The sequence below is a fragment of the Cynocephalus volans genome, chromosome 12, assembly GCF_027409185.1.
Source record: "Cynocephalus volans isolate mCynVol1 chromosome 12, mCynVol1.pri, whole genome shotgun sequence".
Taxonomy (NCBI): domain Eukaryota; kingdom Metazoa; phylum Chordata; class Mammalia; order Dermoptera; family Cynocephalidae; genus Cynocephalus; species Cynocephalus volans.
Window position 1 is genome coordinate 61,909,855 of NC_084471.1, and position 72,089 is coordinate 61,981,943.

The following is a 72,089-nucleotide window of genomic DNA, read 5'->3' on the forward strand; positions in this document are numbered from 1 at the left end:
ACTTAATGATAAAAGGACTGATCCATCAAGAAGACATAACAATCATAAATATGTATGCACCCAATGTTGGAGCAGCCAGATTTATAAAACAAACTCTATTAGACCTAAAGAAGGAAATAGACACTAATACCATAATAGCAGGGGACCTGAACACCCCACTGTCAATATTAGACAGATCATCTAGGCAAAGAATCAGTAGAGAAACACAAGATCTAAACAAGACTCTAGACCAATTGGAATTGGCAGATATCTACAGAACATTCCACCCAACAACCTCAGAATATTCATTCTTCTCATCAGCACATGGATCATTCTCCAGGATAGATCACATATTAGGTCACAAATCAAGTCTCAATAAATTCAAAAAAATTGCAATTATCCCATGTATCTTCTCAGACCACAATGGATTAAAACTAGAAATTAATAACAAACGAACCTCTGGAAACTATACAAACACATGGAAATTAAACAGCATTCTACTTAATGACATATGGGTCCAAGAAGAAATCAAGCAGGAAATCAAAAAATTTATTGAAACTAACGAAAACAATGATACATCATACCAAAACCTGTGGGATACTGCAAAAGCAGTACTGAGGGGAAAATTTATTGCATTAAACGCTCACTTCAGAAGATTAGAAAGATGGCAAGTGAACAACCTAACACTTCACCTTAAAGAACTAGAAAAACAAGAACAATCCAAACCTAAAGTTAGCAGACGGAAAGAAATCATTAAGATCAGAGCAGAACTGAATGAAATTGAAAACCAAAAAACAATTCAAAAGATCAACGAATCAAAAAGTTGGTTTTTTGAAAAGATAAATAAAATAGACAAACCATTAGCATGGCTAACAAAAAAAAGAAGAGAGAAGACTCAAATAACAAAAATTAGAAATGAAAAAGGCGATATTACAACTGATTCATCTGAAATACAAGGAATCATTCGAGACTACTATAAACAACTATACGCCAACAAATTTGAAAATCTGGAGGAAATGGATAAATTTCTGGACACACACAAGCTCCCAAAACTGAACCGTGAAGACGTAGAAAATTTGAACAGACCAATAACAATAAAGGAGATTGAAGCTGTTATCAGAAGGCTCCCAACAAAGAAAAGCCCAGGACCAGATGGATTCACAGCAGAATTTTACCAAACATTCAAACAGGAATTGACACCGATTCTTTACAAACTATTCCAAAAGATTGAAATGGACGCAAATCTCCCAAACTCATTCTATGAAGCAAACATCATCCTGATACCAAAACCAGGTAAAGATATAACCAAAAAAGAAAACTACAGGCCGATATCCCTGATGAATATAGATGCAAAAATCCTCACTAAATTACTAGCAAACAGAATACAGCAACACATACGAAAAATTATTCATCACGATCAAGTGGGATTCATCCCAGGGATGCAAGGTTGGTTCAACATACGCAAATCAATAAATGTGATACACCATATTAATAAACTCAAACACAAGGACCATATGATCATCTCTATAGATGCTGAAAAAGCATTTGATAAAGTTCAGCACTCATTCATGACAAAGACCCTCTATAAGTTAGGTATAGAGGGAAAGTATCTCAACATAATTAAAGCCATATATGCCAAACCCACAGCCAATATCATCCTGAATGGGGAAAAGCTGAAAGCTTTTCCTTTAAGAACAGGAACTAGACAAGGATGCCCACTCTCACCACTCCTATTCAACATAGTGTTGGAAGTACTAGCCAGAGCAATCAGAGAAGAGAAGGAAATAAAGGGCATCCAGATTGGAAAAGATGAAGTCAAACTGTCCCTGTTTGCAGATGACATGATCCTATATATCGAACAGCCTAAAACCTCTACAAAAAAACTGCTAGAATTGATAAATGATTTCAGCACAGTAGCAGGATACAAAATCAACACTCAAAAATCAGTAGCATTTCTTTTCTCCAATAGTGAACATGCAGAAACAGAAATCAAGAAAGCCTGCCCATTTACAATAGCCACCAAAAAAATAAAATACTTAGGAATTGAGTTAACCAGGGAGGTGAAAAATCTCTATAATGAGAACTACAAAACACTGCTGAGAGAAATTAGAGAGGATACAAGAAGATGGAAAGATATCCCATGCTCTTGGATTGGAAGAATCAACATAGTGAAAATGTCCATACTACCCAAAGTGATATACAAATTCAATGCAATCCCCATCAAAATTCCAAAGACATTTTTCTCAGAAATGGAAAAAACTATCCAGACATTTATATGGAACAATAAAAGACCACGCATAGCCAAAGCAATGCTGAGCAAAAAAAATAAAGCTGGAGGCATAACACTACCTGACTTTAAGCTATACTACAAAGCTATAATAACCAAAACAGTATGGTACTGGCATAAAAACAGACACACTGACCAATGGAATAGAATAGAGAATCCAGAAATCAACCCACACACTTACTGTCAGCTGATCTTTGACAAAGGCATCAAGCCTATTCAGTGGCGAAGGGACTGCCTCTTCAGCAAATGGTGCTGGGACAACTGGATATCCATATGCAGGAGAATGAAACTTGATCCATACCTCTCACCGTATACTAAAATCAACTCAAAATGGATTAAGGATTTAAATATACACCCTGAAACAATAAAACTTCTTAAAGAAAACATAGGAGAAACACTTCAGGAAATAGGACTGGGCACAGACTTCATGAATACGACCCCAAAAGCACGGGCAACCAAAGGAAAAATAAACAAATGGGATTATATCAAACTAAAAAGCTTCTGCACAGCAAAAGAAACAATTAAAAGAGTTAAAAGACAACCAACAGAGTGGGAGAAAATATTTGCAAAATATACATCTGACAAAGGATTAATATCCAGAATATATAAGGAACTCAAACAACTGTACAAGAAGAAAACAAGCAACCCAATTAAAAAATGGGCAAAAGAGCTAAGTAGGCATTTCTCTAAGGAAGATATACAAATGGCCAACAGACATATGAAAAAATGCTCAACATCACTAAGCATCCGGGAAATGCAAATCAAAACCACATTGAGATACCATCTAACCCCAGTTAGGATGGCTAAAATCCAAAAGACTATTAACGATAAATGCTGGCGAGGCTGCGGAGAAAAAGGAACTCTCATACATTGTTGGTGGGACTGCAAAATGGTGCAGCCTCTATGGAAAATGGTATGGAGGTTCCTCAAACAATTGCAAATAGATCTACCATACGACCCAGCTATTCCACTGTTGGGAATATACCCAGAGGAATGGAAATCATCAAGTCGAAGGTATACCTGTTTCCCAATGTTCATCGCAGCCCTCTTTACAATAGCCAAGAGTTGGAACCAGCCCAAATGCCCATCATCGGATGAGTGGATACGGAAAATGTGGTACATCTACACAATGGAATACTACTCAGCTATAAAAACGAATGAAATACTGCCATTTGCAACAACATGGATGGACCTTGAGAGAATTATATTAAGTGAAACAAGTCAGGCACAGAAAGAGAAATACCACATGTTCTCACTTATTGGTGGGAGCTAAAAATTAATATATAAATTCACACACACACACACCCACACACAGACACACACACACACACGCACACGCACACAAACGGGGGGGGGGAAGAAGATATAACAACCACAATTATTTGAAGTTGATATGACAAGCAAACAGAAAGGACATTGTTGGGGGGGAGGGGGGGAGGGAGAAGGGAGGGAGGTTTTGGTGATGGGGAGCAATAATCAGCCACAATGTATATCGACAAAATAAAATTAAAAAAATAAATAAATAAATAAATAAATAAATAAATAAAAAAAAAAAAAAAAAAAAAAAAAAAAAAAGAACTGTTCCTTAGCTGCAAAAGTGAGTCTCTAAATAGGGAACACGGCACCGGGGCTGCTGTTGATGCTGCCAGGATCCCAGAGGCCGGGGCCATGCTGAAGGCGGCCAGCTGCCCTATTCAGGATTCGAGGTTTCAGGCCAGCATAAAAGAAGATTCCTGGGAGCACCCGAGCTATGCCGTGGGACCGACTGAGCAGCCCAAGGCGGCGGAGGCTGAGAACGGGGACAGCGACGATGCAGAGGCAGAGAGGGAGCCGCCCAACCCGGCACAGCCCCGTGAGTGACCCCGGCCCAGCCCTGCTCGGGGAGCGGACGCCCGCCCGGCATCCAGCTGCCCCACCAGGCCACTCAGCGGCCCCGGGGCTGCCTCCATTTTCTCAGGTGGTGGCGGCTTTGGCCCGGCTCAACCAAGCCTGTCCTCCTCGCCGGGCTCGGCTCCTCACTGAGCCTTCCCACTTGCTTGCCTCAGCACGGGGCTTCCCGGGGCCTGCAGGCCGGCCTCCCCTCCCACTCCCTCCGCAGTTCTCTCGTGGGGCTGGTGGCATGGGGTGTCCCCAGCCAGTGTAGGGAGGGCAAGGAAGTACAGGCTGGGCCGACTGTCACTCCACCGCACCCTGGGCTCCGGCCCCCGGTAAACTTCCTGTTACCGGGAGGCAGATACCATCTCTGCAGCGACCAGTTCGGAAAAATGCCTAACCGATTTCTGGTTAGGAATAGTGTGGTCAGAGAGTTCCCCAGTTCACTTAAACCTGCTGGAGAGCTGACTGCGGGCGGGCACCAGACTGGGTCCGCACCAGGGGGATTCAAATGTGAACCGTGTGCTGCGGGTTCCTCCCCAGAGGAGCTCACACTCTGGTGTGGAGATAAGACAAGTACACAAATAACCACGATACCAGGAGGAAGGTGATAACTCCCGAGAAAGATCTACACAGTGCTACAAAGGCATCCAGAGTGACCGGTTGTTTGCACCTAGCAGAAACCTGGTAGACTTCCTGGGCGAGGAGGTGCCGAGCAGGGTCTTGAAGACCCAGCTGATAGACAAGGGTTGCAGAAGACACGTCCCAGCCCAGCCCAGTGCGCACAGAGTGGGGAGACGTGCAGCTAGGGAGGCGGGGACTCGACCAAAACCACACACCCTGTGGGGTCGCCACTGCATGATCCAACAGCCCAGGCCAGAGCGAACGGAACAGGGAGAAGTCCTGCACGGGAAGTGGAAGCTCAGCAGAGACCACACACCCTGTAGTACCGCCCCTTGATCCAGCAGCCCAGCAGAGTCCAAGCTGACCAGAGAGGTGGCTCCCCAGAGAGGCCCAAGACCAGAGGCAACCACACACACGAGGCACTAGAGGCCAACTGAGCAGTCACAGAGGTAGCCATACCAAATTGGCAACCACAGCAACATCTTAGTTAGTCAATAGTCTCAAAACAGTGGACTGTGAAACCCCCTACCACAATGAATAAACATCAAAAAAAAGATACCTTAAATACAAAAAATCAAGAAAGTACACCACCAAAAGTTAATAAATCTCAAACTCTAGATCCTATAGAACAAGAAGCCCTTGAAATGACTGAAAAGGAATTTCGAGTGATAATTCTAAGGAAACTGAATGAGATACAAGAAAACTCAGCTAGACATCATGATGAAACAAGGAAAAGTATACAGGACCTGAAAGAGGAAATGTACAAGGAAATCGATGTCCTGAAAAAAATGTAGCAGAACTTGCTGAACTGAAGAAGTTATTCAGCGAAATAAAAAACACAATGGAGAGTTTAACCAGCAGGCTTGTCGAAGTTGAAGAGAGAACCTCTGAACTTGAAGATGGGCTGTTTGAAATAACACAAGCAGACAAAAAAAAAGAAAAAAGAATCAAAGACATTGAAGAAAATCTGAGAGAGATATCAGACAACCTTAAGCGCTCAAATATCTGAGTCATGGGTATTCCAGAAGGGGAGGAAAATGGAGATTCCATTGAAAACATATTCAACAAAATAGTGGCAGAAAACTTCCCAGGTATAGGAAAAATCACAGATCTTCAGATCCAGGAAGCTCAACGATCTCCAAACATATTCAACCCAAGAAGGTCTTCTCCAAGATATGTTATGGTCAAATTGGCAAAACTCAAAGAAAAAGAGAGAATCTTAAAAGCTGTAAGAGAGAAGCATCAAATCATCTATAAGGGAGCCCCAATCAGGTTAACATCAGACTTTTCATCACAAACCCTAAAAGCTAGAAAGGAATGGGATGATATATTCAAAATACTAAAAGACAAAGATTGCCAGCCAAGAATACTCTACCCTGCAAGGCTATCCTTCCGAAATGAAGGGCAAATAGTATATTTCTCAGACAAACAAAAACTGCAGGAGTTCACTACCACACAACCACCCTTACAAGAAATCATCAAGGGAGTACTGGGTTTGGTTCCTGAAGAATAACTACCACGGCCATAAAACCCCAAGAAAAATCAAAACCCACTAGAATAATAAAAACGGCATTCATGAAGACAAAACAAGCAAACAAAAATGCTATCTACAACCTAAGGAACCAACAAACACAGAAAACAAACAGTAAATCAGAAAGCAAGGAACAAAAGACACCTAAGACAACCAAACAATCAATAAAATGCTAGGAATAAATCAACACTTTTCAATAACAATTCTTAATGTAAAAGGCTTAAATTCCCCAATCAAAAGACACAGACTGGCTGACTGGATTAAAAAGGAGGACCCAACAATATACTGCCTACAAGAGACCCACCTCACCCATAAAGATTCACGTAGACTAAGACTGAAAGGATGGAAAAAGATTTACCATGCAAACAGAAAAGAAAAACGAGCTGGAGTAGCTATTCTTATATCGGACAAAATAGACTTTAAACTAAAAACCATAAAAAGAGACAATGAGGGACACTTCGTAATGATAAAAGGACTGATGCATCAAGAAGACATAACAATCATAAATATGTACGCACCCAATGTTGGAGCAGCCAGATTTATAAAACAAACTTTAATAGAACTAAAGAAGGAAATAGACACTAATACCATAATAGCAGGGGACCTGAACACCCCACTGTCAATATTAGACAGATCATCTAGGCAAAGAATCAGTAGAGAAACACAAGATCTAAACAATACTCTAGACCAATTGGACTTGGCAGATATCTACAGAACATTCCATCCAACAACCTCAGAATATTCATTCTTCTCATCAGCACATGGATCATTCTCCAGGATAGGTGACATATTAGGTCACAAATCAAGTCTCAATAAATTCAAAAAACTTGGAATTATCCATTGTATCTTCTCAGACCACAATAGATTAAAACTAGAAAATAATAACAAATGAAACTCGGGAAACTATACAAACACATGGAAATTAAACAGCATTCTACTTAATGACATATGGGTCCAAGAAGAAATCAAGCAGGAAATCAAAAAATTTACTGAAACTAATGAAAATAATGATACATCATACCAAAACCTGTGGGATATTGCAAAAGCAGTATTAAGGGGGAAATTTATTGCATTAAATGCTCACCTAAGAAGAATAAAAAGATGGCAAGTGAACAACCTAACACTTCACCTTAAAGAACTAGAAAAACAAGAGCAATCCAAACCTAAAGTTAGCAGACGGAAAATCATTAAGATCAGAGCAGAACTGAATGAAATTGAAACCCAAAAAACAATACAAAAGATCAATGAATCAAAAAGTTGGTTTTTTGAAAAGTTAAATAAAATTGACAAACCATTAGCATGGCTAACAAAAAAAAGAAGAGAGAAGATTCAAATAACAAAAATTAGAAATGAAAAAGGCGATATTACAACTGATTCATCTGAAATACAAGGAATCATTCGAGACTACTATAAACAACTATACGCCAATAAATTTGAAAATCTGGAGGAAATGGATAAATTTCTGGACACACACAAGCTCCCAAAACTGAACCATGAAGACATAGAAAATTTGAACAGACCAATAACAATAAAGGAGATTGAAGCTGTTATCAGAAGGCTCCCAACAAAGAAAAGCCCAGGATCAGATGGATTCACAGGAGAATTTTATCAAACATTCAAAGAGGAATTGACACCCAATTCTTTACAAACTATTCCAAAAGATTGAAACAGACGCAAATCTCCCAAACTCATTCTATGAAGCAAACATCATCCTGATACCAAAACCAGGTAAAGATATAACCAAAAAATAAAACTACAGGCCAATATCCTTGATGAATATAGATGCAAAAATACTCACTAAAATACTAGCAAACAGAATACAGCAACACATACGTAAAATTATTCACCACGATCAAGTGGGATTCATCCCAGGGATGCAAGGTTGGTTCAACATATGCAAATCAATAAATGTGATACACCATATTAATAAACTCAAACACAAGGACCATATGATCATCTCTATAGATGCTGAAAAAGCATTTGATAAAATTCAGCACTCATTCATGACAAAGACCCTTTATAAGTTACGTATAGACGGAAAGTGTTTCAACATAATTAAAGCCATATATGACAAACCCACTGCCAATATCATCCTGAATGGGGAAAAGCTGAAAGCTTTTCCTTTAAGAACAGGAACTAGACAAGGATGCCCACTCTCACCACTCCTATTCAACATAGTGTTGGAAGTACTAGCCAGAGCAATCAGAGAAGAGAAGGAAATAAAGGGCATCCAGATTGGAAAAGATGAAGTCAAACTGTCCCTGTTTGCAGATGACATGATCCTATATATCGAACAGCCTAAAACCTCTACAAAAAAACTGCTAGAATTGATAAATGATTTCAGCACAGTAGCAGGATACAAAATCAAAACTCAAAAATCAGTAGCATTTCTTTTCTCCAATAGTGAACATGCAGAAAGAGAAATCAAGAAAGCCTGCCCATTTACAATAGCCACCAAAAAAATAAAATACTTAGGAATTGAGTTAACCAAGGAGGTGAAAAATCTCTATAATGAGAACTACAAACCACTGCTGAGAGAAATTAGAGAGGATACAAGAAGATGGAAAGATATCCCATGCTCTTGGATTGGAAGAATCAACATAGTGAAAATGTCCATACTACCCAAAGTGATATACAAATTCAATGCAATCCCCATCAAAATCCCAAAGACATTTTTCTCAGAAATGGAAAAAACTATCCAGACATTTATATGGAACAATAAAAGACCACGCATAGCCAAAGCAATGCTGAGCAAAAAAAATAAAGCTGGAGGCATAACACTACCTGACTTTAAGCTATACTACAAAGCTATAATAACCAAAACAGTATGGTACTGGCATAAAAACAGACACACTGACCAATGGAATAGAATAGAGAATCCAGAAATCAACCCACACACTTACTGTCAGCTGATCTTTGACAAAGGCATCAAGCCTATTCAGTGGCGAAGGGACTGCCTCTTCAGCAAATGGTGCTGGGACAACTGGATATCCATATGCAGGAGAATGAAACTTGATCCATACCTCTCGCCGTATACTAAAATCAACTCAAAATGGATTAAGGATTTAAATATACACCCTGAAACAATAAAACTTCTTAAAGAAAACATAGGAGAGACACTTCAGGAAATAGGACTGGACACAGACTTCATGAATACGACCCCAAAAGCACGGGCAACCAAAGGAAAAATAAACAAATGGGATTATATCAAACTAAAAAGCTTCTGCACAGCAAAAGAAACAATTAAAAGAGTTAAAAGACAACCAACAGAGTGGGAGAAAATATTTGCTAAATATACATCTGACAAAGGATTAATATCCAGAATATATAAGGAACTCAAACAACTGTACAAGAAGAAAACAAGCAACCCAATTAAAAAATGGGCAAAAGAGCTAAGTAGGCATTTCTCTAAGGAAGATATACAAATGGCCAACAGACATATGAAAAAATGCTCAACATCACTCAGCATCCGGGAAATGCAAATCAAAACCACATTGAGATACCATCTAACCCCAGTTAGGATGGCTAAAATCCAAAAGACTATGAACGATAAATGCTGGCGAGGCTGCGGAGAAAAAGGAACTCTCATACATTGTTGGTGGGACTGCAAAATGGTGCAGCCTCTATGGAAAATGGTATGGAGGTTCCTCAAACAATTGCAGATAGATCTACCATACGACCCAGCTATCCCACTATTGGGAATATACCCAGAAGAATGGAAATCATCAAGTCAAAGGTATACCTGTTTCCCAATGTTCATCGCAGCCCTCTTTACAATAGCCAAGAGTTGGAACCAGCCCAAATGCCCATCATCGGATGAGTGGATACGGAAAATGTGGTACATCTACACAATGGAATACTACTCAGCTATAAAAACGAATGAAATACTGCCATTTGCAACAACATGGATGGACCTTGAGAGAATTATATTAAGTGAAACAAGTCAGGCACAGAAAGAGAAATACCACATGTTCTCACTTATTGGTGGGAGCTAAAAATTAATATATAAATTCACACACACACACACACACACACACACACACAGACACACACACACACACACACGCACACAAACCGGGGTGGGGGGGAAGAAGATATAACAACCACAATTATTTGAAGTTGATATGACAAGCAAACAGAAAGGACATTGTTGGGGGGGATGGGGGGAGGGAGAAGGGAGGGAGGTTTTGGTGATGGGGAGCAATAATCAGCCACAATGTATATCGACAAAATAAAATTAAAAAATAAAATAAAATAAATAAATAAATAAATAAATAAACAAAAAACCACAATTAGACATCATTTCCCTCTGGTTTAAATAGCTATTACCAAAAAGACAGAAAATAATAAATGCTGACAAGAATACGGAGAAAAGGGAACCCTACCACATTCTTGGCAGAAATGTAAATTGGCACAGCCATTGTGGAAATCAGTATGGAGGTTCATCAGAAAACAAAATAGATCTACCTTACAACCCAGCTAACTCACTACTGGGTATATACCCAAAGGAAAATATACCCAAAGGAAATGAAATCAATATATCAAAAAGACAACCTGTACTCTCATGCTCATTGCCGCACTATTCACAATAACTAAGAGATGGAATCAACCGAAATGCCAATCAACAGATGAATGAATTTAAAACTGTGGTATATAGGGGATCCTAAGATGGCGGTGGCTGCGACGGTTGGCGTGGAGTAGCTGAGGTAGAAAAGGTGGTCACTGGGCCTTAGGCAGCCATGAAACTTGTGGACGTTCCTCTTGCTGTCTCTTAAGGGAGGACTGCTACTGGTGGCCGGTCGTGGGGGCTGACCGCCGCTTTGCCCTTGGCAGGAGAGGCAGCCTCATTTACAGGCAACAGCTTTGAAATATGGAGCAGGAAAAGAACTGTTCCTTAGCTGCAAAAGTGAGTCTCTAAATAGGGAACACGGCACCGGGGCTGCTGTTGATGCTGCCAGGATCCCAGAGGCCGGGGCCATGCTGAAGGCGGCCAGCTGCCCTATTCAGGATTCGAGGTTTCAGGCCAGCATAAAAGAAGATTCCTGGGAGCACCCGAGCTATGCCGTGGGACCGACTGAGCAGCCCAAGGCGGCGGAGGCTGAGAACGGGGACAGCGACGATGCAGAGGCAGAGAGGGAGCCGCCCAACCCGGCACAGCCCCGTGAGTGACCCCGGCCCAGCCCTGCTCGGGGAGCGGACGCCCGCCCGGCATCCAGCTGCCCCACCAGGCCACTCAGCGGCCCCGGGGCTGCCTCCATTTTCTCAGGTGGTGGCGGCTTTGGCCCGGCTCAACCAAGCCTGTCCTCCTCGCCGGGCTCGGCTCCTCACTGAGCCTTCCCACTTGCTTGCCTCAGCACGGGGCTTCCCGGGGCCTGCAGGCCGGCCTCCCCTCCCACTCCCTCCGCAGTTCTCTCGTGGGGCTGGTGGCATGGGGTGTCCCCAGCCAGCGTAGGGAGGGCAAGGAAGTACAGGCTGGGCCGACTGTCACTCCACCGCACCCTGGGCTCCGGCCCCCGGTAAACTTCCTGTTACCGGGAGGCAGATACCATCTCTGCAGCGACCAGTTCGGAAAAATGCCTAACCGATTTCTGGTTAGGAATAGTGTGGTCAGAGAGTTCCCCAGTTCACTTAAACCTGCTGGAGAGCTGACTGCGGGCGGGCACCAGACTGGGTCCGCACCAGGGGGATTCAAATGTGAACCGTGTGCTGCGGGTTCCTCCCCAGAGGAGCTCACACTCTGGTGTGGAGATAAGACAAGTACACAAATAACCACGATACCAGGAGGAAGGTGATAACTCCCGAGAAAGATCTACACAGTGCTACAAAGGCATCCAGAGTGACCGGTTGTTTGCACCTAGCAGAAACCTGGTAGACTTCCTGGGCGAGGAGGTGCCGAGCAGGGTCTTGAAGACCCAGCTGATAGACAAGGGTTGCAGAAGACACGTCCCAGCCCAGCCCAGTGCGCACAGAGTGGGGAGACGTGCAGCTAGGGAGGCGGGGACTCGACCAAAACCACACACCCTGTGGGGTCGCCACTGCATGATCCAACAGCCCAGGCCAGAGCGAACGGAACAGGGAGAAGTCCTGCACGGGAAGTGGAAGCTCAGCAGAGACCACACACCCTGTAGTACCGCCCCTTGATCCAGCAGCCCAGCAGAGTCCAAGCTGACCAGAGAGGTGGCTCCCCAGAGAGGCCCAAGACCAGAGGCAACCACACACACGAGGCACTAGAGGCCAACTGAGCAGTCACAGAGGTAGCCATACCAAATTGGCAACCACAGCAACATCTTAGTTAGTCAATAGTCTCAAAACAGTGGACTGTGAAACCCCCTACCACAATGAATAAACATCAAAAAAAAGATACCTTAAATACAAAAAATCAAGAAAGTACACCACCAAAAGTTAATAAATCTCAAACTCTAGATCCTATAGAACAAGAAGCCCTTGAAATGACTGAAAAGGAATTTCGAGTGATAATTCTAAGGAAACTGAATGAGATACAAGAAAACTCAGCTAGACATCATGATGAAACAAGGAAAAGTATACAGGACCTGAAAGAGGAAATGTACAAGGAAATCGATGTCCTGAAAAAAATGTAGCAGAACTTGCTGAACTGAAGAAGTTATTCAGCGAAATAAAAAACACAATGGAGAGTTTAACCAGCAGGCTTGTCGAAGTTGAAGAGAGAACCTCTGAACTTGAAGATGGGCTGTTTGAAATAACACAAGCAGACAAAAAAAAAGAAAAAAGAATCAAAGACATTGAAGAAAATCTGAGAGAGATATCAGACAACCTTAAGCGCTCAAATATCTGAGTCATGGGTATTCCAGAAGGGGAGGAAAATGGAGATTCCATTGAAAACATATTCAACAAAATAGTGGCAGAAAACTTCCCAGGTATAGGAAAAATCACAGATCTTCAGATCCAGGAAGCTCAACGATCTCCAAACATATTCAACCCAAGAAGGTCTTCTCCAAGATATGTTATGGTCAAATTGGCAAAACTCAAAGAAAAAGAGAGAATCTTAAAAGCTGTAAGAGAGAAGCATCAAATCATCTATAAGGGAGCCCCAATCAGGTTAACATCAGACTTTTCATCACAAACCCTAAAAGCTAGAAAGGAATGGGATGATATATTCAAAATACTAAAAGACAAAGATTGCCAGCCAAGAATACTCTACCCTGCAAGGCTATCCTTCCGAAATGAAGGGCAAATAGTATATTTCTCAGACAAACAAAAACTGCAGGAGTTCACTACCACACAACCACCCTTACAAGAAATCATCAAGGGAGTACTGGGTTTGGTTCCTGAAGAATAACTACCACGGCCATAAAACCCCAAGAAAAATCAAAACCCACTAGAATAATAAAAACGGCATTCATGAAGACAAAACAAGCAAACAAAAATGCTATCTACAACCTAAGGAACCAACAAACACAGAAAACAAACAGTAAATCAGAAAGCAAGGAACAAAAGACACCTAAGACAACCAAACAATCAATAAAATGCTAGGAATAAATCAACACTTTTCAATAACAATTCTTAATGTAAAAGGCTTAAATTCCCCAATCAAAAGACACAGACTGGCTGACTGGATTAAAAAGGAGGACCCAACAATATACTGCCTACAAGAGACCCACCTCACCCATAAAGATTCACGTAGACTAAGACTGAAAGGATGGAAAAAGATTTACCATGCAAACAGAAAAGAAAAACGAGCTGGAGTAGCTATTCTTATATCGGACAAAATAGACTTTAAACTAAAAACCATAAAAAGAGACAATGAGGGACACTTCGTAATGATAAAAGGACTGATGCATCAAGAAGACATAACAATCATAAATATGTACGCACCCAATGTTGGAGCAGCCAGATTTATAAAACAAACTTTAATAGAACTAAAGAAGGAAATAGACACTAATACCATAATAGCAGGGGACCTGAACACCCCACTGTCAATATTAGACAGATCATCTAGGCAAAGAATCAGTAGAGAAACACAAGATCTAAACAATACTCTAGACCAATTGGACTTGGCAGATATCTACAGAACATTCCATCCAACAACCTCAGAATATTCATTCTTCTCATCAGCACATGGATCATTCTCCAGGATAGGTGACATATTAGGTCACAAATCAAGTCTCAATAAATTCAAAAAACTTGGAATTATCCATTGTATCTTCTCAGACCACAATAGATTAAAACTAGAAAATAATAACAAATGAAACTCGGGAAACTATACAAACACATGGAAATTAAACAGCATTCTACTTAATGACATATGGGTCCAAGAAGAAATCAAGCAGGAAATCAAAAAATTTACTGAAACTAATGAAAATAATGATACATCATACCAAAACCTGTGGGATATTGCAAAAGCAGTATTAAGGGGGAAATTTATTGCATTAAACGCTCACTTCAGAAGATTAGAAAGATGGCAAGTGAACAACCTAACACTTCACCTTAAAGAACTAGAAAAACAAGAACAATCCAAACCTAAAGTTAGCAGACGGAAAGAAATCATTAAGATCAGAGCAGAACTGAATGAAATTGAAAACCAAAAAACAATTCAAAAGATCAACGAATCAAAAAGTTGGTTTTTTGAAAAGATAAATAAAATAGACAAACCATTAGCATGGCTAACAAAAAAAAGAAGAGAGAAGACTCAAATAACAAAAATTAGAAATGAAAAAGGCGATATTACAACTGATTCATCTGAAATACAAGGAATCATTCGAGACTACTATAAACAACTATACGCCAACAAATTTGAAAATCTGGAGGAAATGGATAAATTTCTGGACACACACAAGCTCCCAAAACTGAACCGTGAAGACGTAGAAAATTTGAACAGACCAATAACAATAAAGGAGATTGAAGCTGTTATCAGAAGGCTCCCAACAAAGAAAAGCCCAGGACCAGATGGATTCACAGCAGAATTTTACCAAACATTCAAACAGGAATTGACACCGATTCTTTACAAACTATTCCAAAAGATTGAAATGGACGCAAATCTCCCAAACTCATTCTATGAAGCAAACATCATCCTGATACCAAAACCAGGTAAAGATATAACCAAAAAAGAAAACTACAGGCCGATATCCCTGATGAATATAGATGCAAAAATCCTCACTAAATTACTAGCAAACAGAATACAGCAACACATACGAAAAATTATTCATCACGATCAAGTGGGATTCATCCCAGGGATGCAAGGTTGGTTCAACATACGCAAATCAATAAATGTGATACACCATATTAATAAACTCAAACACAAGGACCATATGATCATCTCTATAGATGCTGAAAAAGCATTTGATAAAGTTCAGCACTCATTCATGACAAAGACCCTCTATAAGTTAGGTATAGAGGGAAAGTATCTCAACATAATTAAAGCCATATATGCCAAACCCACAGCCAATATCATCCTGAATGGGGAAAAGCTGAAAGCTTTTCCTTTAAGAACAGGAACTAGACAAGGATGCCCACTCTCACCACTCCTATTCAACATAGTGTTGGAAGTACTAGCCAGAGCAATCAGAGAAGAGAAGGAAATAAAGGGCATCCAGATTGGAAAAGATGAAGTCAAACTGTCCCTGTTTGCAGATGACATGATCCTATATATCGAACAGCCTAAAACCTCTACAAAAAAACTGCTAGAATTGATAAATGATTTCAGCACAGTAGCAGGATACAAAATCAACACTCAAAAATCAGTAGCATTTCTTTTCTCCAATAGTGAACATGCAGAAACAGAAATCAAGAAAGCCTGCCCATTTACAATAGCCACCAAAAAAATAAAATACTTAGGAATTGAGTTAACCAGGGAGGTGAAAAATCTCTATAATGAGAACTACAAAACACTGCTGAGAGAAATTAGAGAGGATACAAGAAGATGGAAAGATATCCCATGCTCTTGGATTGGAAGAATCAACATAGTGAAAATGTCCATACTACCCAAAGTGATATACAAATTCAATGCAATCCCCATCAAAATTCCAAAGACATTTTTCTCAGAAATGGAAAAAACTATCCAGACATTTATATGGAACAATAAAAGACCACGCATAGCCAAAGCAATGCTGAGCAAAAAAAATAAAGCTGGAGGCATAACACTACCTGACTTTAAGCTATACTACAAAGCTATAATAACCAAAACAGTATGGTACTGGCATAAAAACAGACACACTGACCAATGGAATAGAATAGAGAATCCAGAAATCAACCCACACACTTACTGTCAGCTGATCTTTGACAAAGGCATCAAGCCTATTCAGTGGCGAAGGGACTGCCTCTTCAGCAAATGGTGCTGGGACAACTGGATATCCATATGCAGGAGAATGAAACTTGATCCATACCTCTCACCGTATACTAAAATCAACTCAAAATGGATTAAGGATTTAAATATACACCCTGAAACAATAAAACTTCTTAAAGAAAACATAGGAGAAACACTTCAGGAAATAGGACTGGGCACAGACTTCATGAATACGACCCCAAAAGCACGGGCAACCAAAGGAAAAATAAACAAATGGGATTATATCAAACTAAAAAGCTTCTGCACAGCAAAAGAAACAATTAAAAGAGTTAAAAGACAACCAACAGAGTGGGAGAAAATATTTGCAAAATATACATCTGACAAAGGATTAATATCCAGAATATATAAGGAACTCAAACAACTGTACAAGAAGAAAACAAGCAACCCAATTAAAAAATGGGCAAAAGAGCTAAGTAGGCATTTCTCTAAGGAAGATATACAAATGGCCAACAGACATATGAAAAAATGCTCAACATCACTAAGCATCCGGGAAATGCAAATCAAAACCACATTGAGATACCATCTAACCCCAGTTAGGATGGCTAAAATCCAAAAGACTATTAACGATAAATGCTGGCGAGGCTGCGGAGAAAAAGGAACTCTCATACATTGTTGGTGGGACTGCAAAATGGTGCAGCCTCTATGGAAAATGGTATGGAGGTTCCTCAAACAATTGCAAATAGATCTACCATACGACCCAGCTATTCCACTGTTGGGAATATACCCAGAGGAATGGAAATCATCAAGTCGAAGGTATACCTGTTTCCCAATGTTCATCGCAGCCCTCTTTACAATAGCCAAGAGTTGGAACCAGCCCAAATGCCCATCATCGGATGAGTGGATACGGAAAATGTGGTACATCTACACAATGGAATACTACTCAGCTATAAAAACGAATGAAATACTGCCATTTGCAACAACATGGATGGACCTTGAGAGAATTATATTAAGTGAAACAAGTCAGGCACAGAAAGAGAAATACCACATGTTCTCACTTATTGGTGGGAGCTAAAAATTAATATATAAATTCACACACACACACACCCACACACAGACACACACACACACACGCACACGCACACAAACGGGGGGGGGGAAGAAGATATAACAACCACAATTATTTGAAGTTGATATGACAAGCAAACAGAAAGGACATTGTTGGGGGGGAGGGGGGGAGGGAGAAGGGAGGGAGGTTTTGGTGATGGGGAGCAATAATCAGCCACAATGTATATCGACAAAATAAAATTAAAAAAATAAATAAATAAATAAATAAATAAATAAATAAAAAAAAAAAAAAAAAAAAAAAAAAAAAAAAAAAAAAAAAAGAACTGTTCCTTAGCTGCAAAAGTGAGTCTCTAAATAGGGAACACGGCACCGGGGCTGCTGTTGATGCTGCCAGGATCCCAGAGGCCGGGGCCATGCTGAAGGCGGCCAGCTGCCCTATTCAGGATTCGAGGTTTCAGGCCAGCATAAAAGAAGATTCCTGGGAGCACCCGAGCTATGCCGTGGGACCGACTGAGCAGCCCAAGGCGGCGGAGGCTGAGAACGGGGACAGCGACGATGCAGAGGCAGAGAGGGAGCCGCCCAACCCGGCACAGCCCCGTGAGTGACCCCGGCCCAGCCCTGCTCGGGGAGCGGACGCCCGCCCGGCATCCAGCTGCCCCACCAGGCCACTCAGCGGCCCCGGGGCTGCCTCCATTTTCTCAGGTGGTGGCGGCTTTGGCCCGGCTCAACCAAGCCTGTCCTCCTCGCCGGGCTCGGCTCCTCACTGAGCCTTCCCACTTGCTTGCCTCAGCACGGGGCTTCCCGGGGCCTGCAGGCCGGCCTCCCCTCCCACTCCCTCCGCAGTTCTCTCGTGGGGCTGGTGGCATGGGGTGTCCCCAGCCAGTGTAGGGAGGGCAAGGAAGTACAGGCTGGGCCGACTGTCACTCCACCGCACCCTGGGCTCCGGCCCCCGGTAAACTTCCTGTTACCGGGAGGCAGATACCATCTCTGCAGCGACCAGTTCGGAAAAATGCCTAACCGATTTCTGGTTAGGAATAGTGTGGTCAGAGAGTTCCCCAGTTCACTTAAACCTGCTGGAGAGCTGACTGCGGGCGGGCACCAGACTGGGTCCGCACCAGGGGGATTCAAATGTGAACCGTGTGCTGCGGGTTCCTCCCCAGAGGAGCTCACACTCTGGTGTGGAGATAAGACAAGTACACAAATAACCACGATACCAGGAGGAAGGTGATAACTCCCGAGAAAGATCTACACAGTGCTACAAAGGCATCCAGAGTGACCGGTTGTTTGCACCTAGCAGAAACCTGGTAGACTTCCTGGGCGAGGAGGTGCCGAGCAGGGTCTTGAAGACCCAGCTGATAGACAAGGGTTGCAGAAGACACGTCCCAGCCCAGCCCAGTGCGCACAGAGTGGGGAGACGTGCAGCTAGGGAGGCGGGGACTCGACCAAAACCACACACCCTGTGGGGTCGCCACTGCATGATCCAACAGCCCAGGCCAGAGCGAACGGAACAGGGAGAAGTCCTGCACGGGAAGTGGAAGCTCAGCAGAGACCACACACCCTGTAGTACCGCCCCTTGATCCAGCAGCCCAGCAGAGTCCAAGCTGACCAGAGAGGTGGCTCCCCAGAGAGGCCCAAGACCAGAGGCAACCACACACACGAGGCACTAGAGGCCAACTGAGCAGTCACAGAGGTAGCCATACCAAATTGGCAACCACAGCAACATCTTAGTTAGTCAATAGTCTCAAAACAGTGGACTGTGAAACCCCCTACCACAATGAATAAACATCAAAAAAAAGATACCTTAAATACAAAAAATCAAGAAAGTACACCACCAAAAGTTAATAAATCTCAAACTCTAGATCCTATAGAACAAGAAGCCCTTGAAATGACTGAAAAGGAATTTCGAGTGATAATTCTAAGGAAACTGAATGAGATACAAGAAAACTCAGCTAGACATCATGATGAAACAAGGAAAAGTATACAGGACCTGAAAGAGGAAATGTACAAGGAAATCGATGTCCTGAAAAAAATGTAGCAGAACTTGCTGAACTGAAGAAGTTATTCAGCGAAATAAAAAACACAATGGAGAGTTTAACCAGCAGGCTTGTCGAAGTTGAAGAGAGAACCTCTGAACTTGAAGATGGGCTGTTTGAAATAACACAAGCAGACAAAAAAAAAGAAAAAAGAATCAAAGACATTGAAGAAAATCTGAGAGAGATATCAGACAACCTTAAGCGCTCAAATATCTGAGTCATGGGTATTCCAGAAGGGGAGGAAAATGGAGATTCCATTGAAAACATATTCAACAAAATAGTGGCAGAAAACTTCCCAGGTATAGGAAAAATCACAGATCTTCAGATCCAGGAAGCTCAACGATCTCCAAACATATTCAACCCAAGAAGGTCTTCTCCAAGATATGTTATGGTCAAATTGGCAAAACTCAAAGAAAAAGAGAGAATCTTAAAAGCTGTAAGAGAGAAGCATCAAATCATCTATAAGGGAGCCCCAATCAGGTTAACATCAGACTTTTCATCACAAACCCTAAAAGCTAGAAAGGAATGGGATGATATATTCAAAATACTAAAAGACAAAGATTGCCAGCCAAGAATACTCTACCCTGCAAGGCTATCCTTCCGAAATGAAGGGCAAATAGTATATTTCTCAGACAAACAAAAACTGCAGGAGTTCACTACCACACAACCACCCTTACAAGAAATCATCAAGGGAGTACTGGGTTTGGTTCCTGAAGAATAACTACCACGGCCATAAAACCCCAAGAAAAATCAAAACCCACTAGAATAATAAAAACGGCATTCATGAAGACAAAACAAGCAAACAAAAATGCTATCTACAACCTAAGGAACCAACAAACACAGAAAACAAACAGTAAATCAGAAAGCAAGGAACAAAAGACACCTAAGACAACCAAACAATCAATAAAATGCTAGGAATAAATCAACACTTTTCAATAACAATTCTTAATGTAAAAGGCTTAAATTCCCCAATCAAAAGACACAGACTGGCTGACTGGATTAAAAAGGAGGACCCAACAATATACTGCCTACAAGAGACCCACCTCACCCATAAAGATTCACGTAGACTAAGACTGAAAGGATGGAAAAAGATTTACCATGCAAACAGAAAAGAAAAACGAGCTGGAGTAGCTATTCTTATATCGGACAAAATAGACTTTAAACTAAAAACCATAAAAAGAGACAATGAGGGACACTTCGTAATGATAAAAGGACTGATGCATCAAGAAGACATAACAATCATAAATATGTACGCACCCAATGTTGGAGCAGCCAGATTTATAAAACAAACTTTAATAGAACTAAAGAAGGAAATAGACACTAATACCATAATAGCAGGGGACCTGAACACCCCACTGTCAATATTAGACAGATCATCTAGGCAAAGAATCAGTAGAGAAACACAAGATCTAAACAATACTCTAGACCAATTGGACTTGGCAGATATCTACAGAACATTCCATCCAACAACCTCAGAATATTCATTCTTCTCATCAGCACATGGATCATTCTCCAGGATAGGTGACATATTAGGTCACAAATCAAGTCTCAATAAATTCAAAAAACTTGGAATTATCCATTGTATCTTCTCAGACCACAATAGATTAAAACTAGAAAATAATAACAAATGAAACTCGGGAAACTATACAAACACATGGAAATTAAACAGCATTCTACTTAATGACATATGGGTCCAAGAAGAAATCAAGCAGGAAATCAAAAAATTTACTGAAACTAATGAAAATAATGATACATCATACCAAAACCTGTGGGATATTGCAAAAGCAGTATTAAGGGGGAAATTTATTGCATTAAATGCTCACCTAAGAAGAATAAAAAGATGGCAAGTGAACAACCTAACACTTCACCTTAAAGAACTAGAAAAACAAGAGCAATCCAAACCTAAAGTTAGCAGACGGAAAATCATTAAGATCAGAGCAGAACTGAATGAAATTGAAACCCAAAAAACAATACAAAAGATCAATGAATCAAAAAGTTGGTTTTTTGAAAAGTTAAATAAAATTGACAAACCATTAGCATGGCTAACAAAAAAAAGAAGAGAGAAGATTCAAATAACAAAAATTAGAAATGAAAAAGGCGATATTACAACTGATTCATCTGAAATACAAGGAATCATTCGAGACTACTATAAACAACTATACGCCAATAAATTTGAAAATCTGGAGGAAATGGATAAATTTCTGGACACACACAAGCTCCCAAAACTGAACCATGAAGACATAGAAAATTTGAACAGACCAATAACAATAAAGGAGATTGAAGCTGTTATCAGAAGGCTCCCAACAAAGAAAAGCCCAGGATCAGATGGATTCACAGGAGAATTTTATCAAACATTCAAAGAGGAATTGACACCCAATTCTTTACAAACTATTCCAAAAGATTGAAACAGACGCAAATCTCCCAAACTCATTCTATGAAGCAAACATCATCCTGATACCAAAACCAGGTAAAGATATAACCAAAAAATAAAACTACAGGCCAATATCCTTGATGAATATAGATGCAAAAATACTCACTAAAATACTAGCAAACAGAATACAGCAACACATACGTAAAATTATTCACCACGATCAAGTGGGATTCATCCCAGGGATGCAAGGTTGGTTCAACATATGCAAATCAATAAATGTGATACACCATATTAATAAACTCAAACACAAGGACCATATGATCATCTCTATAGATGCTGAAAAAGCATTTGATAAAATTCAGCACTCATTCATGACAAAGACCCTTTATAAGTTACGTATAGACGGAAAGTGTTTCAACATAATTAAAGCCATATATGACAAACCCACTGCCAATATCATCCTGAATGGGGAAAAGCTGAAAGCTTTTCCTTTAAGAACAGGAACTAGACAAGGATGCCCACTCTCACCACTCCTATTCAACATAGTGTTGGAAGTACTAGCCAGAGCAATCAGAGAAGAGAAGGAAATAAAGGGCATCCAGATTGGAAAAGATGAAGTCAAACTGTCCCTGTTTGCAGATGACATGATCCTATATATCGAACAGCCTAAAACCTCTACAAAAAAACTGCTAGAATTGATAAATGATTTCAGCACAGTAGCAGGATACAAAATCAAAACTCAAAAATCAGTAGCATTTCTTTTCTCCAATAGTGAACATGCAGAAAGAGAAATCAAGAAAGCCTGCCCATTTACAATAGCCACCAAAAAAATAAAATACTTAGGAATTGAGTTAACCAAGGAGGTGAAAAATCTCTATAATGAGAACTACAAACCACTGCTGAGAGAAATTAGAGAGGATACAAGAAGATGGAAAGATATCCCATGCTCTTGGATTGGAAGAATCAACATAGTGAAAATGTCCATACTACCCAAAGTGATATACAAATTCAATGCAATCCCCATCAAAATCCCAAAGACATTTTTCTCAGAAATGGAAAAAACTATCCAGACATTTATATGGAACAATAAAAGACCACGCATAGCCAAAGCAATGCTGAGCAAAAAAAATAAAGCTGGAGGCATAACACTACCTGACTTTAAGCTATACTACAAAGCTATAATAACCAAAACAGTATGGTACTGGCATAAAAACAGACACACTGACCAATGGAATAGAATAGAGAATCCAGAAATCAACCCACACACTTACTGTCAGCTGATCTTTGACAAAGGCATCAAGCCTATTCAGTGGCGAAGGGACTGCCTCTTCAGCAAATGGTGCTGGGACAACTGGATATCCATATGCAGGAGAATGAAACTTGATCCATACCTCTCGCCGTATACTAAAATCAACTCAAAATGGATTAAGGATTTAAATATACACCCTGAAACAATAAAACTTCTTAAAGAAAACATAGGAGAGACACTTCAGGAAATAGGACTGGACACAGACTTCATGAATACGACCCCAAAAGCACGGGCAACCAAAGGAAAAATAAACAAATGGGATTATATCAAACTAAAAAGCTTCTGCACAGCAAAAGAAACAATTAAAAGAGTTAAAAGACAACCAACAGAGTGGGAGAAAATATTTGCTAAATATACATCTGACAAAGGATTAATATCCAGAATATATAAGGAACTCAAACAACTGTACAAGAAGAAAACAAGCAACCCAATTAAAAAATGGGCAAAAGAGCTAAGTAGGCATTTCTCTAAGGAAGATATACAAATGGCCAACAGACATATGAAAAAATGCTCAACATCACTCAGCATCCGGGAAATGCAAATCAAAACCACATTGAGATACCATCTAACCCCAGTTAGGATGGCTAAAATCCAAAAGACTATGAACGATAAATGCTGGCGAGGCTGCGGAGAAAAAGGAACTCTCATACATTGTTGGTGGGACTGCAAAATGGTGCAGCCTCTATGGAAAATGGTATGGAGGTTCCTCAAACAATTGCAGATAGATCTACCATACGACCCAGCTATCCCACTATTGGGAATATACCCAGAAGAATGGAAATCATCAAGTCAAAGGTATACCTGTTTCCCAATGTTCATCGCAGCCCTCTTTACAATAGCCAAGAGTTGGAACCAGCCCAAATGCCCATCATCGGATGAGTGGATACGGAAAATGTGGTACATCTACACAATGGAATACTACTCAGCTATAAAAACGAATGAAATACTGCCATTTGCAACAACATGGATGGACCTTGAGAGAATTATATTAAGTGAAACAAGTCAGGCACAGAAAGAGAAATACCACATGTTCTCACTTATTGGTGGGAGCTAAAAATTAATATATAAATTCACACACACACACACACACACACACACACACAGACACACACACACACACACACGCACACAAACCGGGGTGGGGGGGAAGAAGATATAACAACCACAATTATTTGAAGTTGATATGACAAGCAAACAGAAAGGACATTGTTGGGGGGGATGGGGGGAGGGAGAAGGGAGGGAGGTTTTGGTGATGGGGAGCAATAATCAGCCACAATGTATATCGACAAAATAAAATTAAAAAATAAAATAAAATAAATAAATAAATAAATAAATAAACAAAAAACCACAATTAGACATCATTTCCCTCTGGTTTAAATAGCTATTACCAAAAAGACAGAAAATAATAAATGCTGACAAGAATACGGAGAAAAGGGAACCCTACCACATTCTTGGCAGAAATGTAAATTGGCACAGCCATTGTGGAAATCAGTATGGAGGTTCATCAGAAAACAAAATAGATCTACCTTACAACCCAGCTAACTCACTACTGGGTATATACCCAAAGGAAAATATACCCAAAGGAAATGAAATCAATATATCAAAAAGACAACCTGTACTCTCATGCTCATTGCCGCACTATTCACAATAACTAAGAGATGGAATCAACCGAAATGCCAATCAACAGATGAATGAATTTAAAACTGTGGTATATAGGGGATCCTAAGATGGCGGTGGCTGCGACGGTTGGCGTGGAGTAGCTGAGGTAGAAAAGGTGGTCACTGGGCCTTAGGCAGCCATGAAACTTGTGGACGTTCCTCTTGCTGTCTCTTAAGGGAGGACTGCTACTGGTGGCCGGTCGTGGGGGCTGACCGCCGCTTTGCCCTTGGCAGGAGAGGCAGCCTCATTTACAGGCAACAGCTTTGAAATATGGAGCAGGAAAAGAACTGTTCCTTAGCTGCAAAAGTGAGTCTCTAAATAGGGAACACGGCACCGGGGCTGCTGTTGATGCTGCCAGGATCCCAGAGGCCGGGGCCATGCTGAAGGCGGCCAGCTGCCCTATTCAGGATTCGAGGTTTCAGGCCAGCATAAAAGAAGATTCCTGGGAGCACCCGAGCTATGCCGTGGGACCGACTGAGCAGCCCAAGGCGGCGGAGGCTGAGAACGGGGACAGCGACGATGCAGAGGCAGAGAGGGAGCCGCCCAACCCGGCACAGCCCCGTGAGTGACCCCGGCCCAGCCCTGCTCGGGGAGCGGACGCCCGCCCGGCATCCAGCTGCCCCACCAGGCCACTCAGCGGCCCCGGGGCTGCCTCCATTTTCTCAGGTGGTGGCGGCTTTGGCCCGGCTCAACCAAGCCTGTCCTCCTCGCCGGGCTCGGCTCCTCACTGAGCCTTCCCACTTGCTTGCCTCAGCACGGGGCTTCCCGGGGCCTGCAGGCCGGCCTCCCCTCCCACTCCCTCCGCAGTTCTCTCGTGGGGCTGGTGGCATGGGGTGTCCCCAGCCAGCGTAGGGAGGGCAAGGAAGTACAGGCTGGGCCGACTGTCACTCCACCGCACCCTGGGCTCCGGCCCCCGGTAAACTTCCTGTTACCGGGAGGCAGATACCATCTCTGCAGCGACCAGTTCGGAAAAATGCCTAACCGATTTCTGGTTAGGAATAGTGTGGTCAGAGAGTTCCCCAGTTCACTTAAACCTGCTGGAGAGCTGACTGCGGGCGGGCACCAGACTGGGTCCGCACCAGGGGGATTCAAATGTGAACCGTGTGCTGCGGGTTCCTCCCCAGAGGAGCTCACACTCTGGTGTGGAGATAAGACAAGTACACAAATAACCACGATACCAGGAGGAAGGTGATAACTCCCGAGAAAGATCTACACAGTGCTACAAAGGCATCCAGAGTGACCGGTTGTTTGCACCTAGCAGAAACCTGGTAGACTTCCTGGGCGAGGAGGTGCCGAGCAGGGTCTTGAAGACCCAGCTGATAGACAAGGGTTGCAGAAGACACGTCCCAGCCCAGCCCAGTGCGCACAGAGTGGGGAGACGTGCAGCTAGGGAGGCGGGGACTCGACCAAAACCACACACCCTGTGGGGTCGCCACTGCATGATCCAACAGCCCAGGCCAGAGCGAACGGAACAGGGAGAAGTCCTGCACGGGAAGTGGAAGCTCAGCAGAGACCACACACCCTGTAGTACCGCCCCTTGATCCAGCAGCCCAGCAGAGTCCAAGCTGACCAGAGAGGTGGCTCCCCAGAGAGGCCCAAGACCAGAGGCAACCACACACACGAGGCACTAGAGGCCAACTGAGCAGTCACAGAGGTAGCCATACCAAATTGGCAACCACAGCAACATCTTAGTTAGTCAATAGTCTCAAAACAGTGGACTGTGAAACCCCCTACCACAATGAATAAACATCAAAAAAAAGATACCTTAAATACAAAAAATCAAGAAAGTACACCACCAAAAGTTAATAAATCTCAAACTCTAGATCCTATAGAACAAGAAGCCCTTGAAATGACTGAAAAGGAATTTCGAGTGATAATTCTAAGGAAACTGAATGAGATACAAGAAAACTCAGCTAGACATCATGATGAAACAAGGAAAAGTATACAGGACCTGAAAGAGGAAATGTACAAGGAAATCGATGTCCTGAAAAAAATGTAGCAGAACTTGCTGAACTGAAGAAGTTATTCAGCGAAATAAAAAACACAATGGAGAGTTTAACCAGCAGGCTTGTCGAAGTTGAAGAGAGAACCTCTGAACTTGAAGATGGGCTGTTTGAAATAACACAAGCAGACAAAAAAAAAGAAAAAAGAATCAAAGACATTGAAGAAAATCTGAGAGAGATATCAGACAACCTTAAGCGCTCAAATATCTGAGTCATGGGTATTCCAGAAGGGGAGGAAAATGGAGATTCCATTGAAAACATATTCAACAAAATAGTGGCAGAAAACTTCCCAGGTATAGGAAAAATCACAGATCTTCAGATCCAGGAAGCTCAACGATCTCCAAACATATTCAACCCAAGAAGGTCTTCTCCAAGATATGTTATGGTCAAATTGGCAAAACTCAAAGAAAAAGAGAGAATCTTAAAAGCTGTAAGAGAGAAGCATCAAATCATCTATAAGGGAGCCCCAATCAGGTTAACATCAGACTTTTCATCACAAACCCTAAAAGCTAGAAAGGAATGGGATGATATATTCAAAATACTAAAAGACAAAGATTGCCAGCCAAGAATACTCTACCCTGCAAGGCTATCCTTCCGAAATGAAGGGCAAATAGTATATTTCTCAGACAAACAAAAACTGCAGGAGTTCACTACCACACAACCACCCTTACAAGAAATCATCAAGGGAGTACTGGGTTTGGTTCCTGAAGAATAACTACCACGGCCATAAAACCCCAAGAAAAATCAAAACCCACTAGAATAATAAAAACGGCATTCATGAAGACAAAACAAGCAAACAAAAATGCTATCTACAACCTAAGGAACCAACAAACACAGAAAACAAACAGTAAATCAGAAAGCAAGGAACAAAAGACACCTAAGACAACCAAACAATCAATAAAATGCTAGGAATAAATCAACACTTTTCAATAACAATTCTTAATGTAAAAGGCTTAAATTCCCCAATCAAAAGACACAGACTGGCTGACTGGATTAAAAAGGAGGACCCAACAATATACTGCCTACAAGAGACCCACCTCACCCATAAAGATTCACGTAGACTAAGACTGAAAGGATGGAAAAAGATTTACCATGCAAACAGAAAAGAAAAACGAGCTGGAGTAGCTATTCTTATATCGGACAAAATAGACTTTAAACTAAAAACCATAAAAAGAGACAATGAGGGACACTTCGTAATGATAAAAGGACTGATGCATCAAGAAGACATAACAATCATAAATATGTACGCACCCAATGTTGGAGCAGCCAGATTTATAAAACAAACTTTAATAGAACTAAAGAAGGAAATAGACACTAATACCATAATAGCAGGGGACCTGAACACCCCACTGTCAATATTAGACAGATCATCTAGGCAAAGAATCAGTAGAGAAACACAAGATCTAAACAATACTCTAGACCAATTGGACTTGGCAGATATCTACAGAACATTCCATCCAACAACCTCAGAATATTCATTCTTCTCATCAGCACATGGATCATTCTCCAGGATAGGTGACATATTAGGTCACAAATCAAGTCTCAATAAATTCAAAAAACTTGGAATTATCCATTGTATCTTCTCAGACCACAATAGATTAAAACTAGAAAATAATAACAAATGAAACTCGGGAAACTATACAAACACATGGAAATTAAACAGCATTCTACTTAATGACATATGGGTCCAAGAAGAAATCAAGCAGGAAATCAAAAAATTTACTGAAACTAATGAAAATAATGATACATCATACCAAAACCTGTGGGATATTGCAAAAGCAGTATTAAGGGGGAAATTTATTGCATTAAATGCTCACCTAAGAAGAATAAAAAGATGGCAAGTGAACAACCTAACACTTCACCTTAAAGAACTAGAAAAACAAGAGCAATCCAAACCTAAAGTTAGCAGACGGAAAATCATTAAGATCAGAGCAGAACTGAATGAAATTGAAACCCAAAAAACAATACAAAAGATCAATGAATCAAAAAGTTGGTTTTTTGAAAAGTTAAATAAAATTGACAAACCATTAGCATGGCTAACAAAAAAAAGAAGAGAGAAGATTCAAATAACAAAAATTAGAAATGAAAAAGGCGATATTACAACTGATTCATCTGAAATACAAGGAATCATTCGAGACTACTATAAACAACTATACGCCAATAAATTTGAAAATCTGGAGGAAATGGATAAATTTCTGGACACACACAAGCTCCCAAAACTGAACCATGAAGACATAGAAAATTTGAACAGACCAATAACAATAAAGGAGATTGAAGCTGTTATCAGAAGGCTCCCAACAAAGAAAAGCCCAGGATCAGATGGATTCACAGGAGAATTTTATCAAACATTCAAAGAGGAATTGACACCCAATTCTTTACAAACTATTCCAAAAGATTGAAACAGACGCAAATCTCCCAAACTCATTCTATGAAGCAAACATCATCCTGATACCAAAACCAGGTAAAGATATAACCAAAAAATAAAACTACAGGCCAATATCCTTGATGAATATAGATGCAAAAATACTCACTAAAATACTAGCAAACAGAATACAGCAACACATACGTAAAATTATTCACCACGATCAAGTGGGATTCATCCCAGGGATGCAAGGTTGGTTCAACATACGCAAATCAATAAATGTGATACACCATATTAATAAACTCAAACACAAGGACCATATGATCATCTCTATAGATGCTGAAAAAGCATTTGATAAAATTCAGCACTCATTCATGACAAAGACCCTTTATAAGTTACGTATAGACGGAAAGTGTTTCAACATAATTAAAGCCATATATGACAAACCCACTGCCAATATCATCCTGAATGGGGAAAAGCTGAAAGCTTTTCCTTTAAGAACAGGAACTAGACAAGGATGCCCACTCTCACCACTCCTATTCAACATAGTGTTAGAAATACTAGCCAGAGCAATCAGAGAAGAGAAGGAAATAAAAGGCATCCATATTGGAAAAGATGAAGTCAAACTATCCCTGCTTGCAGATGACATGGTCCTGTATATCGAACAGCCTAAAGCCTATACAAAACAACTCTTGGAATTGATAAATGATTTCAGCACAGTAGCAGGATACAAGATCAACACACAAAAATCAGTAGCATTTCTTTTCTCCAATAGAGAACATGCAGTAAGAGAAATCAAGAAAGCCTGCCCATTTACAATAGCCACCAAAAAAATAAAATACTTAGGAATTGAGTTAACCAAGGAGGTGAAAAATCTCTATCATGAGAACTACAAACCACTGCTGAGAGAAATTAGAGAGGATACAAGAAGATGGAAAGATATCCCATGCTCTTGGATTGGAAGAATCAACATAGTGAAAATGTCCATACTACCCAAAGTGATATACAAATTCAATGCAATTCCCATCAAACTTCCAAAGACATTTTTCTCAGAAATGGAAAGAACTATCCAGACATTTATATGGAATAATAAAAGACCATGCATAGCGAAAGCAATGCTGAGCAAAAAAAATAAAGCTGGAGGCATAACACTACCTGACTTTAAGCTATACTACAAAGCTATAATAACCAAAACAGTGTGGTACTGGCATAGAAACAGACATACTGATCAATGGAATAGAATAGAGCATCCAGAAATCAACCCACACACTTACTGCCATCTGATCTTTGACAAAGGCACCAAGCCTATTCCCTGGGGAAGGGACTGCCTCTTCAGCAAATGGTGCTGGGATAACTGGATATCCATATGCAGGAGAATGAAACTAGACCCATACTTCTCACCGTATACTAAAATCAACTCAAAATGGATTAAGGATTTAAATATACACCCTGAAACAATAAAATTTCTTAAAGAAAACATAGGAGAAACACTTCAGGAAATAGGACTGGACACAGACTTCATGAATACAACCCCAAAAGCACGGGCAACCAAAGGAAAAATAAACAAATGGGATTATATCAAACTAAAAAGCTTCTGCACAGCAAAAGAAACAATTAACAGAGTTAAAAGACAACCAACAGAGTGGGAGAAAATATTTGCAAAATATACATCTGACAAAGGATTAATATCCAGAATATATAAGGAACTCAAATAACTTTACAAGAAAAAAACAAGCAACCCAATTAAAAAATGGGCAAAAGAGCTAAGTAGGCATTTCTCTAAGGAAGATATACAAATGGCCAACAGACATATGAAAAAATGCTCAACATCACTCAGCATCTGGGAAATGCAAATCCAAACCACACTGAGATACCATCTCACCCCCGTTAGGATGGCTAAAATCCAAAAGACTCTGAACGATAAATGCTGGTGAGGTTGCAGAGAAAAAGGAACTCTCATACATTGTTGGTGGGACTGCAAAATGGTGCAGCCTCTATGGAAAATGGTATGGAGGTTCCTCAAACAACTGCCGATAGATCTACCATATGACCCAGCTATCCCACTGTTGGGAATATACCCAGAGGAATGGAAATCATCACGGTGAAGGTATACCTGTTCCCCAATGTTCATCGCAGCACTCTTTACAATAGCCAAGAGTTGGAACCAGCCCAAATGTCCATCATCAGATGAGTGGATACGGAAAATGTGGTACATCTACACAATGGAATACTACTCAGCTATAAAAACGAATGAAATACTGCCATTTGCAACAACATGGATGGACCTTGTGAGAATTAAATTAAGTGAAACAAGTCAGGCACAGAAAGAGAAATACCACATGTTCTCACTTATTGGTGGGAGCTAAAAATTAATATATAAATTCACACACACACACACAAAAAAAAAAAAAAAACGGGGGTGCAGGGGAAGAAGATATAACAACCACAATTACTTGAAGTTGATACGACAAGCAAACAGAAAGGACATTGTTGCGGGGGAGGGAGGAGAGGGAGGAGGGAGGGAGGTTTTGGTAAGGGGCAACAATAATCAACCAAAATGTATATCGACAAAATAAAATTTTAAAAAAATAAAAAATAAAATAAAATAAATTAGCACTTTAAAAGAAATAAAAATAAAAAATAAAACTGTGGCATATATACCCAGTGGAATACTATTTAGCAATAAAAAAAAAATGGAAATCCTGTCAGTTGCAGCAACATGGATGGAACTGGAGATCATCAAGTTAAGTGAAGCTAGGCACAGAAAGACAAATACCACATGATCTCACTCATATGTGCAATCTAGAAATTTTTTTAAAGTGGTTCTCATAGAAGTAGAGAATAGAATAATGGTTATGAGGGGCTGGGAAAGAAGGGAGTGGGGGGAGGGGAACTGGTGAATTAACAAGTGCAACATTATAGGAAGAATAAGTTCTGGTGTTCTAGAGGTAGTAATATTATTGTTATATTTCTAAATAGCTAGAAAAGAGGATCTTGACCATAATCACCACAAAGAAAAGATAAATGTTCAGGTGACAGATATACTGTCTACCCTAAGTAAATCATGGTACAATATATGCATGTATTAAAACACAGTGTACCCCACAAATATGTACAATTTAAAAACTAAACAAATTGTCAGTTTTATATCAGTGTCATCACTGAAATTTCAAGTAGAAAATCAGTTGATTCCAATAACAATAGTTCCAATATTTTCATCTATCTCATGAAAAAGCTGAACAGGGAAGATAAAAATTTCTGTGGTGGAAATATAATTTTTGGAGTATGGTATCATGACATAAGCAATATTTTACTAAATTAAGAAAGCCAGGGAGAGAACAGCTGAAAAGGAAACCTTGATTAAAGACCATGTGTTCAAATCCTGCCGTGTCCATGGTTGATAAGTCAAATGCATTTCCTAGCTAAGCAGCAACCAAATCAAAAAACATATAGGTATAACCCATGGAGCAGAAATGACCTGGAACTGGTTATAGTACAGACATAATTAATAATTGTGTCCAAACCAGCTGCTATATCTACCAATAAAAATAGTATAATGGTCAAAGTTTTGAAGTTTTTTCTTTATTTATGCATAGTTATCGAACTCAAAAAAATTTTAATGAATTTGATGTAAAACAAAAAGAAAACAATTTGTCCATTAATTAGAAAATACTTCAGAAAATTAAGGAGCTACAATTAAATTATGCAATTTATTTGTAGCTCCACTATTATTTGTAGCTCCTTTCACTCCTTCTCACCCTCAGAATAATTCTAAAAGTGTCTTGATGGGCACCCCATCTAAAGCTTAGGAGAGCAACCTTAATACAATCATAGGAAGGAGGGAAAAGGCAGATTTCAATTCAAAGAGAGAGCTTTCTAACAATGAGAGCTATTTTACAAGAGGGAGCACAGCGTCCAGCACATGGTAAGTGCTCAACAAGAGGTGGTTGATATCATTATTAACAATGGAATGGGCCACTTCGTGAAGCCACGAGCTAGCTCACCATCACTGGAAATGTTTAAACACTATCACTGAACGAACCTGCCTGAGTTGAAGAAGGATCCGGAATACCTCCGAGGTTCCTTTAAATTATATGATTCATTTATTCAACAAATAATTACTGCTTTCTTGGACTGCTTGTCCTGAAAGTCGTGGTAATCCCAGACTCTTGACCTTCAGAAACCATGTGAGATAATAAATGTTTGTTGTTTTAAGCTGCTTTTTAAAATGTGAGTGCCCACTATGTGTCAGGCACAGTTCTAGTGCTAGGGACACGGTGGAGAGTGGTGGTGCTGATTCTACAGTATAATAATTGTATAAGGTTTTTAATATCGCCTAGTATCTGCCTCCCAGAAAAATGGGTAAACAAGTCGAGTAGTGAGAAATGTAAAAATAAGTATGTGAAAAAGCTCTGAAAATTGTCAAGGACAACACAGATGCAAGCTATAATTATCATTAAATTGAAGTATATATTTACATCTTTAATGTTTCCTATATTTGATCATTAGTTATACAAATAGCTGTTTTACATACTCTAAGATTTTAGTCTTTTAGGTGCAGGTTTTCATATTTCTGTTTCTTAGGCTGGGCACCACTTAATTTGCATTAACTCGTATTTAGTTTTGAGAAATTGTTCTTCCACATAAGCATGTTCCACCTCCCAAAATAGCTTATATAAATCTCGAGGTAAGGGTCCCATCTTGCATTTTCCCATTCAGCCCTTGCAGCGTTTAGATCAAGGTTAAGTACTCAGAGGTCTCTCGGGAGACAAGACTGACGGCATAAAAATACTCTCTTCCACATTTGATAAGAATAAAATCTCAAATCTTTAGCACTTTTTTAGAGTAAGCTCCATTCTCCTTCTTCGTTCCTGCCTCCTATTATTCCACCACAATATGATATTTTATTATGACCAGGATTCAGAAAACAAAACTAACATGGCTCAAATCCTTAAAACCCTAAGAGAATTTCTCAGTATAACAGAAGTTCAGATCCACTGGTGTGCCCAGCAGCTTTTGATCCCAAGAAAGATAAAACATATAACTTGATATCTAATTATTTTCCATCCCCCTCAATTTCACTGGAATCTTTTTATCACTATTTTAATGTTTCTTTGCATAAATGGCTGAGAGCCTTCATTCTGTGCTCTTGAGAGCTGATATGAATCACACCCACAGAGCATATTGTGTGAACTTGCAATTATTTCCTGTGAATGTTCTGTGAATGTGTTGAAACCAAGCATGAACATTTCCAGCCAAACTGCAATTTCTTTTTTCAGGATCTTTACAGCATCACAAGTTCTGAAAACAAAGAGTGTTAATAGTAGTTTCTAACACAAAAACTGTGGATGCTCAATTTGCAGAGGCGCAGATCTCTGGTTCCCACATTCATGATTTTAATGTTTAAATAGTAAGCCGAAACAGTATTTGATCCAGCACCTCTCCACTTCCATTCCCCAACAACTGCTACAAGAGAAAACTTACACAACAATTATGGGGACAAAAGGGGGTTCACCATTGCCTCCTGGTACCCACATAATTGGGAAAAGATCTGTGAAACTATCACTGATGTATGGTTAGGGTTCCCTGGCAGCCATTCCATCATTATGTTGTGAAAGGAGTAAAGGCCACCTCAGCAAGGAGAAGAAAATGATGTCGAGGAAGTCCGTAACAGACAGGAAGAGAAAATGGAAAGCCTTCCTCTTTCAAATCCCAGTGGAATACAGGGAGGAGAGATCAAATGTCTGTGACTCATTTGTCCCCTCTGAAGTAGAACCTTGGGAAAAGAAGGCATGATAGAAACATCCAGATACAAATATGGGGGGACATAGGAGCTTTTGGTAAGATTTGTGATTGGCATGCTTTCCTGGGCATAGCTTGGGAAGCCTGCAAAGCACAGAAGAAGACACGCAGGGCCTCATCTTAAGCAGCACAGGAACATAGTAGCTGCTGTGCTACTGCTCAGCACTGCTAGAGCAAGGAGACTAAAGAGAGGACCTCTGGCAGTGCTCCTGGCTCCCTAAGGCCTGGGCAAGGAATGCAAGAGATATGGGACCTGCTATCTGCTAGGGAGCATGGGTTCAGAGATCGCAGGGGCCCTGTGGAGGACTGCAATCAGGACAGTTACAGCATTCAAGGACTTCATGATCGGAGGCAAAAGCATGAACTCAATGTTGGGTGCCTGACCTCCAAATGGCCAGACACGCCCATCTCCAATACCAGCTCAAGGAACAGACCAGATCAGCCACTGCACAGTGAAGAGCACGGAGGACCCAAATGGGTGCTGCATGGATCTGAAACTCCCATCTCTCCCCTACTAACTTGAGGTCTCAAGTGCCCCACACCTTGATCTGTGCAGGCACCATCTTAAGGGGTGGGAACCTAAAAGACTGAAAATTTATCCAACAGAGAGTAAGTCATCCAAGAGAGACTATTTAAACCCAAGGTACTGAAATAGCATGACTTTACAAGTTTAAAGTTAGTTTCCTGAAGGTAGGAAGGGGAAAAAACAAAAATAAAACAAAAAGTTCGTTTCTACATCTCACCCTAACTACGACCATCCAGCTGAATGTGGTCGGTAAGGAAGATCACATTAGTTTTAAGAAACAAAGAAACTCCATTCACTTTGCCTATCTGTGTGACACACAGATCTGTGTGATATACATCCTACCACTACCCACGGTTCTAAGCCCTCTTTGCCACCTCCAATTCTACCATACTCGACTAATCTCAATTTTTTTTTCAATCAAAGATTGAAAAAGATTTCCGTTCTCCTGCTGAGTCTCATTTCATTGAGATGCATCTGAGAAAACACTGAAAGCTGGAAAAAGATGACCAGAAACTCCCCACACTGCCCTGAGAGAACCAAGGGAGAGACGTCCGCAGACTGCCGTGGGACCCGCGGGCTGCGCTTACTTCAGGACAGAGGGAGAGGAAGCAGTGCGCATGTGCGGATGCACCTGGAGGTGCCGAAGATTCTCAAGATTCATCTTCCCAGGCATTTTTAACCAAATTGGTAGACAGCAGAAGCATCTGTATGCTAAGGGAAGACCCTAAATTTCCCTATTCTGTTGGTCCTAAGTGAAAAATACATCTCCTCCAAATCTGTGGAGGCCTTTAACAGTGGCTGCAGACTGACCCAGCTGTAGGAGGTTAAGGTGAAGCACCTCTACACACGCACGCGCGCGCGCACGCGCACATTCACACACCCGAAGCTATCATGTGTTAAAAGGCCCCCTGCTCCCCGCCGTCGCCATCGCACACCGTCACCAAGGCGACAAGGCAAATCATCCACTCTGTCTTTCCTAGTGCACAATATCCTACTTGAGACGCCACATTATCCTTTTGTAAGTTATTTTCCTTCATTTAAACTCGCCCTTGATGTTCCAGTAACCTCCTCCTTAAATCCTTTCTGGAAAGAGCAAGTGAATGAATAAATTCATTTTACTTTTATGAACGTAAAAACCATTCAGATTAAGTAAGAAGTGGTCATGCGCCTTTCTCCAGGCAGGCCAAGGTCATGCTGGCGAGGACCCTAGGATTTACCTTCTGTGTTCTTTAGGCTGCTTTAGTCAAAGCTGACTCTGCCCACAATTTCATTTGCTTTCATCTGCCCAGGGCCTGTTATTGTTTCAGACTTAGTCATTCAAGGCTGAGACTCCGTTCTCTATAGTGATGTTAACGACCTTTGCCGCCACCTTCTAATTAGCCTTCCTCCTATTGCAGAAGCCAGCTTTTATTTTCCCTCTGCATTCTTTTCTGGGCAGCACGCCCAGGTTAGAGAACACACACACAGTCGTACTCTGGCTTGCTCTTTGAAGTGCTCGTTGTTTCTTCACTTCTGCCTTGTGAAATGTCTCCTTTCTCTCACAGCTCAGGCAAGTCAGCCCTTGGGAGTTCTACTATTAAAAAACAAAAAGAAAGCCATCCTCTTTCCAAATAATTCTCTTCCTCCTTAAGGCCTGGTACCCATTGGATGAAAAATCCAGGACACATCGATTTTATTTCCCAGAGTTGTTTCCTCCATTTTTACTTCTAGGAAAAAAAAAAAAAAAAAAATTTGCTCTATCAATATTTAACGATAACAATTATTTTTAACTGCAAATAGTGCCTTCCATTATATTAGATAGAAGAACAACATTTGTAAGATCTTGTATAAAGATTCTTGTTCCATTACATCCACTAGGAGGAAAAAATATAATAAATAATTAACTAACTAAAATCGCTGCCGTGAATAATAACATGATCAGCAAGGACTTCCATCAATATACAAAATCAATCCTGCAAGGATGCCACCACCTGTAATTGTTCTCACACTTTACTCCTGGTCACTCCTGATGCAGGCCCAAAGTACCTGTTTCCATCCTAATTACATGGATCTCTTCCTGAACTTGCAGCAATCTTTACAAATGAGACCTGAAATCCTGATCAGGGAAAAATGTTTTCTAAAGGGAAACTTCAGCTCCAAGCAGAGCTCTCAGCCTAGCAGGTCACTGCTGACATGGAAAAGCAGCCAGGACCCCAGTACCATTGCTCACAGACTCTGTGAACACAGGTCACTCACCTGACCTCTACAGGTCTTTTCCCAAGAACCAATCATGTGACTTCCACCAGCATAGGGGATTTTTTTAATCTTAAAAAAAGCTAATTTTTCATATGTAAAATAGATTGAGCATTTACATTGCAGTGGATTGAATGTCCCCCCCAAAGTCATTGGCGCTTAATGCCCACTGTAACTGTGAAGAGGGTAAGAAATCCAGTGATGGTTGTTGAAAGGCAGGGCTTTGAAGCGGTGATTAGATTATGAGAACCATGCCTTACTGAATGGATTAATAATGGTAGTCATGGGCATGGTTCTGAGGGTTTCAAAAGGAGAGCATGTGAGAGTCTCTCTCACTCTGCTCTGCCCTTTTCTGCCACATGAGACCCCTGCAATTCTGTGAAGTCACCAGCAAAGAAGACCCTCACCAGATGTGTCCCCTGGACTTTGGACTTCCCAGTCTCCAAAAATGTAAGCAATAAATTTTTTTTTCTAACCAATTACCCAGTTCCAGGTATTTTGTTATAAGCAACAGAAACAGACTAATACAGAAAATTGGTACCAGAGAAGTGGGGTGTTGCTTATAACAAATACTTGAAAATGTGCAAATGGCTTTGGAACTGGGAGTTGAGGAGAGGGTAGAAGAATTTGAAGCAGCAGGCTAGAAAAAGCCTAGATGCTGGTGGGACTTTAGAAGACAAGAAAACCAGAGAGGGTTTGGAATGTTTTAGAGACTGGTTAAATGGTGTTGACAAAAATGCACATGGAAATATGGACTGTAAAGATCATTCTAATAAGGTCTCAGATAGAAATAAGAAGTTTTTTGGAAACTGCTATAAACTTGCAAGGAACTTGGCTGCATTGTGTTCATGCCTAAAAGTTTTATGAAATGTGGAACTTAAAGATGCTGACCCAGAGTATTTGGTGGAAAAAATTTCTAAGCAACAAAGCATTCAGAAAGCTGCATGGCTACTTGCAACAGCCTATGCTGAGTTATGGCAGAAAAGGCATAATGGAAAGCCAGAATTTAAAAGGGAAGCAGAGTGTAAAGATTTAGAAAATTTGCTGCCTGGCCATATGGTAGAGAAGCAGAGAGCACTTTCAGAACAATTCGATGGCGTAGCCCAGCGACCATTTGCTAAAATTAGTACAGAAGACAGGGATTATCAAGAGAACGGAAAAAAAGACCTTGATGGCATTTCAGAGATATAAGTGGCCTTGTCTTCTATTACAGGCCCAGAGGCCTAGGGAGACAGAATGGTCTTAGGGAACAGGCCTGAGGCACCCTCCACAGGCTCATTGCCTGAGAGTCTCTCTCTCTCTGCTCTGACACATTCACCATGTAATACCCTGAGTCGCTGTAGTCACCACCAGGACAAGGCTCTTACCAGATGTGTTCCCTGGACTGTGGACTTCCCAGTCTCTCAAACTGTAAGCAGCAAATTTTGTTTTCTTACAAATCATCCAGTTCCAGATATTTTATTATAAGAAACAAAAGCAAACTAATACAAATGTCTTGCTAAATACTTTAGAACTCTAACCTAACAAGATGCTTATCAAAATTATTCATAAAAAAGAAATTAAGAAGCTGCGGTCTTACCACCACAGCTAACTGGTTCTGCCATCCATGCCATGAGCACACTGAGGCCACTGCTTGTTCACCTACTGTTTTTTCCCACATGGTATTTTCTGCCACTGCCATTGCAGCTCCCTCTCTGAAGAACACAGTTCTCTCTGGAAAGGGGTAAAGAAGGCCAAGGCTCTCATAAACCATACTGTCATGTCTTACCCATTATCACCTCTTCCTGAACATGGAGGAAAAGTTCCTCATAGGAGATCTCTGATAATTTCTCCCAGCTTCATCCTAAAATTAGAGTCCAGAACCTTTCATGCTTTGCACTGGGTTTATCATGCATTTTCTAATCTTTGTTGTTACCCTGATGACCTTTTCTACAATAGTAATATTTTGTTCCTCATCCATGACTGGAAGAATATGGATCTTCTCTAGGATTAGCTGATCGATTCAGCTAGGCAACAATTCACCTAGCCTGAAGAGTGAAGCAAGCTTCAATCCAACACATCCAGGTTTTAGTTGATTTGGAAGAGTCAGCAGGTCTTGATTCAGATGCCCACTATCAGTTAGATGTCCATAAGAAAAATATTGTTCATGGTCTTAAGGGATTCTTGCCAAAAATGGCTGTATAATAAAGATTACAGGAAAACAAAGAATGACCCGGGCTACTAGAACTTGGTGCAGAATATGAGGTATCCAAAGGAACAGAATCACATGTCCAGTGAGGTGGAGCAGAAACCTGTTTAGAGCATCTCTGCCTGGCAGGAAAGGAGACAAATGCCAAGAGCTACTCAGATTTGAAGCTGCAAAGACGTTCTGAAAATGCGTCTCATCCTACTTGAGAGAGCAGGTAGCAGTTTGTTGACTAATTGGAAACTAGTCTATTTGACAATGAAATACTTCTCTGTATCATGTTGGTCCTGAAACTAAACTTTACCTTTCCTAAAAGCAAAAGTTTAGAATTTAGCAATACTTACTCAAGTGTCTCCCCCACTCCACCCCACTCTACATTTTGGGGAGGGGGGGTTCATGATTCCTTATGAATGAATTGCTTTTAATTAGATTTGTTATGTTACTAAAGGTTATCAAGTTATGGTTTAAATTTGTACGTCAGTATGCCATCTTGAAAAAAAGTGACAATTGAATTAAGGTTTACAAAATTCAAGGAAGGAAGGAAGGAAAGAGATTGGAAACAATCCACTTGCATAAAAATAGAGGAGCAGTACATCTATACAATGGAATATTATGGGGCCATTAAAAATCACTTTCACAAAAAATATTTTATGTCATGGGTAACTGTCATGAACATTTGTTTCACATTATGTGAAACAAAAACAGGAAATAATACATTATAATACAAATTTTCTAAAAATAAGACAACATGGCCTGAGTAAGACTACCCCAGACATTAACCTTTTTTGTTGTTGATGATGATGATATGTTACAAAGATTATCTTCTTCTTTATATTTTTTCTGCATTTTATACAATATATACATGTAACATATTTGGAAAAGTAATGATATTTTTAAAAGAATATCTCAATCATAGAGAATTGATCATAAAAACAGATGAGATCAAAGCATATAAACAGAGGAGTTGAAGGATCGAAGAGGCAGACATCAGCAGTGACCTTCCAAGTGCCACCTGGGGTGAGATGGCCTCTGTGTGAGAGCTTGCGTTGGCTGGTGCCAGGGTCAACTACAGCAGGCTGCCACTGACGAGTTATTAAGGATTCAGATTATAACCATCTCTCCATTTTTTATTTTTTTGGTTCTTTCTCTACATTGTTTCTAGAAAGTTCATTCTAGGTTCAGTTGTATCTGAATTCATTAAAGTGGGTAAAATTTATAACCTATAATTTTCTCCTACCCTAGCCATGTTTTATGGTTTTCTGCAATGATTAAAATAGGCTTTTTAAGAGTAGAAGTTTAGTCTCATAACAAGACAATTTGAAAGCAAGACAGTCCTTATCTCTTTATATTGCATGAAAGAAATACCCAGTGAAGAAAACTGTTCTTATTTTTATGGTAGAGAACAGACAGTATAATCAGATTTTAATCTTTTTCAAAAATCTTTACCTCAGTTGATTATTCAGCTATCCAAAGCCCTTCATTTGGTTTAGTAGGTCATAAATCTCATTTAATAACACACAGAAACTAAGTAATTTTAGGTCCAATAGATTGTTTACTAGTTTCTCTTTAATTAAAGATGATTTCCTTCTGAAAGGACACTCGTGCTCTGATTTTATATTTTATTTCTCAAAGAGGGAGCTTACATTGTTTCCAAATACAATTAACCTATTGGCAACAACAGTATCCAAGTGTACTAGCTAGTAGCTGTCCAGCTGCAGTGTTTAAGGTGCTAGAGGCATCAGTAAGTATATTTTGCACAGGGAAGGGCAGTGTTGGTTAATACAGTAGGTCAGTTAGGTAGAAGGTTAAGAATCTTCTACTTTACTTCTCCTACTGTAACACTCATCGTCCTCTGTTGTTATTGCCCATTACGGTGTGTGGTTAAGAGAGTGCACTGTGACATCTGGGTTCAAAACCTGGCTTTGCTACTTCCTAGTCACACAACCTTAGACATCTCTTTGTCTCAGTTTCTCCAACTGGAGAATTACATAATAAGAGGACCTACCTCAATATTATCAGGAGAATTAATTGAGAGCATTAGTATGTAATTGGAGGAGTTCCTGGCACATAGTAATTCTTTAATAAATATTTATTATCATCATTATAATTGTTGTTGTTTCCTGTATTAGGGCAAGGACTTTATTTCATTCGGCATTGTATAGTTACTTAGGTAGAAATCCGGAAATGGATCAGACTTACTACATCATTGTGAATTTGGTGCTCTTCAAAAATCCTCATTTCTATTGCCACAGTTAGTGGGGGCAATTGTAGCCAGAGATCCTCCCTTCTCTAGCTACTTCTAGTATTAATGTGCTTCTCATGCCCTGCCTTTTTACCACATGTCTGTTTTTATCTTTAAAGCTTCTTGAGGGTAGGATCAAATTTTGTTTAGTGCCATTAACCATGGCACCCAGCTTGTGCCATGCATATAGCATGTGAATGGAATTGAACAGTCACAGATGTTACAGGTCATTCATTCAGTCAGCCAATATTTGTTGAGCATTTATTAGGTGCCTGTCTCTGTGTGGCAAGTACTTCTCTATAGTTAGCCAACTGCACAGAGGACAGCTTTCAGATTCAAATTCACCTGTCCCCAAAGTGAGTTTCAATATGCAATAGCAGCAGCTTCACACACTGAGTGATAAGCTGTATGCATTTCATTCAAATCTCTGATAAATAACCTCTGGGTTATATGTGATCCATGAGGAACAGATTACAATTCATACTACATGAGAGTGAACTCTACTGCAGTGGGGCTTGAATATAGAGTGTGGAACTGTATAGTGATAATTTAGACGAGAAAGCCACTGATTTCCAAGAGAGTGGGATTACTTTCACAGATTTCCAGACCTCTTCGAAGAGCAGAAAACCCCTGGCAATATAATCAGAATCCTTATTTAAATGAAGTCATCTCCGAAACCTGCCTAGGTTGCCCATTTTGAATTCAGAATCCTGCAGTTTATGGAGTTTGTTTCATCAAAGTTTACCTTAAAATAGATCTTTAGAAAATCAATCCCATTTTCCCCTTGACTGCCATGAAATTGGGGCTTTTTTTTCTGAACTTCCTAATAGAGTTGAAAGCTTTTGCCAACTTGTGACCAGTACTATGACATGCTGGGTACTGGAAAATGGGAACACTTGTGCAGCACTTTTCAGAACTATTTGGCTTCAGAATCTCTGCTCAGAACTTGTCCCCACACCCTACTCTCTCCAGAGCACCAACACTTCTCTAAAGTCTGACACTTGCAGCCTGCAAGACTTAGCATTTCTCTTTAATATTTATCTGTGCTTTCCAATGCCTAAGAGAACTCATTCATTAAACAAAAGCTTACTGTGCACCTCCAACTTAACAGGCACTGTAATAGGTGCTGGTAGTAAGGCACTGAGTGAGACAGACCAGTTCCCGTCTTCTAAAACTTTCATTTGATAGGGAAAAGCAGATGTGTAAACATAGACACAATTTCAGCCAGTGTAAGATCAATGAAGAAAATTAACAAGGTAATGGAATAGAAAGTGATGGGGGTGAGTACTTAGATTGGGTGAACAAGGAAGGCCCCACTGTGGAGGAGGAATTTAAACTTAAACTGCATGCAGAGAAGGAGCCTCCATGCAGAGAAGAAGGTAGGAGCACACCAGAGAGAAAGCTTCAAGTTCAAAAGGCCTGAGGCAGAAGCAAGTGTGGATTGCGAGAGGAACCAGGAGGAAGCCAACCGAAGTTTAGCCTTTATTTTTTTTTTTTTAATTTTTTTTTTTTTTTTTTAATTTTATTTTGTCGATATACATTGTGGCTGATTATTGCTCCCCATCACCAAAACCTCCCTCCCTTCTCCCTCCCCCCCTCCCCCCCAACAATGTCCTTTCTGTTTGCTTGTCGTATCAACTTCAAATAATTGTGGTTGTTATATCTTCTTCCCGCCCCCCCCCCGGTTTGTGTGTGTGTGTGTGTGTGTGTGTGTGTGTGTGAATTTATATATTAATTTTTAGCTCCCACCAATAAGTGAGAACATGTGGTATTTCTCTTTCTGTGCCTGACTTGTTTCACTTAATATAATTCTCTCAAGGTCCATCCATGTTGTTGCAAATGGCAGTATTCCATTCGTTTTTATAGCTGAGTAGTATTCCATTGTGTAGATGTACCACATTTTCCGTATCCACTCATCCGATGATGGGCATTTGGGCTGGTTCCAACTCTTGGCTATTATAAAGAGGGCTGCGATGAACATTGGGAAACAGGTATACCTTCGACTTGATGATTTCCATTCCTCTGGGTAGCTATCCCACTGTTAGCCTTTATTTTAAATGCGAATGGGAAGATACTAAAAGTTGCAGTATCATTGCCTAAAGAAACTACCATCTGATCTGTAGGACTTTAAAAAGGTGATCTCTCCTTTGATAAGAGGGGCATTGAAGAGTCCTGGTCCATAGCATTTTACATCAAGCCAACACCAGCACTGATACTTCCAATCAGACACAGCCCAGGGTATCTCCCAAGGATCATGAATAAAAGGCTGGTGATTTAATCTTTGTGTACTCATTTTTCATCCAAAATGCATTTGCTTTCCTTTACCTTTTGAAGAAATCACAAATTTTAATGGTGGTTAGGGCAGAGCCTAACCAAGGCCCATTTACCCATCTGCATTTTCAGCATCTCTATGGGTACCTCATTCTCGCTCAACCTACTCTGAACCCAGTTGCCTTCTACCCCACTCAAGGATTAACATCCCCACGTCTCCAGTTTTATAAGTCAAGAACTTGAGAATCATACTTGTACTCCCTCACCCCCATATCCAGGCCTCATCAAGTTCTCCTAAAAGTCTCTCAATTCCATTTGCTTCTCTGCCTCTCAGCCACCACTGAGATCCCAGATTTACACCAACATCATACAGAAGCGTCTCTGAGCTGGCCTTCTCACAGTCACTTCTGTTTTCCTGCAATACATTTCACGCAGCCTGAGCGATCTTGTAGATACTTAAAGCTCTGCAGTGGCTTCTCATTACACCTAGGACAACCACAAATCTGACCTACAAAGTTTCAAGTAGACAGGTCCTTGCATTCTCTCCAGGCTCATTTGTAGGTCTGTGCTACAGCTGTCCTGGCCCCTATCCAATCCTCATCTTTCATCACAAGGCTCTGCCCATGTTCTTCCTTCCCTCCACCCCACATCTTTCGTTCACCTGGTTAACATCTACTTGTTTTTTTAGATCTCACCATAAACATCACTTCCTTATGGGAAGCCTTCTTGGATTTCCCTATTGTATGTCCTCATTACATCTGTACCTTTTCTTCATATCATTTATCAAAATTTGTAAATGAATGTTAAATTGAATGACAATGTTAGTGAATCAGACTTACCCACCAAACTGTGAGCTCCATGAGGGCAAGAGTGGTGTTTTCTTAGTTTGCCATTATCCTCAGCATCTAATACAGAGACAGGCACCTAATAAATGCTCAACAAATATTGGCTGACTGAATGAATGACCTGTAACATCCGTGACTGTTCAATTCCATTCACATGCTATGCATGGCACAAGCTGGGTGCTGTGGTTAATGTAAACTAAACAAAATTTGATCCTTTAAAGATAAAAACAAGAAGCTTTAAAGATAAAAACAGACGTGGTAAAAAGGCAGGCGTGAGAAGCACATTAATACTAGAAGTAGCCAGAGAAGGGAGAGATTAATTCCCCAATGGAGACAGAGGCAAAGTTAGAAATGTGGCCTAAATCCCCAACTTTTATCTATGCCTTTCTCTATTCTCCTGATTTTATCTTATATCCTACTCAACACTTCAGCTTTCCAAAATGAAAAGTTAATTCTTTGATCTGCTAATCTATATATTAGACCAAGGTACAAAAAAGTGAAATGGAAAAAATTAATCACTTTTCTTTTCAAACTTAAGCCAATATTTTCATTATTCTCCCACCCAATACTGCTTGGAATGCCATCAGAAGATCTGGGTGCCAGCCCTCACTTCACCCTTAACTTGCTCTGTGTATTATTCAGCTCAGGCTACTATAACAAAATACCATAGACTGGGTGAAAACAACAAACATTTATTTTCTCATAGCTCTGGAGGCTGGAAGTCTGAGATCAGGGTGCCAGCATAGTCAGGTGTTTCCTGGCTTGCAGATGGCCGCCTTCTCCTTCTCACTATGTCCTCACATGGTGGAGAAAGAGCTCTCTGGAATCTTCTTATAAGGACACTAATCCTATTGTATTGTATCCACCCTTATTACCTTATTTAACATTAATTACCTCCTTGTAGGCCCTATCTCCAAATACTGGAGGTTAGGGCTTCAACATATGAACTTTGGGGGGACAAAATTCAGTCCATAGCACTGTGTGACCTTGGTTAAACCCTTTTATTACTTTGGTCTTCACACAGATCAAGGTTCAGCAAGTATAGCCCACAGACCAAATCCAGCCTGCCACCTGTTTTTGTATGTAAAGTTTAATTGGAATACAGCCACATTCAGTTATTTAGACATTGTCTATGGCTGCTTTTGTGCTACAACCAGAGTTGAATTGTTGCAGCAGTGATCTAATGGCCTTCAAAGCCTAAAATATTTCCTATCTGGCCCTTTACAGAAGAAGTTTGCTGGTCCCTGACCTAAATGACCCCTTAGGACTCTTCTAGCTCCAACAGTCTAAGATCCTATTCATGCCTTTAGCCTAAAACATCTTTTTGTTCAAGTCTTCAAGTTCTGCAAAAGACATTAGTGACCTAATGATTATTTCAATATGTATTAAATGCTTACATCAACAGAGGTGTTTTTATTAATCTCACATTATAGCTAACCTCTACATTGTTATTACGTGAGCTTAAATAGGCACAGAACAAAGTCTTTCCATGTAGTAAATGGCATTTTTTATCTCTATAGCCAAATACATTCTTGTTAAATCATTGTTTTAGGGGCTCTGTTGAGTGCCTAATGTAGCAAGAAAACACACACAGTTCGGAGTGCTCCAGCCTCATTGGTTCCCTTCTCTGCACTTGTATAGCCCCTGCAATCTGCGCCACATAATTTGGCACAAAGACATGTGCCATTTTGAATTGCTTGCTAGTTATGTCATTTGCATTAGCCTTTACCCCAAGCCAGACAGTTATCACCTTGGGATCAGGGATCATAATTTTTGAATCAAAAAAGCGTAGAACTAAAGGCCTGGAAGAGACATATGCAGTCATTATCCAATATTCTCATTTCACAGATGAATAAACCGAGACCCAGACCAAATAACTTGTCTTACTTTTCTTTGAGTGCTATGATACATCTAAAGTGCTGGATTCAGAACTTCTGTTTGGCAAGGACTTGAGGAATGATTAGAAGAAATTAGAAAAAGAAGCAAGGAGGAAAAGGAAGTTTCCTGAGTCTTGAGAGGCTTTTGGTGGAGTGTTCTAGAAAACCATCTAAAGTCTATGTTTTCATGTATCTCTAACACATCATTTCCTAACACGCACTCTGTGGAGCACCAGCCACAGGAGATGTACCAAGAAGATATGGCCCTATGGTTACACAAGTCTGGGAAGGCCTCATACCGTGCACCACTTTTAGAGAACCTCAATGCATATCTGCATAGAAAGGTTCTGAGAAGCTCCGCAGTATATGCACCTGATTAGCACTGAGGTGCACAAACATTTGGCAACAAAGCACCCTTTTTTCATAGGACACTGTATTAGACAGGGTTCTCCAGAGAGACAGTCAATAGGATATGTTGTAAGTATATGAGGGGGGATTTGTTAGGGGAATCAGCTCTTGTGATTGTAAAAAGAAGCCCCACGATAGGCTGTCTACACACTGGATGCCAGTAGCATTGGCTCAGTCCAAGTCTGAAGGCCTGAAAACCAGGGAAGTCAACGGTGTCCTTGGTGTAAGTCCTGGAACCCGAAAGCTGAAGAGTCTCAAGCTCTGATGTCCATGTAGAGGAGAGAAGGGTGTACTCCAGCTCCAGAGGATAGAGAGAGAAATTGGCCTTTTTTCTGTTTTTTGTTCTCTCCAGGCCCCCAGCGGATTGAATAGTTCCCACCCATATTGAGGGCAGATCTTTCGCACCCAGTCCACTTAGATTCTCAGGCTAATCTCTTCTGGAAACACCCTCGTGGACACACCTAAAAAGATAGCTTTTCCTGGTTTCTTGGCATTCCTTAATCTAATCAAGTTGACACCTAGAAGTAACCTTCATGGACACCTATTAACATTCTGATAAACAAGGATGAAACAAGTGTTTCTCAGGAATCAATTTACAAAAAATACTTTCTAACACCTGGCAAACTCTACCTAAGAATATTTCCCAAAACTATTTTGCATGTTTGCCCATGTATTACTCCCGTTGTGTGCCACAAATCTGAGGGGAATGAGGCTATCCTTCTCTTTGAAACCATCCTATGCCAACCTTCTGTCCCTCCTTTTGTGGTGAGTTACCTGCCACCTGGATGCACCAGGTGCAATCTCTAGACTGCTCAGGAATCCATCTTTGCTCAGGGTTTTCCCTTTGAGGGTGGCAGATGAGGTAGGATGGAGAGAAAGAAGTCATGAAACCAGCACTGCCGTGATCGGTAGCAGTTGAAAAGAGATACATTTCTCTTGAGAATTCCCCTCTCTGGTTTTAACAGTATTTGTAGAAGAGAGAGAATTATGCAAACAACTTTTTAAGTGTTTTAATTCTTGGGATCTGTTTTAAAGATAGTAAATCTTATGCCTAATTTTTCTTTTTTTTTAATTTAATTTTATGTATATTTATTTTTGTGGGCTACATTCCATTGTTTCGATACATGCATACCCTGCACTTAGGCTAGACAGCATAGTTTTATCCCTGTTAGTTGACCCCTACCCATCCCAGCCTCTGGTAACCATTATTCTACTCTCTCTCTCTTTTTTGTTTTTTTAACACACAAAGATTAATATTCTTATTGCAAAAAGAACTCTTTAAAATGTTAGAAAAGTCTAAGCAGAAATTTGGTGAAGGACATGAGCAGATAAGTCACACCCCCCAAATAAACACACTTGGTTAATAAATACATTCTAAGATTGGCTGCAGGCTGGCCTGACGCCATCTCAGGACCCCTGGGCATCAGGATGGCTCTGTTGCTGGCCTGGATGTGTGGTGGCAGGGGCAGGGCTGAGGTCCCTGGCCCCCATCTCTGAGGACCCCCAGGCAGGTGATGGGCTGGCTCCATGGCTGGCCTGGGGGTGTGGCAGTGGGGTCAGGGCTAAGGCCCACAGCCCCTGTCTCTCAGGACCCCTGGGTGTTGGGCTTGCTCCATTGCTGTCCAGTGGCAGGGGGTGGGGCTGAGGCTCATGGCCCTGACCTAATTTCTCATTGAATTTGATAAAGCATCAGCTATAAACCTCTTGTCTAGTACAATTATCAAGGACAAATTTAGAAAGACTAACCAGTTTTTTAACTTTAACTGACCATTTGAACTGCTTGAGACTGATGCTTCTAATTTCATCTACTTCCCACCTGTCATCAATTGGCAACCCATCATACAAAGAGTCCAAATAAAATCATTCTTCTGGCCTTTATTAGAAATGAGGTCTTCATTTCTTCCCCCATCTCCACCATCAACACACACACACACAGCCAGGCCTAGCACTTAGCTGGAAATATAGCGTTGAAAATGCTAAGCTTTGCACTAAACAGCAGTGGTGAGTGAGTGCTCATACTTTTTCCACCCTTTTTTACTTCGTGGGACCTAAAGAAAATGATGACATTGTTTTATACACTGGTTATAAACACAAGAGTTTATTTACAACCAAAGCAACTACCCTGGCAATTCAGCCACACCGGGGTTGAGGGGAAACTCGAGATCTTGACACACTTGAAACCAATTCAGGACTCACCTATGAACCATTTGGGGCAAACTGGAGAGCCCTAGCAAACCAATCGAAAGGTGCTGAGTCGAGCTCAGTGTCTCTCAGAGTGTGCAACCGACACACCCACGGCAGCAGTTCTCAACCCTGACTGACTATATTAGTTTCCTGGGGCTGCCCTAACAAAATACCACAGACTGGGTGGCTTAAACAGCAAAAAATTCTGGAGACTAGAAATCTGAAGTCAAGGTGTCAGTAGGGTTGGTTCCTTCTGAGAGCTATGTGGAAAAATCTGTTCCAGGTCTTTCTCCTAATCTGGTAACCTCAGGTGTTCCCTAACTTATGGATAGATTGTCCCTGTATCTTCACATCTATGTCCCTTTGTCTCCCCTCAATAAGTGTCTGCTATTGCACCCAAATTGTCCCTTTTTATAAGGGCACAGTCATATTAGAGTAGAGACCACCCTAATGATCTCATCTTTACCTGATCATCTGCAAAGACATTATTTCCAAATGAGGTTACATTCATAGGTACTAGGACTTAAGACCTCAATATCTTTTGGGGAACACTATTCTGCACACACCCAGAGATTCTGCTTTAATTGCTCCTAATTTGTATGTGCATCAAAGCTGGATAACTACCATATCCTATAAAAAACAGAAGCAGAACACAGGGTAGTCAGTGGTTCTGTCTGATTCTACCGCTTGGCTCTAGACCCTGAGATGTGACTCCAGTTTCTGATTTGAGCTCTATTCCACATTTCTCTCCTCTTGAGAGACTAAACCCAGCCTGCATGGGTATCCCCAGGGCTCACCCCCCCATCTCTGTCCTCACAGTCACACCACTGAGCCCATGCTGGGACTTCTCAGACACACTCAGTGCTGCCCCTAGACCCCACCTATGTCCTGTGCTCCCTCCAGAGGTCCAAGCCCACATTTTCCCCAAGCATGACCCCTCCTGCCCATCTGACCTGGACCTGTCAACTGTCATCATCTAACAAACCAGCATACACTGAGTCTGAACAAAATCACTCTGTTCCCCTCTTCTTTAGGTCCTACTTTCTAATCCTCCTCTTCTCTGATTCTTACAAAGTGATTCTTTTCTCAGAAAACAAGAATGCCAAAGCTGCTTAAGACGTCAAGTTAGGCCCAGGCCAGCATTTATGAAAGCAAAACATAAACCTTCCCTGTGTCCTGGCAATGGCATCCCTGGGCACGAACCCAAGAGAAATGAGTGCATATATCCACCAAAGACATGTAGGAGGATGTTCATAACCATAATGGTCCAAAACAGGAAAAAACCCAAATGCCCATCAACAGGTAAATAAATCGTGGTATATTCCTACAATGGAACACTAAACAGCAATAAACACCCACTACTGATGCACACAGCAGCATAGTTATTTTCAGTGAACAAAACCATACCCAAAAGAGTATGCATTGTGTGATTACATTCATATAAAGTCCAAGATCAATAGTGATAGAAATCAGAATGGTTACCTCTGGTAGCAGGAGGGGGAGGAGTGGAGTAGGAATTGACTGGAAAGAGGCTAAAAGTGACTTTGAGAGGTGATAGAAATGTTTCACAAAATTTCTTTTTGCCTCTAGAGTAGGTGATGGCCATATGGGTTTGTAAATACGTAAAAATTTTTCAAACTGTATATTTAAGACTAGTGCACTTTTCACATTTTGCTGTATTTATGTTATACCTCAAAAAAATTTTGAAAAAGGGGCGCTGACCCATATCAGTTCAGCGATACCAATAGGTGAGTTCTAGTATTATAAAATTATGTAAGCAAAAAAATCCATGAGACTAACTTGCTACTTCTCGTTAGTCTTTTTATCAGTTATCTAACAGGCACTTGATTTTGATGGAGACATTCTGTCTATTGGTCAGTCTATCTATTTACCACTCAGTTTGGCTCACAGCTTCAAATGACCGTCATCATCATCTTCATCTCCATCCAAAGAACTAGTGCATATTTATTGCTATGTCAAAAGACTTACTTTTTTTATGTGTTTTTCAAAATCAGTACTCTGAACCATGGCTCCAAAAAGCTGTTGATGTGCTAGAATATTTGCACTGGAAAAGATGTTAGGAATTAGTGATCAGCCTCATTTTACAGATTAAGAACACGAGACCTATAGAAGTTCATCGACTTGCCCAAGGCAAATGGTTAATTAGCAGCAGAAGTGTCTGTAGAAACCAGCTCCCCTGAGTCCCACTCTGGTACTTTTTCTCATATCATTCTACTAATGCAATCATACCATAAAATTATATTTTATCTTCTTAGAAATAGAGAAAAATATCCAAGAAAGACAAAATCAGGCAAATTTGGGCCTTGGTTAAACCAGTGGTTAATTGCCCATTCTCTAATCACAGGTGAACTTTTTCACATCAGGCCAGTACACTGAATAGATTTTAACTCCCACATGTTAAATAGAACTGAAACATTGGTGTTCTTCCAAAAAGAGCAATTTTCTCCTCCTCAGAATGGCCACAATAATATCTTTTCAATTAGAAGTAGAATTCACTTAACTGGCACCTTGCTAAAGAGCAAATTGACTTAATAAAAGCAAGAAAATATCAGTATAATCGTGGATGTCAAATGATAAAAGTAGCAAATTAATGGAGTATTATGTTGAGAGAAGAAAAGGTCTATTTAGAAGCTACATACAACTTAGTCTTAAGGCTTGGTCACAATACTATTGAAGCAAGTTGATGTTTTAAAACACTCCCCAGAGACTTCCACTGCTGGCCAAGATTGGGTAGCAGGGACCAGATTTACCCTCCCACTTACAGCCACCCAAAAAATGGGCAAGTATATGAAATGACAGTTTTCAAGACACAGGACGTAAGGCAACAAAGGACAGTGACCACTGAAAGACAGAAAACGAATGAGGTGAAACCTGCAATTGCTCCAGCTTACTGCCTTGAAACAGTTTCCATGCCACAGCACAGGGATGGGGAATCCAGACAGAGCCCAGCAGACTCCCTGAGACAAAGAGACAGAGCTGGAAGTGTGGGGTGACCAAAGCACTACCGGAGAGGCCAGGGAAAGACCACCTGGAAGGATTAAAGGTAATGGTACCCAGCATTCACACAGGGTGGGATTGGTGCCTGTTCTCACCAGCCAGACAGTAAAAATCTCACGATCCACAGGGCACTGGATAGAGTACACAAAAGGGACTTTTGTCAACAGTGTGGAATAATTAGCCCTAGACCAAATGCTGCTCTGCTCCTCAAAAAAAAAAAAACTTAAAATCAAGATCCAAAAAGATCAAATGTTTTCAAGTAACTATACCCATAAAAAAAAAGCTCAGGAATACTAATAGGAATACGAAAATATTCAGCACCCAACAAGGTAAAATTTACAATAGCTTCTATCCAATGAAAAATTACCAGACAGAAAAAGGGCCAGATAAATGAAACCAAAAATGAAGAGAAAAAGCAATCAATCAAAACCAAAGCAAAATTGACACAGATGTTAGAATTAGCAGACAAGACATTAAAACAGTTATCATAACTTTATTCCATATATTTAAAATGTTAGAGATATAAAAAGACCCACATTGAACATCTATAGATGCATACTACAAAGTCTGAGATGAAAAACACACTGGATGGAGTTGATGGCAAATGAGACATTGCAGAAAAAAAGGTTCAGTAAACTTGAAAACAGCTAAATAGAAGCTATCTGATATAATTTGGATATGTTTGTCCCCCCAAAGCCCATGTTGAAATCTGATCCCCAATGTGGCAGTGTTAGGAGCTGTTTGGGTCATGGGGAGCAGATCCCTCATGAATAGATTAATGCCCACCCTGGAGGAGTGGGGTAATGAGTGAGATCTCGCTCCATTAGTTCCCACAAAAGCTGGTTGCTCACAGGAGCTTGGCACCTCCCCTCCCTCTCTCTTGATCTCTCTCGCCATGTGATCTCTTTGCACCCGCTGGCTGCCCTGCTGTTTTCTGCCATGAGTAGAAGCAGCCTGAGGCCTGCACCAGATGCAGCTGTCCCAGAATTGTGAGCTAAATAAACCTCTTTTCTTTATGAATTACCCAGTTGCAGATATTCTGTTATAGCAACACAAAAACAGACTAATACACTATCCAAAATGAAACACAAAGAAAAGTAAATTTTTTAAAGTGGACATAGTATCGGTGAGCTTCAAGTGGAATCCCACAGTAGATGGAGGCTGAAAAAAATATTTAAAGAAATAATGAACAAAATTTTTCCAAACCTGATGAAAACTACAGACTCAATATGATGATTAATATTGTGTGTCAACTTGACTGGGCTAAGGGGTACCCAGATAGCTGGGAAAACATTATTTCTGACTGTATCTGCAAGGGTGTTTTCAGAATAGATTAGCATTTGCATTAGAAGACCGAGTAAAGAAGACTGTTCTCACCAAAGCAGGTGGGCATCATCCAATCCACTGAGGGCCTGCATAGAATAAAAAGGTAGCGGAAGGGTAATTTTGCTCTCTCCTTGAGCAGGACACCATCTTCTGCTCTGGGACATTGACACTCCTGTTTCTCAGGCCTTCAGACTTGGACTGGGACTTACACTGTCAGCTCCCCTGATTCTCAGGCCTTTGGATTTGAACTAGAAATACACCACCAGCTTTCACAGGCTTCCAGCTTGCAGGTGGTAGATTGTGGAACTTCTCAGCCTCCATAAGTATTTGAGCCAATCATTCATAGTATCTATATCCTATTGGTTCTGTCTCTCTGGAGAATCCTAATACAGATTAGACTATTGAGAGTGACTCTAGAGAAACAGAATTTTAAGGATGAGCTTTCTGAATTGGTTCTAGGGTTTCTGGAATTAGTTCTCTAATCTGATTATATTTAAATATGCTAGTGATTCTATTTCCAGTAGTAAAAACAGCATTGAAGTCCATGGTGTGAACTGTTTACAGAGATATGCAAAATATCTGCACTGGAAACTATAATCAACCACTTCCAGAAGCAAGGAGCTGGGTGACTCTGTGTATGATACTTCCACACATTTTTGGAAACTTAATGAATATTATGACATTGGTCACTGTTCCTAATGTTGCTGGACAAAGTAGTTTAAAAAAAAAAAAAAGAATGAGCTCAGGGATTCAAGTGACCTAAAATCTTCTGTGTATGCCCTAAAGGAATCCCCTATCTGCTGTAGACAGAGGGCTGCAATTGCTAAAATCTAATACAGAACCTGATCCTGCAATTGGCTGAATTGCAACACAATTTGAACTCCCAGCCTTGCAGAATGTCTACTGTTAAAGTGAGGGTGTTAATTAGGAAAGAATGGGATGTTAATGTGAGGGCATTAATTAGGAAAGTTAGGATGGGGATGTGTGAAAAGACCCTGATGAAGCTAAGGACATTGAGCTACTAAATTCTGATGAGTCTTTTTTACCAGTAGAAGAGGTCTCCCAGTGGACCTGGCCTCCCCACCCTCAGCAGAAGTGGCCTTCTCAACCCCAGTGGCAGTGGCATCCCTACCACCCGGGGTCTCAGTCTTTCCACCTCTGTCCAAGGATGTTAACCCTGCATTGCCGGAGGAAATGGTAATGGTCTCCCCTGAGTTAGTTGCCAAGCAATACAATGCTGATTCTCCTCAGGACCCACCCCACCTCCCACACCCTTTGCTTCTTGACCTATAATTAGACTCATGTCCCAGCAGGCCAGTAAAGGTGAGTTACAAAGTGTGACCCATGAGAAGGTGTGCCGTGCTCCAAAAAAACTACTTGTATTTTCTCATTAATACAGCAGAAATCAGGGGAACATGTGCAGAAATGAATACTAAAGGGTGTGGGATATGGTGGAAAGAACATAAAGTTGGATCAGGCCAAATTTATCCATATGGTCCCATTAAGAAGAGATTCTGCCTTTAATGTTGTAGCTCTGGGATTTAGAAAGCATTCTGACAGTGGTTGGTTGGATGAAACATGGATCAAAAGATGGCCCAATGTGAGTAAATTGGAAATGCTGGACATGCCTTGGTTTAGTGTAGAAGAAGAGTTTCAAAGGCTTACGGAGATTAGAATATTAGAGTGGAATTGTCATTTAATATCTACTCAGCTACACCGGGAGGGTCCAGCAGACATATCTTTCACCACTACCGTGAGAAAGAAATTTGTGAGAGAAGCTTGGCATTCTTGAAGATTTCTCTTGTGATCACTCTTCTCTGCAGGCCAGACCTCACAGTGGAAATGACAGTCACTAAACTAGGAAACCTAAATGCAGTGGGAGTAATTGGATCCTAGAGTGTCAGGGGCCACATGGTGGCACTCAACCATCAGTCAGGGCAAGGTGGGCATGGTTAACATAATGGACAACAGAGTCAAGGCAGCAATCAGAATACCCTGACTCACAATGATCTATGATAATGGCTAGTTAGTTAGGGTGTTCCTAGAAGTGAAATAGATAGGAAGCCTACTAAATTCTTTTTTATTATTTATTAATAAATATTAATATTTAATAATATTATTTATTAATAAATAATAAGATAATATTTATTAATATTAAATAAATGTTTGATATTTATTGATATAAATATTAATAATTGATATTTGTGATATTTAATAATTATTTATTAATATTAATAAAATAATTAAATATATAATATTTATAAATATTAATATTTAATAATATTAATATTATTTATTACATTCTAAGATGTTGTGGAGCAATTGCAGGGGAGGGCGAGAGGGGAAGGGAAAAGGAAATACAGTGGGAGGAGTAGGAAGGAAGAGGGCTTGGTCAAGGCCCTGGCACCCCTCTCATTCCAGCAGTGGAGACCAGGGTGCTGCCAGAAGTGTCTTAGCCATTGCTGGGCTGGATGCAGATGTCAGGGGGGTGTGGCTGAAGCCCTGGGCTCCCCTCCACCCCAGCTTGAGAGCCTGGGATGCTTCCAGCTGCAGCTCAGTGGTCATCACTGGGCTTGGTGCAGACATTGAGGGGGCATGGCTGAGGCCCTTGGCCCCCCACCGCCCTGGCTCAGGAGCCCAGGTCACTTCCTGTGGTGGCTGGCTGGTCATCGCAGGGCTGGTTGCAGATGTCAGGGGGGCATGGCTGAAGCCCTTGGACCCCCACTGCCCCAGCTCAGGAGCCTGAGGCACTTCCTGCAGTGGCTTGGTGGTTGTCACTGGGCTGGTTGAGGCTGTCAGCCCCCCACTGCCCCAGCTCATGAGCCTGGGGTGGGAAGCCTACTAAATTCTTATTTGATTTGTATAAGAAGAAAAATTCTAGGTCAAATGAACAGAAGTCTAACTCAAACCATAAAAATAGAGTCAGGGCCCTTCAGTTAATTCCCAGACATAAGCCAGGTTATAATCCCAGGAGGCCTTGAATAAAGGGGAGGTTAGGTCCCCTTGAGGAAGGACCCCAGAACATTTTTTACCAAAAATTTATTCTGTTAATCTTTCTCCCAGCCTTCCCTGAAGGGACCCGGGGCCTTTTACCAAGATAACTGTACATTGAGGAAAAAGAAATAATCAGACTTATTCGGGGCTATTGGACACTGGCTCCGAACTGACACTAATTCCAGACGACCCAAAATGTTACTGTGGTCCACAAAGTACAGGCTTATGGAGGTCAGGTGATCAATGAAGTTTTAGCTCCTGTCTGTCTCACAGTGGGCCTGATGGGTTTCTGGACCCATCCTGTGGTTATTTCCCAGTTCCAGAATACATAGTTGGAATAAACATACTTAGCAACTGGCAGAATCTCCACATTGGTTCACTGACCTGTAGAGTAAGTGCTACTACAGGAGAAAAGCCAAGTGGAAGCTACTAGAATGGCCTCTGCCTAGGAAAATAGTAAAGCAAACATAATTCTACATTCCTGGAGGGATTACAGAGATTAGTGCTGCCATCAAAAGACTTGAAAGGTGCAGTGGTGGTGATTCCCATCACATGCCAAATCAACTCTCCTATTTGGCCTGTGCAGAAGACAGATGAATCCTGGAGAATGACAGGAGTTTGTTGTAAGCTTAACCAGATGGTGACTTTAATCATAGCTGCTGTACTAGATGTGGTTTCATGGCAAATTAACACATCTCCTGGTACCCAATATGCAGCTATTGATCTTAAAAATGCCTTTTCTCCATCCCTGTCCATAAGGACCACCAGAAGCAGTTTGTTTTCAGCTGGCAAGGCCAGCAATACACCTTCACTGTCCTACCTTAGGGTTATATCAACTGTTCAGCCCTATATCATAATTTAGTGCACAGGGATCTTGATCACCTTTCCCTTCCGCATGATGACATACTGGTTCATCACATTAATGGCATTATGCTGATTACACTTAGTGAGCAATAAGTAGCAACTACTCTAGACTTAGTGGTAAGACATTTGTGTGTCAGAGGGAAGAAAATAAATTCAACTAAAATTCAGGAGACTTCCGCCTCAGTAAGATTCCTAGGAGTCCAGTGATGTGGGTCGGGTTGAGACATCCCTTTTAAGATGAAGGATAAGTTGTTGCATCTGGCCCCTCCTACAACCAAGAAAGAGGCAAAACGCCTGGTGAGCTTCTTTGGGTTTGGAGGCAACATATTTCTCATTTGAATATATTACTCTGGCCCATTTTCCAAGTGACTCCAAAATCTGCTAATTTTGAGTAGAGCACAGAAGAAAAGAAGGCTCCACAAGAGGTCTAGGCTGCTGTGCAAGCTGTCCTGCTGCTTAGGCTATATGATTCATCAGAATCAATGTTTCTTAAAAGTCAGTGGCAGATAGGGATGCTGTTTAGAGCCTTTGGCAAGCCCTTATAAGTAAATCACAGCCACTCTGGGCCATTCCTGAAGGACAGTGGTAAAGGGCAATCTTCCCAGTGGGCAAAACTTTGGTTGATGCATCTGGTTGTGCACTTTGCTTTGAAGGAAAAATGGCCCAACATGCTATTATATACCAATTCATAAGTTATAGCCAATGGTTTGGCTTGATGGTCAGAGACTTGGAAAGAACATGACTGGAAAATTGGCCACAAAGATTTTGGGGGAGAGGTATGTGGGTAGACCTCTCTGGCTGGGCAAAAAATGTAAAGATATCTATGTCCCCTATAAATGCTCATCCAAGGGTGACTTCAGCAGAGGAGATGTTTAATAATTCAAATGGATAAGATGACCCATTCTGTAGATACCATCAACCTCTTCCCCATCTACCCCTGTCATCACTCATTAACAGAGGGGCCATGGTGGCAGGGAAGGTGTTTGTGATCAGAAATATGGACTTCCACTCAACCAGGCCAACCTGGCTATAGCCACTGCTGAGAGTCCAATCTGCCAGCAGCAGAGATGAATGCTGACCCTTTATATAGCACCATTCCCCAGGGTGATTAGCCAGCTACCTGGTGGCAGCTTGATTACATTGGATTATGCTATGGTATAAATGTATGTGTCCCCCCCAAAATTCTTATGTTGAAACCTAACCCCCAAGGTGGTGATATTAAGAGATGGGGACTTAGGTTTAGGTCATGAGGGCGGAGCTTTTATGAATAGGATTGTGTCCATATAAAAGAGGTATAAGGGAGCTTGTGAATTTCCTTTTTTGCCCTTCTACCATGTGAGGACACATAGAAGGCCACGTGAGGAACAGGCCCTCACCAGACACTGAATTTGCTGGCACCTTGACCTTGGACTTCTCAGCCTCCAGAACCGTGAGATATAAATTTCTGTGGTTTATAAATTACTCAGTTTAAGGCATTTTATTCAGGCAGCCTGAACTAAGACAAACCACTTCCATCATGGAAGGGGCATCATTTTGTCCTTACTTGAATAGATGCTTACTCTGAATATGGATTTGCTTTCCGTGCATTCAATGCTTCTGCTAAAACTATCATCCATGGACTTACAGAATGTTTTATGCACTATCATGGTAATCTGTATAGCATCGCTTCTGATCTAGGAACTCACTTCACAGCAAAAGAAGTGTAGCAATAAGCCCGTGTTCATGGAGTTCACTGGTCTCACCATGTTCCTTGCCATCCTGAAGGAGCTTCTTTGATAGAACTGTAGAATGGTCTTTTGAAGACTTAGTTATAGTGCCAGCTAGGTGACAATACTTTGCAGGACTGGAGCAAATCTCTCCAGAATGCTGTGTACACTTTGAACCAGCATTCAATATATGGTTCTGTTTCTCCAATAGTCAGGATTCATGAGTCCAGAAATCAAGGGGTGGAAGTAGCACCACTCACTATTAGCCCTAGTGACCCACTAGTAACATTTTTTCTTCCTGTTCCTATGACCTTATGCTCTGCTGGCCTAGAGGTCTTGGTTCCAGAAGGAGAAATGATTTCACTAGGAGACAAAACAATTACTCCATTGAACTGGAAGTTAGAACAGGCACCTGGCCATTTTGGACTCCTTATGCCTCTGAATTAACAGGCAAAGAAGGAGTGACTGTGCTGACTGGGGTGATTAATCCTAACTACCAAGGGGAAATTGGACTACTACTATTCAATAAACGCAAGGAAGAGTATGTTTGAAATACAGGAGATCCCTTACAGCATCTCTTAATATTACCATGCCCTGAGATTAAGGTCACAGGAAAGCCACAACAATCCAATCCAGGCAGAACTACTAAATGGCCCAGAACCCTCAGGAATAAAGGTTTGGATCACCCCACCAAGTAAAGAACCAAGACTGGCTGAGGTGCTTGCTGAAGGCAAAGAAAATACAGAACAGGCAGTGGAAAAAAGTAGTTATAAATACCAACTGTGAACATGTGACCAGTTGTAGAAATGAGTACTCTAATTGCCATGAGTATTTCCTCCTTATTTTGTTATGAATGTGTGTGTATATAAATTATCTTTGTTTTCTTCCCTCTCTTATTCCCTTATCATGTAACACAAAATGTACTAACTTTGTATCTTAGTATTTAAATATTGTTAATTTTTCATCATAGTATTTAAGTTATGGGATATCAGGGCAAGATTAAACACTACTCAAGGACTTTACCTACTCTCTTGGAGAAGGGGTTAGTTTGTTTTCTGTTGTATGCAGGATCATTGTATCACATTAGGTTTATTTATGACCTCATTATTGTCTGCATTTGGAGACTAAGTGTGACTTAAAAAGGTGTATATGGGTGTCAAGTCAACAAAGGGTAGATTTGTGATGGTTAATTTTATGTGTTAACTTGACTGGGCCACGGGATACCCAAATATTTGGTCAAACATTATTATGGCTGTGTCTGAGAGGGTGTTTAGAATGAGATTAACATTTGAATTGGTAGACTGAGTAAAGCCAATTGTCCTCCCTAACGTGGATGGTCCTCAATCAATCAGTTGAAGGCCTGAATAGGACAAAAGGGCCAACTCTCCTGCAAGTAAAGGGGAACTTCTCTTGCCTGACTGCCTTGAGCTGGGACACTAGTTTTTTTCCTGCCTTCAGACTCAATCTGAAACATCATCAGCTCTTCCTACCTTGCAGGTCTGGCAGCATTTGGACTGGACTGTACCATTGGCTGTCCTGGGTCTCCAGCTTGCTGACTGCAGATCTTGGGACTTGTCAGCCTTCATAATCTAGTGAGCCAATTCTCAAAATAAATCACCAGGTTATCTAGAAAACTCTAATACTACTATTCAGAAATAAAAAGGAATGCGCATTAATAAATTCTACAATATGATTGAATTTCAAAATAATTATACTGAATGGAAGAGTGCAGACAAAAAAAAAAGGACACACTATATGATTCCATTTATATAAAATTCTAGAAAATGCAAACTAATTTATAGTGACAGAACGCAGATTAGTAGTTTCCTGGGGTTAGGGGGAGGGCAAGAAGGGATCGTTGGGAAGGATTAATAAATAGCAAGAAGCACTTCTAGGGGGAGGTGAATATGTTCATTATCTTGATTGTGGTGATGGTTTCCTTGGTACATATATATGTTAAGATTTATCAAACTACATTTTTAAACTATGAAGTTTATTATATACCAATTATATCTAAATAGAGATTTTCATTAATTGATTAATTAATTAATTAATAAACAAACTTCCCATGAAGTTGCCCTCTGTTTCCTGAATGCTACAAGTGAGACCCACTTTTTCTAATAAACATGTTTGGTATAAATACAACTTAGGAACATTATGCTTTTTCACTACTATCTTCTTAAATAAGTCAAAATTAGTATCTATTTACACAATGCTGAGAGAGAGAAACTGTGATCACCTAACCAATTTCTAATGAACTCCTTTCATTTGGGCAGGCCAATTGACTGAATTCTACTGGAGACCTGCTGAGCTCGCAAGTCAACAGTCTATTTCTCACTGGCAGAGAATTGGAATGGTGCCAATGTGATCTAACATCCTACAGCACCTTTCTCTCCCACAATATTCCTTTAACAACTCACAGTTTATCTGGGCAAGAGAATGTTAGTTTACCAACCAGGAAACCAGCTCACACCATAGCAGGACCATAGAGATCATCTGATACCAGGGATAACATCACTGTCTGTATCTCAGCCAGACTCACCAGCCCTGGCAAACCATGCCTGTTTTGTGCAGGCATATGGCCACATAGCAGAGAAAGTCTATGAATTATCAGCTTTGAGACTAAAATGTGAATGATGACAAAACTGCTGACACGTCATTCACCTAAAACCATCATTTCCAGTGAATAAGAAATGAATACCTTGCAATACATATATCTTTTTGCAGTTCAGTATTTCCTATCCTTTCTTGCAAAGCATCTGAGATGAAAGTTTCTTCAGTTATGCATTTTCAGTTTGACTACTCAGCACTTTTCAAGAAAACAATGCGTAAAAACAATTGAGGTGATTTTTCTAAGTTCAAATCTCAACAAAACTTGGCAACTTTCAACTTACCAATGAGTTTTCAAGTTCCAAAAGTTTTTCTTGGTCAATGGGTAGTTTATAATTGAGAACATATTTGCCCATTAAAACGATGCTTTTATTTATTGATTTATTTAGCAAGTATTTAGAAGGCTGACTATAAGATTGAAGCCCTTGGGGATTCAGAAGGTACAGGACATTGATGCTGTATGTAAAGAGGTTTTATTCTAGTACGGAAGATAGTGATATGCAAAAATCATAATAGTAATAACTATACATGTAACATAAATCGGCATATGGTCAGTACCATGAATACCATTTAGATCAGTGTTTCTTAAAATTTGGTCTGTGAACCACTAGCACCCCAGTTCCCTAGAATTTTTTTAAAATGCAGGTCCTTGAGCCCCTCTCTAGATCTCCTGGACACAAACACCTGGAGGTTATTTGTATGAACACTAAAGACTGAGAATAGTGGCATAAGTGGTATGTGCGATGTACTATAGAAATAAAAAAGGAAAAGTCTCTTTCAGCTGTGATGGTCAAAGACAGGTTTGGAAATGCAGTATTGATGAATAGGATTTTGTGAGATGGAAACTGAGGGTCAAACTATTCCATGAAGTGACTCTGTATTACAGAATGATAGAGTAAGGACCTCCAAAAATCTACTCTTCCCATGAAAGCAATGAGAATACCAGTAAAAATTGTCAAAGTCAACTTTTCAAGAACTCTGGAAATTATTCAAAGGCTTGTAACAATCGAGAAGTGTTTATTCAAGAAAAGTGGCTAAATCTCCACAAGAACAGGGAGGCTTGTGATGTTTTAACGCACTGACCCCGCCCCAGGTCTCCAGTAGTCTTGAAAACCAACTGCCTGGCAATCACAATAGCCATGAAAATCAGCTGCCTAGCCACCATGGGGGAACAGAATGTGTTAAGGTTTCCACAAATCCTACCCAATTATTTGACCTGTCTGAAAGTTCCCTGAAAACCCCCACATCCCCACATCCAAGGCTCATCTTTTATTTGACCTGATTCAGAGCTCATTCAATGAAAACAGCCTTTTCCCCTGGAGCACTGGTCAAAAATAATCAGTGGCAGTTATTTAACATAACAGCTGCCAAAGGTGGCAATAGCAGTTGGGACAAAAAAACTGACTAAAAAACCTAAAAGTAAATATTGGGGAAGGAGGTGCAGTAGAGAACTTTGAGAAGTTCTGACCTATAAGGCCATGTGGAGGTACATTTCTCACCTCCAACTGACCATTAGGCTCTGGACAAGCAGAAGGTAAAGGCTAAGGGAGTGTTGTAAATTGTCTGACAGAGCATAGAAGACATTTCCTAATACACACAGAGAACCCCTCGGCAAAGGCTGAGATATTTATTAGTGCAAGGCATTTAAGGAAATTTTTGTCCAAACATTAGCTGATCACTAAGCTAACTGAGCAGAGACTTCAGTGGCCATACACAATGAAGAGTATAGATTTAGAATTTATCCAAGAAAGTCACTAAACAAACAACAACAAACAGCAGCCACAAACCAGGAGGTTGGGAGGAGGAATCTGGTTTTCAGAATTGTCATGCTGTATTATTTTAAATGTCCAGTTTTTAACAAAAAAAATTATGTTATATGCAAAGAAATGGATAAGCATGGTTCTTACACAGGGGTGAGGAAAAGCAGTTAATACAAACTTTCTGTGAGGAAGCACAGATGTTGAGCTTACTAGATGAAGACTTTAAATTGGCTTATATAAAGATGTTCAAAGAACTCAAAAAACCTATGTATAAAGAATTAAGAAAAAGTATGAAAACTATGCCTCACCAAACACAGAATATCAATAAAGAGATAGAAATTATAGGCAGGAGTGCAGGGACCTCACAAGCTAAGGGCAGCCACTGTCAACAGATGGCAAGAGTGCAGAGAGTCATTGCCTGGGCAATGTGCTGCTGCTGCAGGCACTGCCACTATATGGGTGGCCTGCTACAGCCTCTGCCATTGCCACCACTGCCACAAGGGCAGCCTGCCACCACTGCCACCACAAGGGTGGTCTGCACCCACAGCAGCATCCAATGTCACTGCAGCAGCCACCACCACCATGCCGACAGCCTGCCAACCACTCAACTGCATTGACACAAGGAGAGTCACCAGCAGAGCATGGGGAAAGAGTTGAGCAAGCACAAACCTGCAACCCAGTAGTGCAACCCACAGAGGGAATTACACTGCCCCTGACAGTAGCGTACCTGTGGGGTGAGTGGTATGTGCACACATGCACAGCCCACACAACTCTCTTGATCCAGGGAGAGACACATGCAGAACCACCAGAGAGTGAAGAAACCAAGTATACCCAAACACAGTAAGGAAGAAAATTCCCAACCACCACCATCCCATCCCCCTACTGGTGAAAGCAAACACTCAGGAAAAGCCTATGCCTGTAGAAAAGAGGAAAGAGAAGCCCCATCCAGGGTCACCCATCCAATCTAAGGAGCTCCAGTATACCCAGTGTACCCACCAGGATCACAGGATGCTCACTGGGGTGCCAAAAATCCTGTCCAGGGTCATCTAACTAAGCCAAAGAGTAACAGTGCACCCAGCCACTTCTCCCAAGAACTCAAGGGCTCACCCGCAACCTCAGTGAACAATTCAGTGTCACTAACCTCAGCAAGGAATCACTAAGTGCTCCAGTACCTAGGCCATGGAGGCACTCACATGCAACACTGACACTGAAAATGGCTAAAGTACCCACAAAGAGACTGCACTACTGCATCTACCTGGAACCAATACTTAAACACCCTAGTCAACAGTCAATATAAAACACATCTTTGAAGGAATTCTCTCCTCAAAGCCCACTACAGAGGAACAGAAGAAGCAACTGCTCTACCAGGGGACCAGACATCAATGTAGAGAGACAAGACATAATAAATAAATTAAATAAATAAATAAATAAATAAATATAACACAATGAAAGGAATGCAACAATTCTCAAGTACAATACCCCACAGAGCAAGAAACCCTTGAAATGACTGAAAAAGAATTCTGAGTAACAGTCTTAAGGAAATTCAGTGAGATACAAGAAAACTCAGTTAAATGACACAACAAAATGACAAAAAAAAATCCAGTACATAAAGGAGGAAATTTACAAAGAATTTATTACCTTAAAAAAGAATGTAACAAAACTCCTGCAACTGAAGGATGCATTCAAGGAAATAAAAAGTACAACTGAGAGCTTAAGCAGCAGGTTAGAGTAAGCAGAAGAAAGAATTTTGGATCTTTAAGACAGTCTTTTCAAAAACCCAGGCAGACAAAAAATAAATAAATAAAAATAAGAATTTTAAGAAATGAAGAAAATTGAAAAGAGCTATTACAGCTTAAGTGCACAAACATCTGAATCATAGGTATTCCAGAGGGGAGGAGAAAGGAAAAAGCATTGAAAACCTATTCAATGAAATAATAGCAGAAAACCTCTCAAGTACATAGAGAGACATGCACCTTCAGATCCAGAAGGTTCAAGGATCCCCAAAGAGATTCAATTCAAAAATGTTATTTCCAAGACACATTATAGTCAAACTGGCAAAACTCAAAGACAAGGAAAGAATCCTAAAAACAGCAAGAAAAAGCCTCAAATCACCTATAAGAAAGTCCCCATCAGACTAACAGCAGACTTCTCAACAGAAACTCAACAGGCCAGAAGAGAGTGGGATGATATATTCAGAATAATAACAGAAAAAAATGCTAGCCAAGAATACTATGCCAGCAAGGCTATCCTTCAGAAATGAAGGTGAAATAGTGTATTTACCAGACACACAAAAACTGTGGGAGTTCACCACCACAACAAGCCCTGCAAGAAATTCTCAAGGGAATCCTGCATCTGGAATCCAAAAAACAATAATCACTACCATGAATACAGAAAGAAAGAACAAAACCCACAGGTAGAACCAAAATGCAAATGAGAAAGAGAAAGAAGCTATATCTTACCACCTCAAAAACCAACAAACATCAAAGACAAACAAAAAAAGGGAAAGAAAGGAACAAACAATATTTAAATCATCCAAGCAAAAATCAGTAAAATATCAGGAATAAGGCAATGTCTTTAAATAACAACCCTAAATGTAAATGGATTAAATTCCACACTCAAAAAAACACAGACTGATTGGATTAAAAAGCTAGATCCGACTATGTGCTGTCTACAAGAAATTCACCTCACCTGTAAACAAACACAGATTAATATGAAGGGATGGAAAAAGATATTCCATGAAGATGGAAAACAAAAACGAGCAGGAGTAGCCATTCTTATATTGGATAAAATAGACTTTAAACCAAAAACCATAAAAAGAGACAAAGAAATCCACTATATAATGATAATGAGATCTATCCAGCAAGAGGACATAATAACCATAAATGTATATTCACCCAACACTGGAGCATCCAGATATATAAAGCAAACACTATTAGACCTAAATAAAGAGACCCCAACATGATAATAGTTGGGGACCTGAACACCCCTCTGTCAGCACTGGACAGATCATTTAGGAAACAAATCAAAAGAGAAACTCAGGATTTAAGCTACACTTTAGACCAATTATACTTGGCAGATATCTACAGAACATTTCTTCTAAGAACTACAAAATATATATTCTTCTCATTAGCACCTGGAACATTCTCCAGGATAAACCACATGTTAGGTCACAAATCAAGTCTCAACAAATTTTTTTTTTTTATTTTATTTTGTCGATATACATTGTGGCTGATTATTGCTCCCCATCACCAAAACCTCCCTCCCTTCTCCCTCCCCCCTCCCCCCCAACAATGTCCTTTCTGTTTGCTTGTCGTATCAACTTCAAGTAATTGTGGTTGTTATATCTTCTTCCCCCCACCCCAGTTTTGTGTGTGTGTGTGTGTGTGTGTGTGTGAATTTATATATTAATTTTTAGCTCCCACCTATAAGTAAGAACATGTGGTATTTCTCTTTCTGTGCCTGACTTGTTTCACTTAATATAATTCTCTCGAGGTCCATCCATGTTGTCAACAAATTTTTAAAAATTGAAATCATTTCCAATATCTTTTCAGACCACAATGGATTAAAAGTAGAAATCAATAACAAGTGAAACTCTGGAAACTATACAAATACTTGGAAATTAAACATGCTCCTGAATGACATATGAGTCCAAGAAGAAATTAGACAGGAAATCAAAAAAAATTATTGAAATTAATGGAAACAAAGACACATCATACAAAAACCTATGATATACTTCAAAAGCAGTATTAAGAGAGAAGTTTATTGCAATAAAGGCTTACATCAAAAGAACAGAAAGATTTCAAATAAGCAAACTAAAACCATACCTCAAAGACCCAGAAAACAAGAACAATCCAATCCCAAAGTTAGTAGACAGAAAGAAATAATGAAGATCAGAGCAGAACTAAATGAAATAGAGAACCAAAAAATGATACAAAATATCAATAAAACAAAAAGTTGGGTTTTTGAGAAGATAAACAAAATAGACAAATCATTAGCTAAGCTGACTAAAAAAAGAAGAGTGAAGACCCAAATAACAAAAATCAGAAATGAAAAAGAAGACATTACAACCACTACCACAGAAAAACAAAGAATCATTAGAGACTATTATAAACAACTATTCATCAATAAATTTGAAAACCTGGAAAAAATAGATAAATTTCGGAACACATATAAACTACCAAGATACAACCTATAAGAAACAGAAAATCTGAACAGACCTATAACAATCAAAGAGACTGAAGCAGTAATCAGCAGTCTCCCAACCTAAAAGAACCCAGGACTGGATGGCTTTACCACTGATTTCTACCAAACCTTTAAAGAGGAATTAATACCAATTCTCTTCAAACTATTCTAAAAAATTGAAATAGAGGTCATTCTTCCAAACTCATTCTATGAGGCCAGCATCACCCTGGTACCAAAACCAAAGATACAAGAAAAAAAGAAAACTACAGGCCAATATCCCTGATGAATATAGACACAAATATTCTCAACAAAATATTAGCAAACAGAACACAGCAATACATCAAAAAAATTATACGCCATGATCAAATGGGATTCATCCCAGGGATGCAAGGATGATTCAACATATGCAAGTCAATAAATGTGATACAGAATATCAACAAAATCAAAGACAAAAACCATATGATTATCTCGAAAATGCAGAAAAAACTCTTAACAAAACTCTATACCCCTTCATGACAAAGACTCTCAGCAAATTAGGTATAGAAGGAAAGTATCTCAACATTATAAAAGCCATATATGAAAAACTCACCATCAATATCATCCTGAATGAACAGGAACAAGACAAGAATGCCCACTCTCACCACTCCTATTTAACATAGTATTGGAAGTACTAGCCAGAGCAATCAGGCAAGATAAATAAATAAGGGTATCCAGATTGGAAAAGACAAAATCAAACTACTCCTGTTTGCAGATGACATGATCATATATATGTAGAAAACCTAAAGACTCTACAGAAAAACTCTTAGAGCTAATAAACAATTTCAGTAAAGTTGCAGGATACAAAATCAAAATACAAAAATCTGAAGTGTTTTTTTTACTGTAATAACAAACTAACAGAAAAAGAAATCAAGAAAGCAAGCCCATTTACAATAGTCACCAAAAAAATAAAATACCTAGGAATCAGTTTAACCAAGATGAAAGAGCTCTATGATGAGAACTACAAATCACCGCTGAAAGAAATTAAAGAGGACACAAAAAGATGGAAAGGCATTCCATGCTCTTGGATTAACATTAACATTGTGAAAATGTCCATACTACCCAAAGTGATCTACAGATTCCATACAATCCCCATAAAAATAACAATGATGTTCTTCACAGAAATAGAAAAAACAATCCTAACATTCATGTGGAAAAACAAAAGACCCCAAATAGCCAAAGCAATCCTAAGTAAAATAAATAAAGCCAGAAGCATTACAATACATGAGTTCAGATTATACTGCAAAGGTATAGTAACCAAAACAGCATGGTACTGGCATAAAAACAGACACTTGTACCAATAGAACAGAATAGAGAACCCAGAAATCAACCCACAAACTTACAGCCAACAGATCTTCAACAAAGGCACCAAGAACATACACTGGGGAAAAGACTGCCTCTTCAGTAAATGGTACTGTGGAAAATAGACATCCATATGCAGAAGAAAGAAACTAGACTCATACCTCTCACCATACACCGGAATCAACTCAAAATGGATTAAAGACTAAATATAAGACCTGAAACTATAAAACTTCTAAAAGAAAACATTGGGGAAACACTTCAGGAAGCAGGACAAGGCAAAGACTTTATGAATAAGACCCCAAAAGCATAGGCAACAAAAGAAAAAAATAAGCAAATGGGATTATATCAAACTAAATAAAAAGCTTCTGCACAGCAAAAGAAACAATTAACAGAGTAAAAAGACAACCTACAGAATGGGAGAAAATATTTGCAAGCTATGCATCCAACAAGGGATTAATATCCAGAATATACAAGAAATTCAAACAACTTAACAGTAAAAGAATAAGTAACCCAATTAAAAAATGGACAAAGGGGCTGAATAGGCATTTCTCAAAGGCAGGTATACAAATGGCCAACAGACACATGAAAAAATGCTCAACATCAGTAAGCATCAGGGAAATGTGAATCAAAACCAATTGAGATATCATATCACCCCAGTTAGACTTGCTATGATCAAAGACAGAGAATTTCAAATGCTGGCAAGGATGTAGAGAAAGGGGAACCTTCCCTACACTGTTGGTGGGACTGTAAATTAGAACAGTCAGTGTGGAAAACAGTGTGGAGGTTTTTCAAACAACTATAGATAGAAGTGCCATATGATCCAACAATGCCACTGCTAGGTATATACCCAAAATAATGAAAATTATCATGTCAAAGGGATATCTACACTCTCACTTTCATCAGAGCTCTATTTACAGTAGCCAAGATATGGAACTAAATGTCTGTTGCTGGATGACTGGATAAGGAAAATGTGGCATATACACACAACAGAATACCACTCTGCTATAAAATGGAATGAAATTCTGCCATTTGCAGCAATGTGAAGGAACTTAGAGAAAATTATGTTAAGTGAAATAAAACAGGCACAGAAAGAGAAATACCACATGTCCTCACTCATAAGTGGGAGCTAAAACAATAAACAAATAAATTTTAAAAAGAAAGAAAGAAAAATGCAACAATACAATAATTTGTTGAACTTTCAAAAGGAGAGTACAGAAATGAGGCCACCAGAGGTGAGAAAGGAGAAGCAGATGGGGGTAAGGGAGGAATTGGTAGAGGGCTCTGAAAAATGATTGCATTGTGTAATGTTGAGCATACTGCTTATCCTGATTTGAGCATCACATATTGCACATAGGTATTGACATTCAATGCTATACCCCACCAACATGTACAATCAATTATGTTTCAATTTTTAAAAAAGACATATTCATCACCTTCAAAAAAAAGAAAGAAATTCTTGTGTTGAAAGTGCAATAACTGAAGTAAAAATCTCATTACAGGGACTTCACAGCTGATCTGAGCTGGAAGAATAAAGAATCAGTGAACTTGAAGACAGGTTAATTGGAATTATCTAGTCTGTGGAAGAGAAATAAAAAAATACTACAGAAAAATTAACAGAAGCCATAGAACATCATCAAATATACCAATATACACATAATGAGAGCCTCAGAAGAAGAGAAGAGAGAGAAAAGGGAACAAAGAATATCTGAAGAAATAATGGTCAAAAACTTCCGAACTTGGTGAAAAAACGTTAATCATATTTAAGAAGCTTAATGAATGCCAAGTAGGATAAACCCAAAGATATACACACCTAGGCATATCATAATCAAGCTATTGAAAGCCAGAGTATTTAATGCAGGACAGGAGACAGGAAAGAGTCTGGATTAGATATGCATAGAGTTCTGGGAGAAGTAGAAGACATAGTTTAAAAAGTTGCTTGGGATCAGGCTACCAAAATAGTCCCGGCTTGAAGGGATAATGTTCTAAACTAAAATAGCAGCACTAAAAATGGAAAAGAAGAAATGTGGAGAAACATTATAAGGGCCAACTTAATAGACCTGGAGACTGATGCCATGAACAGTGTGTATGGGAAGCATTCATTAATGACCCAGCTTTTCAAGTCTCAGTCATTGCACGATGGTAGCTCTACCAGAAGTAGGGAATTCAGGAATAGTTGGTTAGAGAAGAAGGAAAAAGATGAGGAGTCGGGTTTAGGATAGATGAAGCTCGAAGCCCTGAACATACAAGTAGAAACCACCAGCAAGGGATGGGAAATGTGGGATGGAGGGAGATTTGGGTTGCAGTCCTGATTTACTCCTGTTGTCCTGACATCTCATCCAGTTTAGCATTTGTCCCAGACAACA